This window comes from Arachis hypogaea, chromosome 2 (genome assembly GCF_003086295.3).
Source record: "Arachis hypogaea cultivar Tifrunner chromosome 2, arahy.Tifrunner.gnm2.J5K5, whole genome shotgun sequence".
In the NCBI taxonomy this organism is placed as follows: Eukaryota; Viridiplantae; Streptophyta; class Magnoliopsida; order Fabales; family Fabaceae; genus Arachis; species Arachis hypogaea.
The window spans coordinates 71,397,740-71,469,828 of NC_092037.1; the positions used below are offsets into that span (position 1 = coordinate 71,397,740).

The 72,089-nt window shown below is 33.3% G+C and overlaps 3 protein-coding genes and 1 long non-coding RNA gene across 4 annotated transcripts; all 4 read left to right on the forward strand.

Moving 5' to 3' along the window:
* The first annotated feature begins 14,508 nt into the window (after nt 1-14,508).
* Nucleotides 14,509-59,375, forward strand: LOC112747742 (probable 2-isopropylmalate synthase). Its single transcript, XM_072218744.1, has 13 exons — nt 14,509-14,803; nt 14,889-15,157; nt 26,849-27,062; nt 27,722-27,802; nt 28,005-28,097; nt 28,194-28,280; nt 40,335-40,435; nt 41,651-41,684; nt 57,075-57,149; nt 57,501-57,584; nt 57,736-57,873; nt 58,771-58,916; nt 59,167-59,375. The coding sequence occupies exons 2-13, from the start codon at nt 15,039-15,041 to the stop codon at nt 59,252-59,254; spliced, it is 1,260 nt and encodes a 419-aa protein (XP_072074845.1). The 5' UTR covers nt 14,509-14,803; nt 14,889-15,038; the 3' UTR covers nt 59,255-59,375.
* LOC140173028 (2-isopropylmalate synthase 2, chloroplastic-like) lies at nt 14,531-14,975 on the forward strand. The gene is made up of 2 exons (XM_072209645.1): nt 14,531-14,803; nt 14,889-14,975. Exons 1-2 carry the CDS (start codon nt 14,531-14,533, stop codon nt 14,973-14,975), a joined length of 360 nt encoding a protein of 119 aa, XP_072065746.1.
* Nucleotides 29,265-33,426, forward strand: LOC140179614 (uncharacterized). Its single transcript, XR_011873206.1, has 3 exons — nt 29,265-30,610; nt 30,698-30,855; nt 33,094-33,426. It is a non-coding gene; the product is annotated as an uncharacterized lncRNA (long non-coding RNA).
* A 6,659-nt stretch (nt 59,376-66,034) lies between the features above and the next one.
* LOC112726803 (probable auxin efflux carrier component 1b) lies at nt 66,035-67,401 on the forward strand. Its single transcript, XM_025776328.3, has 5 exons — nt 66,035-66,327; nt 66,560-66,645; nt 66,739-66,896; nt 67,003-67,079; nt 67,166-67,401. The coding sequence occupies exons 2-5, from the start codon at nt 66,573-66,575 to the stop codon at nt 67,230-67,232; spliced, it is 375 nt and encodes a 124-aa protein (XP_025632113.2). The 5' UTR covers nt 66,035-66,327; nt 66,560-66,572; the 3' UTR covers nt 67,233-67,401.
* The last annotated feature ends 4,688 nt before the right edge of the window (nt 67,402-72,089 follow it).

The following is a 72,089-nucleotide window of genomic DNA, read 5'->3' on the forward strand; positions in this document are numbered from 1 at the left end:
TTTCCAAGAAATTAAGTTAGCACTATAACAAACACAATAACCAGTAGTGAACTTTCGATAATCTAAATTGGAGGCCCAATCAAAGTTTGAGAAGGTTGTCAATCTCAAGTCTGAAACTTTAATTTATAGTAATATAAAGCTTGATCACTAGTTCTAGCTAGATTTAATATATGTTTTGCTGCTATCTATTGATCAATATATAAGATTTTGACATAAATTAACAAATTTTGTTTACTGAATAGGTTATATTCAAGTTCGCTAGGAACCAAGAGAGGTCTAGCCAACAAATATTTTTGAATCATATTCTGTACTAATTAATTGTCATTAATTACATAATTAGTGATTATTTAAATTTTTTTAAAAGATAAAAAATTAATAATTATTAATTGTCTCTTCTTACTCTAATTCACATTTTACCATTTATTACACAAATTCTAATTTCTGTTTTTAAAAAAAAAACTTCGAAACTCCAAAAAACAAAACACCAAAATATAAGATAAAGAATAATCTAAATCTTAAGGAAAAAATATCCAAAACATAGAAAAAAAATCATCCAAAACTAATAAAAAAATATCCTAATCCTAAGAAAAAAAATACAAAACATAGGAAAAAAAATCATCCAAAACTAATAAAAAGAATTATCCGAAATATAGAAAAAAGAAACATAAAAAACTAGTTAAAAAAATCATTTAAAACCAAATAGGAGGAGAAGAGTTGCAGGGTGGCCGGCGACGACGTCTTGGACGGTGTTCCGTGAATAGTGGGGGACTCGCGGTGGCGCGTTGCGACGAGTGGAGAAGTCACCATAGATCGGAGTAGTTGATCGCGTGTCGCGAATGGAGATTTGGTGGTGGCTGCATCACGACAGATAGAGAGTCATGGGGTGCGAATGGCGAGCGATGGGGAGTCGCGATGGGACGCAAGGAAGGTGAAGCAAAAGCGCGATGGTGGTTGTCTTTTCTGCACGAACGGCAGATGAGGTGGCGGAGAAGGATGCAAGGACGACCGACAATGGCGAGCAAGGACGGTGCAGCGGCGACGCTAGCGGTGCGAAGACGAAACCGTGGCAGCGTGAGGCATTAGGAAGAGGGATTAGAATTTGTGGTTTTGTGTGGTGAATTGTAAGTGAAAATGAAAATAAATTAGAGTAAGATTTTATTCAAAAATAGCATTAATGTCAATTAATCAAATTTAAATTTAAAAAAATAATTTAAAATTAATATTATTAATTGAATTGTTTAATTCTTAAATGGTGGACACTTGGTTCCCTATATTTGTAAAAGATCTTGAATGCATTTTATTTGATATAAGCTTATCAATGTTTCAAAGTGTTTTACTACTTCAATTCCTAAAATGAAATTAAAGCCTCCAAGATCTTTTAACAAGAAGCTGGAAAGCAAATTTTGTAAAACAGTTTTAATTTTATCTTAATTACTACTTGTAACCAACATGTCATCAGCATAAATAAGAATCTAAATCATAGAAGTAGTAATGATTCTAACAAGGAATGAATGAAGGATTAAATTTTGTACAATGAAAACCTATTAATTTAAGTGATGCTGTGATGGTCAAATACCAGGTTTTTGGTGCCTGTTTAAGGTTATAGATGGCCTTGTGAAGTTTATAAATAAGATTGGAATTACTCTGTTCAAATTAAAGCCCGGGAGTTGAGACATGTACACAGTCTCATGTAAATTATCACTGAGAAAAACATTATGAAAATCATATTGCTCAATTCTCCAACTTTTTGATAATACAAGATTGATCGTGACCGGCTTGATTATAGGAGAGAAGACTTGATCAAAGTCTAGTCTTAGTTTGATTATATCCACGAGTTACTAGTATAGCTTTATACCTAATGACATCTTTTTTACAATAAAAACCCACTTACATGTAATCAATTTTTCATTCTTTGGTATTTCAACTAAGGAGCAAGTATTATGATACAACAAATTAAAACTCTATCTTCTGTATTCATAGCTTCTTTTCATGAAAGTGATTATAGTGCTATTTTAATAGCTTTAGGAATTAAAGTATCATGAGAAGTAGTAGAGAGACATTGTACCAAAAGAGCTTTTGATTTTAGACTACGGTTTTTGATCTAGTATACAAAGTAGACCTATAAAGTGGATATAACCGACGACACAAAATCTCAAGCCATCACTTCAACATTTATTTCCTTCAAGGGGGATTTGTATGTGTCACCATTGTGTTTGGTTGGATTATGCACGAAGAATATGCATATAAATAAGAAAAAATATAGGTAATCCAATTTTTTAAATTTTAAAAGATGCACTTCAATATTTTTGTTGTGCAAGTTCGTTTTCTTTCTCTTCTACTCCACCAAATTTGCGCCACAAGCAGTATGCGCCACCCATCATCCGTGTACCAGTCCGTCGGCCCATCACTTGTGCACCAGTCATCATATCTTCTCTTTTTTTTTCTTCTTCTGTTCTTCTACGTTTTAGATAATTTTTTTTAACTATTTTTTGATATTTTATTTTAGGTTTCGAATGTATTTTTTTATATGTTATATATATATATATATATATATATATATATATATATATATATATATATATATTTATTTATGTTTTGGATAGTTCTTCTTTTTAGATTTTGGATTATTCTTTTTAGGGATAAGTATTGTTATGGTCTCTAACGTTTAGTGTTAGAATTGAAATCGTTCCCAACGTAATTTTTTATTTAGAATCGTTCTTAACGTTTTTTTCGTATTAAAATCGTTCTTTTAATTTTTTATGGACAAAAATACCCTCCACTACCACCACACCTCCCTTGTTCCACCACCACCACCTCCCTTACTCCCATTAAATACTAATAATCAAATTCAAAAATAACAACATCAATCAACACACAACAACAATAAAATCAAAAAATAACAAATCAAAATTAGAATTAGAAGCAAAGACAGAAACAAAAGCAGAAACAGAAAACAAGAAACAAAAAGCAGCAGAAGCAAGAAGCAGAAGCAGAAAAGCAAGAAAGCATAAGTAAGATGCAGAAGCAGAAAGCAAGAAGTAGAAGCAAGAAACAAGAAGCAAAAGGAGAAATGGAAGGTGCAGTAGCGAGGCGGTGAGAGGGCGAGGTGCAGATGAAGCGGCGAAGCGGCGAGGCGGCGAGGCGCAGTAGCGAGGAGCAGCGGCGGCTCGCGTCTCCTCTCTCCCTCGTGATTTCCAACAGCGACGGCCATGACAACGGCAATGATGGCTCCAAGCTTCACCGCCGCCATCTTCCCCCTCCCCTCCTCTCCCTGCGTCCTTTTCCCTTCCCCCTCACTCTGTTTTCTTTTATTTTTTAATTTTTATAATTTTAATTTTATTAAAAAAGACGATTTTAATACGAAAAAAATGTTAATGACAATTCCAAATAAAAAATTACGTTGGGAACGGTTTCGATTTTAACCCTAAACGTTAGAAAGCAAAACAATACTTATTCTTTTTTTTAAATAATTTAAAAAGTTTTTTTTTATTTTTAGATGTTTTTTTCAATAATTTTTGTTATGTTTTAAATGTTTCTTTTTTATTAAGTTTTAAATTTTTTTTACAATAATTATTCTTTATTTAGTTTTAGATTTTTTTTTAATTTTGGGTTTTTTTGTTTTAATTTTAGATGTTTTTTATGATAATTTAAATTCACAATTCTTCCATAAAAAATTTTGAAAAAAGAGTCCAATTTTATTTTACTCTTGTTTTAATGGTTTCTTTTTTTTTTTTTAACTAATTAATTGCAGCAGTGACTATCTTTTAGGTGATTACCTAATAAAGTTGTAGAGATGATCATGGTTCCCAACCCCATTTACTTAAGTTGATTGCCACCATTGTCTTGTCTCTAAACTAGACTATTGAGGACACCAACAACAATAAGTGCTGAAATATAATTGGTGGAATAATAATAATAATAAATAATTTGTGATTGCCAGCATTGTCTTGTCCCTAAACTAGACTCTCGAGGAAACCAACAACAATAATGCTGAAATTGGTGGAGTAGATAACGATAATAATAATAATTTTGTGACCGTCAGCATTGTCTTTTCCTTAATTAACTATTGGAGGACAGCAAGAACAATAATGCTGAAATTGGTGGATTAGATAATAATAATATAATAATAATAATAGAAAAAAATTCAAGACTAATAAAATTTATTGTTTTTAGCCGCTTCTTTTAGTAATGAGTTTAATTTTTTTAGTCTAATAATTTAATAATATACTTTTAACTTATATTTTTAAATATTATTAATTAACTGCTAATTAAAAATTAAGATACGATGGTTCTTCTAGTATTTTTCATAACAATAATATAGGGACGAATACAAAAGAATGAGTAGTAACCTCATTCCCCCAAAAATTCGAACAACTATATATTTATATAAGATAGAGTTTAATTTTGATATACCGATAATATAAAATATTTTATATAATTATACAATTATAATTATTTTTTGGATGATTATTTACGTAATTAATATAAAAAGTAGTTATTTTTTTATAATGTAGCATTATATAAATAGATATACTTGTAAAACGATTTTACACTGACAGTATATCAAAATTAAATTCATACAAGATATGTGTTTAAGAAAATAAAAATTCTTATATGTTGTCATGATTTTATATATGATTATTTTTCATTATATGATGAATTTAAGTCATTATTATTTTACTTGCTAACATTTTCACTTAACCAATTTAATATTATACATTTAAATTTTTTCATTTTTCAAATTACTTTATATATATTCATCTCAATGTTTATTTTTTTAACATGCGTTTCATTTCTTAATAGTATTAAGGTTTAATTATTCTGTTAGTCCTTATAATTTCGTAAAATTTTTAATTAGGTCCTTATACTTTTTGGGGTAAAAAACCAAAATAAACCAGGCTAAGAAAAAATTTACCCAAATCAGCCAAAACCAAAAAATTTTCAGCAATCAACCAATGACCATAATAATGTAATTCGAATCAACAAGATTCGAACCAAGATTGCAAGTAATTCGAAACAACTTGCTTCGAACTATGACTAAATGGTGTTGCATGTAATTCGAATCAACTAGTATCGAATTAGAGAGGAGTAAATCGAAGTGACTTGATTCGAATTACTAGGGCAACCTGAGATTAAGGAGTTCGAATCATATTGATTCGAATTACTAGGGTAACGTGAGTTTAGGGAGTTCGAATCAAGTTGATTTGAATTATTCAATGTTGTTGACATGAGGTAATTCGAATTAAGTTGATTCGAATTACTAGTGAGTTGCCTATATAAGGAGTTCGAACCAAGCTCATTCGAATCAGTTTTCGTTCCTCATACCCCACCAAATCCCAGAGAAAACGACCCAAAATCTGTTCGGGCAAGAACTCGAGAGGCATATTGACGAGATAGGGGACGATCCGGGAAGGCTGTATCGTTTGGATGGAGTCGCTCATATCACCGGGGTGATCAACGATGAAGTTAGTGGTTTTTGTTAGTGGTATATGTTTAGTGGTTTTTGTTGTTAGAATATGTTAATGGTTTATTGAAGTTGTATTGCTAGTGGTTTATATAAGTGGTATTGCATGCGGTTTTGTATAGTGGTTTTCTATGTGGTTTTGTTGATGGTTTTTTTTATTGGTTTTTGTTGTTAGTATATGTTAATGGTTTATTGAAGTGGTATTGCTAGTGATTTATATAAGTGGTATTGCATGCGGTTTTGTATCGTGGGGTTCTATGCGGTTTTGTTGATGGTTTTGTTTAGTGGTTTTTGTTGTTAGTATATGTTAATGGTTTATCGAAGTGGTATTGCTAGTGGTTTATATAAGTGGTATTGCATGCGGTTTTGTATCGTGGGATTCTATGCGGTTTTGTTAATGGTTTTGTTTAGTGGTTTTTGTTGTTAGTTTACGTTAATGGTTTATTGAAGTGGTATTGCTAGTGCTTTATTATAGTGGTTTTGCTAGTGGTTTATATAAGAGGTTTTGCATGCGATTTTGTTGATGGTTTATGTTAACGGTTTATTAGCTGTTTATGTCCTGGTTTGTATTTGTAACCGGTTTTTGAATCTGTTCTAATCATGTGGTCCATGCATTACGTAGCCCCGGCGTTGCATATCGAGTATGCGGTGCCAGCAGGGAATGCGGCTCGATGAGCGGTACGTTCCGTACTTGCAGATGGCTGGATTATACCATCTTGCGAGACTGAACGACAGATGGTTCCGACTAGACGAGCCGCTTGTGAGTGCATTCGTCGAAAGGTGGCATCCGGAGATGCACACTTTCCACATACCTTTCAGGGAGTGTACCATCACACTTCAGGACGTGGCCTACCAGTTGGGTTTGCCAGTGGACGGACATTACGTCAGCGGTTGCCTTACGGATTTCCACGTATATATACAGGGTGGCCGGCCAGCTTGGTAGTGGTTCCAGGAGTTACTCGGTGTGTTACCTCCCCCGAGCCAAATTCAAAAGTTCGCTGTGAACTGCAGCTGGTTCCAGGAGACCTTTGGAGAGTGCCCCGAAGGGGCCGATGAGGCGACAGTTAGGCGCTTTGCCCATGCCTATATCATGATGTTGTTGGGCACGCAGCTGTTTACAGACAAGTCAGGCAATCGTATTCACATCAGATGGCTACCGTACGTGGCTAGGCTTGAGGAGATGGGTGGCTACAGTTGGGGGTCGGCGGGGCTTGCATGGTTGTACCGATGTATGTGCCAAGAGGCCAACAGACATGTCGTGAAATTAGCTGGGCCATTACAGTTACTTCAGCCTTCTGCTTCGCCATCCAGACCCTCCTGTAGGTCGGCCTGAACCCATAGTGCGAGGCAGTCGTATTTAGGAGCACCTTAATGCTAACGGATGCATCAGCTCTAACCATTGGCATAATGAATGTCGATATCACATGATAATCCAAACTCCTGTGATCGCTTGAGATAGAGCTGGCGAGACAAGTATGCGGTCCATTGTACCGTTTGACCTCCCATATGCCCTTGTGCTGCCGGAGACTCAGCCGAATCAACCATGTGCACTCATTCCCGAACTCAGAACACTTGCCAACATAACGGCGATAATCAGACTCCACAACCTTGTACTGTACACTTTGGCAGATGCTGTAAGTCTTATCACACTTAACAGGGCATCCTCCTTATCCTAAAATTGCTTACTAACCTGGAACTCTGTCATACCAGCTGACCCTTCTGCATCTCTTGTGCCAAATCCTGCAACCTCGCAAGGTACCCCCCCGGCTGCTTCATGGCATCCAGGTCTAAAGATGAAAAATGTGGAGGGTACTGCTGTGTGCCAGAGCTAGAGCCACCATCGGCACTGGCAGGCTCACTAACTTCGATATCATCGGCACTATCATCAGCAATCATATTCGGCTCGACAGCATCGTCCTCTACATCATCAAATAATTTATCTCCAGCCCCAGCTAGTGCAGCACAGTGTACAGAGGTAGGTACAAGTTCCGCTGTTCCAACCTCGTCGCCAACACTGCCGTTGAGATCAACAGCGAACGAAGGGGAGGCGACAGGCGGGGCTGGTGGCTCGTACGCAGGGACTGCGAAAGATGCAAAGGCAGGACTTGAGCTAGAACCGGCAACCGTCGCTAAAGTGTTGGTATTCCGGTTCGAACCCCCCGAGCTGGACACCACATCAACCAGCTTTGCCAACAGCTCCGGTGTCCGCACTTCGGAAAACTGCCGGCGACAAAGAAACATGACCTGCAGGTCCTCATCATTCCAGATCGTGAAACAATCATACTTCACGATATCTTGGAGCACCGTGATTGAAATGCGATAGAAAAACTTCTTAACACGTTTAACACCTTCCAGACCAAGTTTCTACAATACAGACCTAGCAAGGTCATCATAGCTCATCGTAGAACTCACGATAATACAGAGAGAATACTTATCGGTGAACTTGACACCTGACCGAGTTTTTCTCTTAATCGATCCTCTGTGGTGAACCATCACTATAAAACTGTCCACACCAGCCATATGACCCCTCAATATTGAGAGCAACTCACGTTCATCACGTATATATACAGGTCTGGAACACACTAATTTGAAACAACCTAATTCGAACTATTTATACATAATTCGAATCAACATGATTCGAACTCCATTCAGACTCGTTTTCCTACTAATTCGAATTGAGTTAATTCGATTTACCCCTCCATAATTTGAATCTACTTGATTCGAATTACATGCAATTCCTTTCAAAGGTAATTCGAATCAAGTTGCTTCGAATTACTTGCATTTGCAGTTCGAATCATGTTGATTCGAATTATATATGTTTGTTCGTTGGTGGATTGCTGAAAAATTTTTTGTTTTGGCTGATTTGGGTAATAAAATTCTCCCATTGGTTTATTTAGGTTTTCTACCCTACTTTTTGTCCTTTTAATTAAGTTCTTGCACTAATTTTTTTTCTTAATTGGGTCCCATACATTTTTTTTTCTTTTAATTGCGTCCCTGCACTAATTTTATTTTAATTGGGTCCCTACACAATTAAGCCAATAACTGTCAAGAGGAACCTAATTGAAAAAAAAAATTAGTATAGGGACCCAATTAAAAAAAAATATATGGACCTAATTAAAAATTTTGCAAAACTAAAAGAACCAATAGAATAATTAAATCTAGTATTAAAATGTTAATATATTTAAGATTCATATTATTATATAAAAATTAATAATAACTTATTATATATATATTGGTAATCATACTGTGTAATTTAAATATTTTTTCTTGTAAAAAATCTTAATTTTTTTCTAAATTTTAAAAAAATTTTATCTTATTTTTTATTATATCTTATTTCAAAGATCATTTTATTTTGAGACTTGTATCTAATATTCTACAAGGATACCAATATCTTACACATAATTAATAATTTATGATTTATTTTAAAATTTTAAAATTTTTAAAAGAACCAATTTTAATTAATGAAATATGTGATAACTTTTTAACTAAACACATTAAAGTACTAGTATTTTGTAATTTTATAGAGTACTATTAAGAGTAAATAATCATTTTCTACCATCAATATATATATATATATATATATATATATATATATATATATATATTAGAATAAAATTATAATGGAATATTATATTTTTATATTTTAATTAATATTTTTTATAGAATAAATGTCCAATTTGATCCCCAAAATTCAGATCGTGCATCAATTAAATTCCTGACTTTCATAAATGACCAATTACATCCCTTAAATTGAGAAACGTAAATTCACATTTGTTTTCTAATACCCAAATTAGTTCATCTTATATTATAAAACTCTAACCCTTTTTTGAGTCCAATTTTCATAATCTCTTTTCTTTTGTTCTCTGTCTTCTCTTCTCTAGTTTATCTTTTGAATGTCTGTCGCTACAAGGAAAAAGCTGAGTGCCGTTGGATTTAGCATCGGATGTTAGCCGCGAGATTTATGTCGAATTAGGCAATAAATTCGTAACCCTAAAATATTATTGTCAGAACAACATTTTCGACGGTAACGTCAACGGTAATATTTGAAGGGAAAAAAGAAATTTTATGCGCACCCACTACCATCGGATTTACCGGCGGAAAGATCCGACAGTAACAATGTTTAGTAAACCGCTGCGTTTTGGACACACAAAAAATGTTACTGTCAAATTAATCCGGCGGTAATAGTGTTCTAAATGAAAGCGCAAATGTCGTCTCCCCCATTTCGAATCTCTCTCTCTCTCTCTCTCTCTCTCTCTCTCTCCACCATCTGCCACCACAACAACTTTGGTGACCACCACCGTCTTCCCTTATTTCTGTTGTTCTTCATTACAGGTTCAATGAACAACTCTTTTCCAATTCATTTAATTTTAGTTTAATGTAGTTTAGATTTGAGTAGAATTTTAATTTTAATTTTAAATTGGTTTCAAAGTTAGTTTAGTTTAATTTTCTAATTTTAGCGGATTTAGGTTAATTAAGTTAGGTTAGGTTCAATACATTAGGTTTTGAATAGTTGAAGTGTTTGAAATTATGTAATTTTGTTAATTGCTGCATTGATGACTATTTTGCTAAGAAATTGTTGCTGAGATTGTTTGATAATTGTTTAATTTTAGTCTGATTTAGCTTAGGTTTGGGTAGAATTAGAATTTTAATTTTGACTCAGTTTCAAAGTTAGTTTAGTTTAGTTTTCTAATCTTAGTGTATTTAGGTTGATTAAGTTATGTTTGATTCAATAAATTAGATTTTGAATGTTTGAAGTGTTTGGAATTGTTTAATTGTATTAATTGTTGCATTGATGACTATATTGTTGAGAAATTGTTGCTAAGATTGTTTGATAATTTTTTTAATTTTAGTTTAATTTTGAAGTTAGTTCAGTTTATTTTTCTAATCTTAGTGGATTTAGGTTGATTAAGTTATCTTTGATTATATTCAATATATTAGATTTTGAATGCTTGAAGTGTTTGAAATTGTCTAATTGTGTTAATTGCTGCGTTGATGAATGTTTGATTGAGAAATTGTTGTTGAGATTATTTGATAATTTTTTCATTTTAGTTTAATTTAGTTTAGGTTTGAGTTGAATTAGAATTTTAATTTTGAATCAGTTTCGAAGTTTGTTCAGTTTAGTTTTCTAATCTTAGTGGATTTAGGTTGATGAAGTTATGTTTGATTCAATACATTAGATTTTGAATGCTTGAAGTGTTTGAAATTATCTAATTGTGTTAATTATTGCGTTGATGAATGTTTTATTGAGGAAATTGTTGCTGAGATTGTTTGATAATTTGATATATGCAGACATGATGACTGGAAGAGGTGCTACGGATCAAGCTACTAGTCGTGGGCGTAGTGGTCGAGATAGAGGGAGGGTTTCCTCTATCTACTCCTACCACTCTGGTCACACCACACCTTGCGAGTTTAGTGGACCAGCAGTTCATCATGGTCCCTGACCACAACTACGTGCATCCGTCCCCGGTGGCGACACCGCCTCCTACCGCTCAACATCCCACATCCACGATGACAACGACTCCAACAACGAATGCCACGGTCCCGGGATTAAGCCATGGAAGTGAGGTAGTAGTTGATGTCCCTCCACCACCTCCCATTGTACGGTTGCACATTTGTCCTGATGGCGGCACAGGGTAAGTATCACATTTAATGCTCGTGTATTTCTTATTTATGGTTATCGTTAAAAGTGCCTGAATTGTTTCTAATTTCGTTGATTTTAGTGTTAATTGTTGGTTATTGTTTTCTAGTTTCAATGATTATGATTCGTGTTATTGTTAAAAATTGATTCCTATTTAGTGGATTTAGGTTGATTTGGAGTGATGGTTATTGTTTTCTAGTATTAATGATTATGATTCCTATTATTGTTAAAAGTTCCTGAAAATTGTTTCCTGTTGATTTGGGTGGATTAGTGTTATTCTTGTTTGTAGGTTGTTGTTAGGTTTTCGCCGAACCCGAATGTGTGTACTCTGGAGATGACCAATGTCATCAAGCTGATGTATGACCAAATCTGACCCAGCTACACAAAGATCCCCGCTAAGACCAAGAAGCGCTGGTTTGAGAAATGGGCAGTAATTACTTTTATTGTTTCTGTTTCAAACATTTTTAGCTAGTTTATATCCTCTAACTTGCTTAAATAATTTTAAAGCTTCTTTATTGCAGTTGCACTTCATTTGGGATGCTGAGCATGACCTTACCATCCGGAAGATATTCGACCATAAAATGGGTCGGCAACTCCAACAGATGCTGGATGATGTTCGTCATGGGCGAGACTAGCGGATAGACTGGCTCCAACCGGAGGTAAAGAAGGGCCTATTAGCTCATTGGGAGACCGATGTGGAGTTTAGACATAGGCATCTCACAAACAGAGCTAACAGAGCGTTAGTCAGGTCGTCCAAATATACCAGAAGCTCGACGACCTTCATGAAGACCAAGGTCAGACTGATATGTAGTTTCTTTAATTTTATTAGTAACTTCGTTATATTTGTTTTACATATTATTATTAAGCATTCTAATAATTTTGTATTTCAATACAACTTGTATAGTCGAAGTCGATGGACCACGAGACCATATTGGCGGACACGTTTAAGTACATCTACACGCTGAAGGAGAACAAAGCGAAATTTGCTGATCAGCGGTCTAATAATTCTAAAAAAATGAAGCATATAAGAATCTTATAAAAAATAATATTAAATATATAAGTATGTATATATTATCTCTATTGAGTAATTTGTTAGTCCTTACATTTAAAAAAATATTTTGTTTGAAATAAAATTATATTGTTAAATATAAATACAATAATAAAAAGTTATGTATTATATAAATTTAATTTACCGAGATCCAAAAAAATCATCTATACTCATTTAGTAGTTTTTCTTAAAATTTGATTGATGTATATACATCATTTACTTATTGTATCATCTTTACCTCATTTATTTAATTTTATTGTTTTATAAGTTTGGTCTTACATATAATAATTGTTGAGAATTTTTAAAGAGCAGTAATTTTTATTATTTTTAGTCATCATTTGGTCAATATAAATACTAAATTATCTTTTACAAATAAAATTTTCTAATTCATATATGCAAACTTTGAAAAATTTAAATACAAACTATATTGATTTATGTGTGTAAAATTTTAATAAATATAGATACAAATTATATATTTATTGTGTGCAAAATATTTATAAATATGGATATAAATTATTATTGATAAAAAATAATAATATTTGTTTGTTATGTAACATTGTTCATAATTATTTTTATTGAAAATTTTTTCATCATAAATATTATAAAAATCAATTTTGGTCTCACATCAAAATTTTATTTCATTTTATTTATTTTGTATTTTACACAATTATAATAGAATTTTGTTTAGATTTTTTAACTATTGAACTATAATTATTTTATACATTATATAAAAAATAATTTTAAAAATATGATTTGATAGGCACAGAATAGTTGACAATAATGCAACACGCTTATATTAATCATAAATATAAATTGCAATATTGTTAAAACACTAAGATGAGAAGAAAAAAATTTAAAAATTAATATATTTTTTGATATATTAAAATTAACATTAATTTTTTTGTTATTATTATATATTATTTTGCCCTCGTACTAAAATTTTTTAGGTCTGTTACTGGACTCAACAGTCTCAGCAAAGTAGGAAGTATGTCGCTGATCAGCAGGTTCAAGAGCTTAATGATTATCCAGAGAGGTATCAAGAGATTTTTATCCACGTGACTTAGTCTACGGATGAGTTCAGGTTAGAGTTTAGAAAGTCGTTAGAGCGGATGCAGTGTATGGAGGATTAGATGGAGGTGTACCAAGTCCAGATGCGCGCCGCTGGCATCGACCCTGCTGGTGGTATACAGACATCACCGCCTTATGTGCCATCGACTCAGGACCACGGGACTGATGACGACGACTACCTGGATCTGTAGATATTAATTTAATTTTTTATTTTATTGTTTCATTATATTTATTCGATGTACTTGACTTTTAATTTATTTTAACATTGTATTATTTATTTTAAATAAAAATTCTTCATTATTTATGAATTAACCACTAATTATGTAAAAAATTTTAAATTTAAAATTAAAATTGACCATTTATGTCAAATGTTAAAAAAATTGATATTACAGTCGAAATTACCATTGGAATAATCCGATGATAATATGGCACAAAACAACATTTTCTGGCGCTAATATTACCGTAAAAAAAATTTACTAGTAACCAATTGATTTTCTGAGTTGGTAATCCGCCGGAGGATCCGACAATAATTATTACCGTCGGACGAAATAAATCCGAAGGTAAATATTTACCGGCGAAATTTGTACCGTCCAATTATTTTCGACGATGAATTCAACGGTACTCAACGTCTTTCTTAGGATTTTATAATTTAAGATAGACTAATTTAGATATTAGAAAACAAATTTGAGGATCAATTTGAGCACATTAACAGACAGTTGGCCATGCCAACCTGTCACTTAACAGTAAATATGAGTTCCATTAAGAGGACAGTTTACTCAAAAACGAACATAAATTTACGTTTTTCAATTTAAGGGATATAATTGGTTATTTTTAAAAATTGAGTATTTAATTGATGCACAGGTTGAAATTTGGAGATTAGATTAGACATTTTTTATATATTATATGATATTATTTTTGTTTTAAAATATTATTTTAAAATAAATATGATATAATATTTGTTAAATTTAATTTTTAAAATTAAAATTTTATTAATTTATTATATAAAATTTATAAATTTGTATATATTAATTTTATATTATACCGATCTGATTTATTTTAATTTTTTTTTAAGTCAAGTTAAAATAGTCCTATCGTATATATATGTGGTGGATTATAATATGACTATGTTATGGTGATTATATAATAGAAGTATTGTTAAAATTAAAGTCAAATTTTTTATATTTTGATAACATTTTTTTTAATAACACTTTTTAAAAAATATTTTTAATATTAAAAAATATTATTTTAATTTTAGTATATTTATATATATATATTTGCTTTGATTCACTCTTGAAGAAAACAATACTCCATCATGGCACCTATCACTTCTTCTGAAACTGGAAACAAAAATGATAGTCAAAAGCGGCCACACTACAAACCCAATTACATCCCTGATCCTAATTATGTCCGCATCCTCGACACCACCCTCCGCGACGGCGAACAGTCCCCGGGCGCCGCCATGGCTCCCCACCAGAAGCTCAACATCGCCCGCCAGCTTGCTAAGCTTGGCGTGGACGTCATCGAGGCAGGGTTTCCCTGTTCGTCCAAGGATGACTTCGCTGCAGTAAAGATGATAGCAGAAGAGGTAGAAAATTATAAGGAACTACTTCTCCGATGGCTATCATTATGATTATAATGCCTAATCTGTCTTCTTCCTTTTGCCTTTATAGGTAGGAAGCAACGTCGATGATGATGGGTACGTGCCGGTCATCGCCGGTGGTGCGAGATGCAATGAGAAGGACATAGAAATAGCTTGAGAAGCTGTAAAGGCGGCAAAGAGGCCAAGGATCAGCACGTTTATCGCCACGAGTGAGATCCACATGAAGCACAAGCTTAAGAAGACGAAGGAAGAGGTTCTTGATCTTGCATGTAGAATGGTCAAGTTTGCACGGTCTTTGGGCTGTGATGATGTCCAATTTATCACTGAAGATGCTGTCAGGTTTAATTATTCTTTTTTATTTTAATTAATTTTTTTTGTTGCTTTTACGATTGAAGAGTTTTCTGGTGACCCCGCCAATAGTATCTAACAATGACCAAAGATTAAACACTATTATCTGGTTCTAGGCCCGAACCCCGTCCGAAAAAAAAAAAAATATACTATTATCTTGGTCACTAAAAATTTTTTTTTTAATTATTTATGATATTTTCCTTTTTGCTAAGGGTTTTTTTAATTAATATTTTTTATTAATATTAATCAATAATTTAGTCTAATATTTTATTTGTACATTATTATGAATAAATTTTAAAATTTAAGATTTAAAATTTATTATTAAAAATTTAGAATATTAAACTAAAAATAATAAATTTTTTGATTAAATAACATTATTTAAAATTATTGACTTTCTAAAATTATAAAAAATTAAGGCTGCATACGAATCGGATTGGATATGCCTTATAATTCTATTCGATCCACACTGCACTCATTGGATCGGATCGGATACGATATTCGTATTTTTTCAGGTCGAATTTGATCTGATCCGCATACTTGTGGATCAGATCAGATATCGGGTATATCAGCATAATTAAAAAAAAAACTGTTTTAAGATTCTGTTTGGCTATTTTTACAAAAAGATGTCCAAAAAATCTATTTTTTCACCTGTTTAAACCTATTTACTCTTAAAATATTATCAATAAAAGTTCTCTTGAATAATAAAAAAATAATAATAACACAAGATCTAAGTTTAATTATTCTAAGTTGAATTATAACAAGTCACCAAAAAAAAGTTGAACTATAACATAAAAAATTAAAAATAATATATCGTAAAATTCATAAAACAACACACTAAAATTCACATTAGGGTTTACTTTCTTAAACTATGTTATTTATATGAGACGTGCGGATATGCAGATCTGCGAATCAAATTCGCAGATATCACTGCTAAATCTGCAGTTCGATCCTACAGATAAGATCTGATGCGAATAATTACTGCAGATATGTAGATATTATCCGATTCATGTGCAGTCTTAGGCTTAGTTTGGTAAAACTTTTACTTTTCAAAAGTAGCTTATAAAAGTTAACTTTTAAAAGATGACTTTTTAAAAATTGTAGAATTTATGTTTGATAAATCAAATTAAAAATAGTTTTTAATAAAAATAAACAATATCAATTGTGTTTGGTAAAATAGCTTTTAAAATTTAAAAATACTATAATAGACATAAATGCAAGCATTAAATTTAAAAATTAGTTAACATATGAGGTTATATTAGACTTTTAAATTTTGAAAAACACAAGCCAATTTTGAAAAGCTCTATTCTAGGTGCTTTCAAAAGTATCCAAATCTTTTAAAAACTGCAAGCACAATCACATGATCTTTTTAATTTACTAAACACAAAATAAGGAGTTTGAGCTTTTAAAAAGCACAAACATCTCCTCAAAAAATTTTACCAAACTAAACCTTAACAAAAAGTAGAAATAGATCGGTGTAAAGTAAGTAATAATTATAAATAGTATTCAATTTTAAAAATGTCGGGAAATTTTCTACTGATTAAGATTGCAATAATTATGATTTTATCAACTAATACTCACTGAGTTTATACGTTCAACACTTACAAGCTAAGGTACAAATAAGCACATGACTAGAAAAATATACAAGGCAGCTAATATAACCTATTTTTGCTAACATTTTGTCATTTTCTTCCTGAGTAATGCTTTTCTTTTTTCTAGTTATAATTTTATTTTGGCTTTGATTATCTTTTTGGTGGTTTTCATGGGTTTGATTTTACCAACGATTAAGTTTTATACACGTATGTTTGAGAAAAGAAGGAGAAAACTAACAGGGTTTTCCCTTGCTCATTATTCCTTTCTCCTCAACAAAAAGAACTCTATATACCAAAAAGTATTGATTTTACCAGCGGTTGGTGCTGTGCTTTTCCCATCACGGAAACAAAATAGTCAAAGATCATTGCTAGTAGTTTACTTAAGCCCTGAAACTTGCTAAGTGTAAACTTCTTTGATATGAAAACACCTCTATTTTATTTCCCTAAAAACTTAACTACTAAATTCGTATTAAATATATATTAACATATAAAATATATATTAAAAATAAATTAAATAATATATATATATATTTATACAAAAATATAACGCGATTAATTTTTTGGATATACTACACAAAGTATTTCTAATGATTAAAAATTATTATGTAGTTATAATATTTTCTTTTCAAAGATGGTCTATAACAATAACCCGTCGTTATTACGTATTAATATACATCTATAAATGTTGTCTTATATATTTTTTAAATAAAGTAATTTGACAACACAATAATAAAATATTTTATAATAAAATAATCAAATTTATTATAGTAAAATAATAAATTATTTTTATATAGTATAATTAAACTTTATAAAAGTATAATATGCAGTGACGGATCCAGAAAATTTTGGTAGTGGGGGCAAAATTTATATAACATCATAATTATTTTTATAATAAAAATAATATATGTATATAAAAAATTAAATATTAAATTATTTATTAATTATTATATATCTGTGTATAAATATATGTATTGTTTAACTTATTTTTAATGTGTATTTTATATTTTAGTATATATTTTATACAAATAATTATTTTTTATGTACATATAACATAACTATTGTTATGATTATATTTTATTATTGTAAAATATGATTAGCCTTCAAAATATCTAATATATAAATTACAATACTAAAATAGTAATTTAAATAATAATATATAATTTAAATTTCTATTATTTTAGGTTTTATATTTTAAAAAATTAAATAATTTTTTTGTTAACTACCATCAAAATTTCTCTCTTTATATATATATTACTAAATAATTATTTAAAAATTCACTTCCTAACACAATTAGAAGTCCACTCTTATTTATATTTATAGTTAAAAAAGTTATTTCAATTGATACAGTTGCTATGCAAAAATTAAAGCTAATTTGAAAAGAAGATAAATAATATTCTTTTGAGTTGATTTTTAAAAAAGAACACTAATTTCGTTTAAATTTGAGAATTGATCATTCTAAATTCTAACAAATTTCTAATATAAAATTTTTAAATTGACGATTAAGTACCAAAAGTTGAATAAAAATTTATTGTGGAGTCAAATTTAATAATCTAATGGAGGCAAATAAATATTATTATCATGTATTACTCAAAAAAATTTCAAATTGTAGTGGGGGCGCTTGCCCCACAACAATGTATGTAGAACCGTCCCTGATAATATGTATCTCTATATGATGATAACTAATTAATATCTGATTTTTTATGTTGTAAATGATTGAACTTTTTCTCCCTCAATCGTCTTTTGAAATATTTTTGGGTTAAAATGAATTTTTTAACTTTAACAAATGTAGTTGGAGATACGTTAATGGTTGATTAACCATGATATAAAACTCATTTCAGGTATATAATTTTAATTTTCATAATAATTTTCAAATGAGATTTTATTTTAAAAAAACAAGTATAATTCGTTTAAACTGTATATATCTAAATTCTCGTGTGTTTTAGATGCATCTTCTCTTGATAAGTGTTGCTAGATATGCAGTAATTAAGAATCAATTAAAGTTATCTAAATGCGTTAGTTAATAGGGTTTATCTATTTTAGGACACACAATTTAAAAATTAAAAAATTATTAAAAATATAAAAAAATTTAAAATTTTAATATATTTATTAAATAAAAATATTTAAATTTTTTTATTGATAATAAATTTATCATATATCTTAAAGACACATATTAATTAAATCCTAACTAATAATAGGACCAACTTTTTTCTATTTGTCAAATATTAGGTTGTGTCTGCTGTGCTTTAATAACCGGAGCTGTAAGTGTAAGTGTTTGTTATTAGAGTAATACCTTAAATAGGTCTTTAAAGATCTGGTGGTCCGATAAATTTATTTTTTAGAAAAATTAACTAGGTCTCAGATCTCCAAAATTACTAGATATATGTCATATAAGTTTTTAAGTTAGGTTAAACCGATTAACACGACACCTTCTTTCCTACGTCTACGTGGAGGTTGTAGATATGACGTGTCAGGTAAAGCAACATGTGTCGCGCTCAGGACATATTAGTCTTTGGACACGTAACTAAAACGACGTCGTTTTGGGACAACGCCAAATGACGCTGTTTTTAGTGATTGCTAAAATCGGTCGCTATATTAACCCTTAGCAACTGATTTAGTGATTGCTATCTTAGCAACCGAATTAGCGACCAACTATTTTATCAATATATTTTTAAGTTGGTTGCTAATTCGGTCGTAAAATTATAAAATAACAACCAATTTAGCGACTGAATGCTTTAAAACCAGCATTTTATAGTTGGTCGCTATCTTAACACTTAGAAACTGATTTAGCGACCAACTTCTTAGCGATCGATTTAGCGACCAACCATCATTAAACTTGTTTTTATATATTGGTCACAAAATTGGTCGCTAAATTAAAAATAACAACCGATTTAGCCACCAACATACCCTAAAATCTTGTTTTTTGTTTTGGTTGCTAATTCGGTCGCTAAGTTATAAAAAAAAGTGACCGATTTTAGCGACCGACTAGATTGGCTTTGTCATTAGTAGCTAAATCGGTTACTAATTTTTATTTTAGCGACCATTCGCTAATTTAAATTTAGCGACCGATTTAGCAACCGATTTTTTCTAAATCATAGAAAAGTTTGATTGGTCACAAAATGGGTCGCTAATAGTGACCGATTTTATTGGTCGCTAAAATCGGTTGCTATTTTGAAACTTTTTTGTAGTGATGGGTTATGCTAAGTAACCAATGACTTTCTTGAACAACATGAACAACAACCAATCAAATAAAAATATACTACACCTCCAAATTACCCACCTAAATCATAATATTAGAATAACCATCCGCACACCTAGTGAAAATGAACATCTGATATATCCATTGTTCATATTGTCTAATATTTTCATTGTCTACCTATACTTTTTGTAAGTATATATATAACCAATTTAACATGCTAGCACCACTTCAAAATCCTCTCCTTTGGTTACACTTAGTTTTGTCACTGACTTAACAGCAACATTGCCAAGTGAGTAGTATCAGATATGTTATCTCATCATTAATCGTGTCAACATTGCTGTGTGCAGCTCTTTTTTGCTACTGTGCTATTCACCATTGTTTCTACCATAGAGCAATCAATATTTACATCAACCTCCATCCAACTAGACATTAGGACTCGATTAAACCATAACTAGATAATTCAGAGCAATTTTTTTATACTTTCAAATTTACAGCATAATTCAGTACAATATACATCCAACTCTTCAGCTTTTAAGCAAATCAAAACTCATGAAAACCCACCGATTATATATGATGAAGCCGACATAGATGAGGGTATTAACAAGTATAAGTATAATCTTTTGAAAAAAAATTTACCGATAAATTAATTATTCCTAACTGGGTGCAAAGTGCTATGACAAATATTTGGAGGAATCTCCAAGGATTCCATACGAAGAAAATTCACTTTAAACTCTACCAATTTTTTTTCACAAATATGGTACGTTTTCTTAAAGGAAGTCCCTGGATTTTTAGAAATTCATAGCTACTCGTTGGAAAGTGGGAGAGGAAATTTAACCCAGGATTTCTCTACTGATGATGTTCATGTGCAAATGTGGAGCTCGCTGGAATACTGTAAGACTTTCAAATTGGGCCGAAAACTGGCAGCTTTACTCGGAGATGTTCTTGATTACTACCTCTATTATGGAGGTGGCATATTCAGAACTTTATTAAGGTCAAGGTGAGGATGCGGATTGATAAACCGTTTTTGGTGGACACACATATTGGCAGCCATCAAGACGGAGTTACGTGGGTTAATTTCAAATATGAAAGACTACCAGCTTTTTGTTACTCTTGTGACTGTATTGGACATGATGACACCAATTGTGATAGTTCTGCCGAAACAGATGGAGAAAATTATATACAATCAAGTGAGTGGGGTACATGGCTTCGTGCTAAAATTATGGAAAAGAGAATTCAAGTGTAGGATACTACACATGATTGCGAGAGTAGTTCATGTAAAGACAACTTTAAGCAAAGGAATGAACCAGCTAGGAGACATGATAAACTCCTTGCTAAACTAGCCAATCTCTCAATGAGTGATTCTAATACAGTACCAAATTTGGCATCATCTCAAGCACAATAGAAAGCATGGGCAACTGCCTCCTCAGACTTGGAACAGATTCCAATACTACATCCAACCTAGGAACAGATGCAGCCAGCACATATTATTAATGATCAAGCACATATTGTTAATTACGAAGCTGCAATGATGGTCCCACATGGGTTGTCACCAACAATGTTAAAAAATATTGTCCAAAAATGAAAGCAAAGGGCTAGAGAGATACACACTAAAGAAGGGGAGTTAGGGGGTTAGTTGGAATTACATGGAAAGAGAAAGAATAAGGAGTCCATTTTATGGAGTTAGCAGATGGGGCTGTCCGAGTGAAGAGACAATATTCGGAATCACAAAACTCAGAGACAGAAGTTGTGGGGCAACCCTGCTTATAGCCATGAAACTAAGTCGAACTACTGTGAGTTTGGGAACCCATAGGCAATTAGAGCCATAAATAAGCTCATTAGTCAACAAGCCCCCCTCGTCATCCTTATGAGAACTCGAAAGAAAGCTAATGAGATCAATCGTTTATGATGGCAAGGGCAGTTAAATAATATAGTAGGAGTAGATTGTTTTGGAGAAGGTAGATGTCGATCTAGGGGTTTAGTGATTCTTTGGGACAGTACGATCACTGTAGAAATTCAATCAATGTCTTCCGATCATATTGATATGATTATCTGGGTAGAAAGCAACAACCATCCTCATTGGGCTACTGCGTTTTATGGTTTCCCCGAAGCGACGAATAAGCAAAGGTATTGGGAGTCACTCAATTAACTCGGTTATTCAGATCGCAGGCCTTGGATGGTTTTTAGTAATTTCAATTAGGTTTTGGAGTAGCATGACAAACAAGGGGCCTACTAGTGACATATACTTAAACTATGGGGTTTTTCAAGTCCATTCAATAAAACGAGCTGCTGGATCTGAGCTTTGCTTGCCATGCATTTACTTGGTCAAACAATCAAGTGGGTGACCTCAACATCCAAGAGTGATTCGATCAGGCTATGGCTAATATTGATTAGAAGGATGCTTTCTCTAATGTATTCATATAACACCTACAACGCTACAGGTCTGACCATTGTCCAATTCTACTTGATACCGAAGGTAAACGGCATCAAAGGAAGCGACCTTACCTCTTTCGTTTTGAGGAAGCCTGGCTTAACAAGGCTAAATGTAAATAAGTGGTCAAAATGGCATGGATACCGGGTAGGAAAAATCTTATATAGCAGTTGCAGAATTGTGAAAAATATCTTGATGAGTGAGAGAAAATGGAATTTGGAATTCTATCTAGAGTTATAAAAGATAAACAACAAAAGTTGGAGTGATTGCAAACCTCTATACAAACTAAATAGGTGTTGGAGGCTATAGGATAAAACCAATTGGAATTAGATAAACTCTTGAAACATCAAGAGGTTTGGTGGGCGCAACATTCTAGAGCTACTTGGCTCAAGGTTGGGGACTGTAACCAGATTTTTTCACCATAAGACCTCTCAAAAGAGAGAAAGGAATCAAATTACTCAGATAACAGATGAAGTTAGGGTCATCCATAGAGAAGAACACAAGATTGAGGGAGTCATAATCAATTTTTTAGGATCTTTTTTGAGGGCAGACAATTCAAAGTACTGACTATGTCACAGAAGTGGTGCATGACCGTATAACAGATGATAGACTGGTAATACTTCAACCAAAGTTCACCCGTGAAGAAGTCAAGATAGCATTGGCTCAAATGCACCTGACAAAAGCCCCAGGTCTGAATGGAATGCCGGCCCTCTTTTATCAGAAAATGTGAAGCATTGTGGGTGCCAACACAACTAATTGGGTGTTAGATATCCTAAGCAACAAAAGGAACCCCTCTATCGCAAACAAGACTTTTATTTGTCTTATCCCAAAGATAAAGGAGCCTAACCATACTAAGTAGTTTAGACCTATTGTGCTATATAATGTTTTGCTTAAGATTGTTACAAAGACAATTGTCAATAGGTTAAAGTTGATTATTCCTGACCGAATTGAATGTCCTTTCCTCCTATCAGTCTTGCGACAAATGGGCTTTCCTCAACGCTAGATTGACTTAATAGGCATGTATTGGTACAGTGTCCTTTCAAATTCTTATTAATGGAAGGCCTTCTAATGAGTTTAGGCCAATCTGAGGTATTCGGCAGGGCAATCCTCTCTCCCCAATATCTCTTTATTTTTTGTGCAGAAGTGTTTTCGGGACTTTTACGACGAGCCCAAGAGAGAAACACAATAGAAGAAGCTAAAAGGTTAAAAAAAGAACACTCTATCAAAGATGGGTAAAGAAGTTTTGGTTAAATTTGTCGTACAGTCCATTCCATTCCCGCTCACATGATGAGTTGCTTCAAACTTCCCATGGGTTTATGTAATCATTTAGAGAATATGGTTAGTAGGTTACCGAAAGGTTCATTGAGTTACATGAAATAAACTATGGACAACTAAAGCAGATAGAGGTCTAGGGTTCAGGAGTTTTGAAGCCTTTAATCATGCATTACTCACTAAACAAGGTTGGATGCTTATTAAATTACCAAATTCTCTAGTTGCAATGACCTTGAAAGTCAGATATTACCCACGTTAATGCTTTACCGATTCAAATATATGACATAACTCTAGTTACACTTTGCGGAGTATATATGGCTCTTTTAGATCGTAAAATTGGGAGGTATCTGGAGGGTTGGCACAGGAGAAACGATTAAAATATAGGGCGATTTGTGGCTACCTAATCAGAATGGTTTTAAGGCATAAAGTAATCTTCCAGATATGGATTCACAAGCTACAGTGAATAATCTTATTAATTCTATAGGCAAATCATAGAACCATAATGTTATTTAGAACACTTTTTGATCCTTTGAAATAGACTATCTAGCCATTTCAATCAATATAGAGACTCAACAAGACATATTTTATTGAAAATATGACAATAATGGAGAGTTTCAGGTTAAGAATGCATACCGGTTGGTCCGATAGCAAACTCAAAACACTACGTACAATGGAAGGAACAACTTGGCTGGCGGCAGCCATCATTAACTAGAAACAATTTTGGCAAAATAAGGCCCCACCAAAAACGCTGAATTTTATGTAAAAACTCCTTCATAATTCTCTTCTCACAAAGCTTAGCCTGCAGTGACGAGGAATTCGTTGCTTAACTTTATGTCCACAGTATTGAGAATATGAAGAATTAACCCTTCACCTTTTCTTACATTGCGATTGGGCTAAGCGTTTCTGATTTAGTTTTCCATTTATGCTTCGATAAGCCAATTCACAGAACACTTCCTTACAATCTTAGGTAACCCATATGTTTCATTGGAAAGGAGCACAGGAGTTTATTCTTTTGTTGCCTTCATCAAATTTAGTTTGAGAGGAATCGGTTATATTTTCAAAAATGAGACCAAATTATTTGAATGCGTAGCAATCGTTGTCCGCAATCACCACGGCGAGGTTGCTATTGCAGTCACGTTTTTTTTCCTAATCACTCTCTTTGTTAGATTGTTATTGCTTTGCTAGATACACACACAAAGAATGATCTTTTTGAACGGGTTATTCTAATAGTAAAATCCTTTTGTACAGTTTTAGAACTTATCAAATCTCACATGTGAAAAATATGAAAACTTAGTTGCATATACACTAGCTAACATAGTTCTTAACGAACCAAATATTGTGTGGCTAGAGGAGACACCTTTTGAGAATTGTAACCAGGTCCAACATGATATTTTGAGCCTCTTTACTTAATATAGCTTTGTTTCTTTCAAAAAATAAAAATAAAAATATATATAACCTACCTACTATTTAAAAAAAAAAACACTAAAATAATAAAATAAAAAATTAATCATCGTTAAATTTGTCATTTCTATCATTCACAAACTTCATTACTTGATTCAAAAATAATTAAGTTATTATCTTCTGATTATACTAATTTATTCATTTTAAAAGAGATCGATCCAACATACTCGTATAGATTAGATACTTAGATCTATGAGTAATATTGACATTTCTTCTACTACTTTAACAGGTAAATGTTGTATTTTTATTTTATTGTTAATTCTATTTTCTGATCCAGTAATTAACTCCACATGTCTTGTTAAGTTGTTTTTGTTGCCTTTACCAATTTATATTGAAGGTTAACCGTACAATTCTATACAATTTGATGCATTTACCCCAAACCTTTCATTCTCAATTATTACCATTGATATTTCCAGTTTGTTTCTACAGTTATCCCATCATGTTATAAAAACCTATAATTTCAACCCTTTCTTACTCGGCATATTTTATTTGTATTATATTACTAATTTTATAATTAAAATATGACGTATCATATTTTTTATTATAATTAAAGTAAGATATTTTTAAATTAATAAATTTTTTCATTTTTTATATTTCTCTTCTTTTTTTTTTATTTCTCTATGTCTCTCCTACTCTATATCTATAATTTATAATTTATCTATTTAATTATATTATTAATTTGACAAATAAAATATATCATATGATATTTTGTCATTATTATTAAACAAAATTTTTTCTTTTAAAATTAATAAGTTGCCTCTCTCATCTTCTTTACTTCTTTCTTATTTTTCATCTGATTTTGATCTATTCTTCTATTTTATTTATAGCTTATAATCTATTATTATTAAATTAGTAATCAAAATGTCTCGCATGATATTTTTTTATTATAATAAAATAAAAATAATTTGCTTAAAATTTTTTAAAAAAATCTATTAACTGTTGCTTACACTATGTCTACATTCTCTTGTTTACACCATTATTTATTCTCTTCTTTCAACGAATTTCATTTTTAAACTCAAAAAATGCTGGATGGAAGGCTCGACACGTTCCTTATTATTTTATATAACAAAAGATAATTATATAGTAATTAATTTTCGACAATTTTTATTATTATTTTTAAACATAGCTAGATTCATATTAATACTAAATTTGATATATTAATTGTATTATATTTTTTTATTCATTTGAATTGAAAAAATATTTTATACTAATAATTAATTTATTATCTCTTTTGCGTCCTAAATTATATATAAGAACTGATATTTGATTGTTATTAATATATTTGTAAAAATATGTATTTTAAGTTTTAATTTTTAATTTTATAATTTTATATTTTTATTTAATTATGACCGGTCAACCGAATAAATTAGTGACTTACCGGTTGATCCAGTGACTCAGTAACTCAGTAACTCAGTAACTCAGTCGTATGATTGGATTAATTATCGATTCGATTCTGATAATTATAGGTGGATGTAGCAAATTGGGGGGAGTGGATCTTTTCCAGTGAAAAAAAAAAATTAGATAGTATCCAGTGGAAGATCTTACCCTTCATTACATTCTCTCTCTCATTTATTTTTTGTCCCACTTATAGAATTAAAAGTGGGAGATTATACTTTATTCTCTTCAATGACAAAAAAAAATGGAGGGGATCCATTTCTCAAATTGGATGCCATTGATGTGAGTTTTATTTTAGATATTTTAATATAAATTATTAATTCATTATTTTATGTAATCAGATCAGAGAAAGAGTTCCTTTATGAAATTCTTGGAGAAGTTATAAAAGCTGGAGCAACAACTATTGATATACCCGATACTGTTGGTATAGCAATGCCATGGGAATATGAGAAATTAATTGCAGATATAAAAGCCAATACAGATGGAATTGAAAATGTTGTTATTGCAGCACATTGTCATAATGATTTTGGACTAGCTGTTGCTAACACAATAGCGGTAATAACCATGCATATATATAACTCTATCACTTATTACAACAAATATTAATCTAGTTAGGTTTAAATAAGTTTTTGACTTTTCAAAACTTTTGTATATATTCGTATTATGAAATAAAAAACGAGTTTAGCTAAATAACATGTGTTCTTATTTTAAAGTATTTGTTTTATTTTTAATAAATAAAAATATTTAATTTTTTTATTAATAATAAATTTATCATGTATTCTACTTTTAGAGTATATGTTAACTAAACCCATAAAAAAATCTATTTTAAAAATTTTTGTTAATAGTTGTATTTTAATGTAAAATATATGATATTCAAAATTCAACATATTTAATTTTAAATCATCTTTTTCAAAATATATAAACAAATGATTCAATTCCAAATTCATTAGTATTTGTAAAACCGTAATCTTGTATTTTTTTAAAAATCTTTTTGAAACCACTCACCCACCTAGCCACTACATGACTATAGTAATTAAGAGTTTAAGAGATGTTGATGATAAATGCTAAACTAGATAACTAAAGAAAAATAGGCTTAAATACTTTTTAAAAATAAATTATTTTTAAGATTAAAAATTTATTTAACAATTAAACAATTTAATTACTTAAATAATAAAAAAAACAATTTTAATTTATCTAGAATTAACCTATTTCAGGGTGCACGTGCTGGTGCAAGACAATTAGAAGTAACAATGAATGGAATTGGAGAAAGAGCTGGTAATGCTGCACTGGAAGAGGTGTGTATTATAATTTCGTGGATAATTTTACAATGGATGCATTAGATTAGTGAACGTGATATATTATTTAAAGTGGAGAGAGAGAGGGAATTTTTTAAACGTAGATAGTTATTTCTTTAATAATGATAAATAATTTTTAATGTTATCTTATCTTATAACTAATATGTATTCAATAACTAATCTATTAATTTATTTTTGCAAGGTTGTGATGGCCTTAAAATGCAGGGGTGCTGCTGTCTTTGATGGTTTATACACATCAATAAACACAAAGCATATATTAAAGACAAGCAAGATGGTTTTACATCTCAAACTAACGTTTAAACAATTTTATTAATTTTTTCACTCCTACATATTTAGTTTGAGCCTTTCACAATCTTTAATTTGTCTATAGGTTGAAGATTACACTAATATGTATTTACAACCGCACAAAGCTCTTGTAGGTGCCAATGCCTTTGTTCATGAAAGTGGCATTCATCAGGTTGGTACGGCAGTGCATTAAATATATAGCTTAATTATACTCAAATGTCTTAGGCGTAGTGAAGTTTAATTCAATTCTTTTTTAGTTTTTTGAAAACATATATTGATTTTTCATGGACAATATTATTATATTCAATATTTTTATATTTTATGAAAATACGGCATTAAATATTTCTAGGAAAGATGAATTTCTTGTAAAATATATATACCCTAAAAGTATTATTGAAGTTTATAACTCTTAGACTACGAATTTAGCATCATTGTCTAAGCTTAGAATACTTCAATTTTTTCACAAATTGTGTCAAATTCTGAGGTAGTTTTCACAACAAGAAAGTAGTGTTGCAGAATAGACTAGATATATAGAACAAATTCAATACAATTATAAAGTTTGTATTTGAGAGAGTAAAAGTTACAACTATCACTGGACTCTAAATATATATACACCTCACAAGCTATCACTCAATATATAAAAAATCCAAGAATAGTAACCAACTCAACTAATTCTGACTTTTTTATTTAAAATTTGTTTCAACGCCTTTAACTAACTCTAAGGAATTCACACTCTTATATCCTTGACATCTCCCAAAATTTAGCATAAGTCTTGAATTATTTTAAGTTTGTTCTTCCATTTTTCAAAGGATGCTGCTAACAATATGGCTTTGTCAATATGTCAGCCCTTTGTTCAGTTCTTGGAATATCAACAACATGCAGCATATTGCTCTTAACTTTGTCCTTCACAAATTAAATATCTAACAAAAAATGTTTGGTTTTATCATGCAAAACTGAGTTGGCTGTCAATATAACAGTGCTTAGATTATCACAAAATATGGTAGAAATTGTGACCGGCTTAATCTTTTAGCTCTGAAAGAAGATTATTGATTCATACTATCTCTATTGAAGACCTGTTGATTGTCAATTATTTTCTACAAAACCAAGACACTAAATTATCTCCAAAAAAAAAAAATACAAAATGCAGATACTGATTGCGTATCCTCCAAATGAGAGGCGCAATCAACATACAAAAAACTATAGAATTTGTATATACCACTTCTATGGAAGCCTTGTAAAAGAATCTTCTTGGAATGCTGACTTTTCACAAAGCAGATGTAAGCATGAAACTAGAAAAAGACATGTAAGTATAATATCTACAACTTAATTGGCCTCAAGATCACTCACTCTCATAAATAATACTATCATATTTTCAATCTCTCAAACTCACCAATACTCATAATAATAAGGAGAGAATTTTTAATATGTCAAAACATATTCATTTCATTTTTTTTGGAACACACACAATACACACGGCATATGTGCCTTTTATATAGGCAATGCTTCCTACTAAAATAATAATTTATGAACCACAAATCAATTTTGTAATGACCACCATTTCATGAGTTGGCTTCATGAATCTTCCTTCAACTTGTACTAGAAACACAACTTGCATTTATGTAGTTTCCATAATTTTCTAATTTAGGTTGCTCGGTTTTCAATTTCAATTCAATTTGATTTTGAATTTCTTCAATGTTGTAGCATATTGTAGTTGTACTGCTCTCTTGAATATTCTTGAAAAATCTTCAAACTTCCAATATGTTAGCTTCTAACAAAATCTAGCAAATTGATGATTATTGTATTCAACTCAAACTTTGCTTCTTTAACTCTTTGACTATTTTGACTTCAACACTCTTCATGAAGATTCTATTATGCAAATTGATTTATAATAAATAACATTGCCTCCCTTAAATCAAGCTTGTGGAATTAATTATGTAAAACCCGGTTAATTAACGGCTAATTAACCCATAAATGAGAATTTATTCTAGAAATCCTAAAATGTGATTTTTATGGCTAAATGTGATAGAGGAGATTGAGACGAGAATTTCGGTACCAATTTTATAGAATTCGGACCAAGATTGAACCGAACGGGCCAAACCGGGCCAATTGGACCCAAAGTGGGCCCTTGGCCCAACATAACTTAACCAAAACCCTAGTTTTCAGCACTCTCTCTCCTCATTTGTTACACACACAAGCTGAAATTAGAGAGAAAGGGAGGAAGAACACTCTCTCAAGTTCTCTCCCTTGGTTGATCTTCAAACCACCATAACTTTTGATCTAGAGCTCCGATTGCCGCTCCGTTTGCGGCCACGCGTTCACCGCGGAGAGCTCTACAAAACCCATACAACCAATCTTGAGGTAAGCCACAAGTTTCTGTTCGAAATTCCAGCATTGTTTTCGAGTTTCATGGGTGAAATGTTGAGATTTTGGGTTCTTTGATGTTATAGGACCCAACTCTCTTGAAGGAGAAGGTTAATCTTGTCTCCTTGGACCTTGGGTGTGGTAAGATTCTCAACCCTAGTGTATTTTGTTGTTTTATGATGTTTGGGTTTTGAGATGTTGTGTATGGGTATGATGGTTGTGGCTTAGGTTGTGTATATGTGAATATTGGAGCTTGATTGGTGATTTTGAAAAGCTTGGAGAGGGTTTGGTGGTGAAAAATCTGTTCTTGGAGGTGTTGAGGCCTTGAGAGCTTGTGGATAAGTGGTTTGGAAGTGCTCCGGTGGAGCTTGGGAAAATCGGCTAAGGTATGGTTTCGGTTTCCCGTATCTAATATGTAATGTGGTAGGAAATACTTAGGCTAGAGGCCCTAAGATAGGCATTGAATGGTTGATGTTGTTGAATGATTGAGATATATGATGTGGTCATATATGTGATGATGATTATTGATGCCTTGGTGGTATGATGTATGAGAAATATGCATGTTGTGATATATGCTTGATGATTGGTTATGGTTGAATTGTGGGTTGAACCATGTTTATGGTGAGCATGATGTTGATTGTGTATGATAATGAATTATTGGGATTGGTGTTGTTGGATTTGGCATGAGGAAGAGTATATGATATGTCAATATGTTTGAGTTTGAGCCACTTGGGTGAAGTGGGTTAAAATGATGAGATAGTGATTTTGTAATTTGTGGTAAAGTGTCAATGTGTGAGTTGAGGAGGCTTGATGTTGAAATTGATGTATTTTGAATGATTTCAAAGAAAAGGGATGAAAATGGCATGTTTTGATTGATTTTGAAAAGAGTTGGAAATGACTTGTTTGAAAATGGCACTTGGTGGTTTTTATGAAAAATATGATTTTTGGGCATACTTTGGTGGGACATAACTTGAACTACGGATCTCTGTTTTGTGCCAAATCTTTTTAGAAATGAAATTAGATTCGGGATGTCCATGCCGTTCGAAGAACAGGTGAAAAACGATTTAAAATGAGAAAGTTATGTCCGTTGGAAGATTGGGGTTTAAATTGGTGAATTCTGCAGCTTTTAACTTAGAAAATTTTTAGCAGAATGACCCCTTGCGCGTGGGCGCACTTGGCGCGTGCGCGCCGTTCTTCCCGAAAATGCCATCCACGCGTGAGCGTGATGTGCGCGGGCGCGCCGATTGTGCTGCACCCAATGCCCAGCCATTTTCCAGAGAGTTATGCCAGAATTGTGCCAGTGTTGTGCCTGGGGCACGAGAACGCCCACGCGTATGCGTGGTTGACGCGTACGCGTCGATTGGCAAATGTTTAATCCACGCGTTAGCGTGCATGACGCTTGCGCGTCGATGAAGTTTTGAGGCCATCCACGCGTGCGCGTGGAGTGCGCGTACGCGTGGCCCTGTTTTCATCCCAAAGTTGATTTTTGAGTTTTAAAAGCCAAATTTCATACTTCTAAGCCTCCGATCTCACCACTTATATCTTAAAATATTATGATATGCCTAGCTATGAGAGAAGGAGCTAGTGGATGTGGTAACTTGCGAGTGAAGCAAGGGAAAATGAATAATCAATGAGGATCATTGATGATTATGTGAGATGTGGAGGATGGTGGTGGAAGTGCTTGTTATGCCATTGGCCGAAGGGCCGTAATTGTTTATGAATTGGCTGGTTCTGGATTGAACCGTGAGCCGGAATAGCTGTGTATGCTATGAATATTGGCTGGTTATGGATTTAACCGTGAGCCAGAATGGCTGTGTATGATATGAATATTGGCTGGTTCTGGATTGAACCGTGAGCCGGATGGCTGATATGGATGTTGATCCATGGATGAGAATTCATGCATGTTTATGCTGAATTATTGATAATTGTGATTTGCACTTCCACTATCGGAGATAAGAGTTTCCCTGGGTAGTAGCAGTGACTAGCCACCACGTGTTCCAGGTTGAGACTCGAAGCTCTTTTGACCCTATGTCATAAGTGTGGCCGGGCACTGTGAAAGACCCGGATGAGCTCGCCCCCGTAAATATTCACCAGTGAGGGTGATGGATATAGATCATGATTATGATCAAGTTTATGATGAGTATAACTCGAGTTGGGGATGCATGACAGAGGGACAGTCCAATGGTTAGCTACCAGGACTTGTCGGGTTGGCTCTATAACCGACAGATGATATCATCAGCCACTAGGGACAGGCATTCATCATATGCATACTACATGAATTGTTTGAGATTGCCTATTTGACTGCATATAACTTGCTAATTGTCTAAATGTCTTACTTGTTTCTATTTGTACATTTCTTGTTTGATATAACTGTGTTTGCTACATTATATCCTGCTGGTGGTTGGGAGGTTTGAAGGACTTGGAAAGGGAAGTATTAGTTAGACTGAAGAATCTTTAGTCAGATGCCCTTTTATGGTTTAGCTTGTTTATAAGCTTTGATATTATCTGGAGGAAGTTCTAGGATTGCCTTCGGCTTTCCTCCATTATTATGTATTATATATGTGGAAGCTGTTACCATGCTGGGGACCTCTGGTTCTCACCCATGCGGATTTTGTGGTTTTCAGATGCAGGACGTGAGGTTTCCCGCTGAGGCATGCTGGAGACTTCTATACTTGCGAAGATCCTTTGTTCTCGGGACTATGTTTTGGTTTATATGTTTTGCTTAGATACTTTTATCTCCATTAAATAATACAAACTGTGATGACTCCTCTTATGGGAGATTTTGGAGAATAGGTTTTATGTATTTGTGTCCCTTTTGGGTTTCCTTTGGGGTTTTCCTTATTTTATCATATGTATATATTGTTATGCTCGGACCGGTTATCTTCGCAGCCGGATCTTGAGTCTTGATATTCCTGTTTTTGACACTCCTCTGTTTATATATAATCTTGCGTTGGTTATCCTTGTTCGTTACGTTATCGAGCGGAGTGTTGCGCTTTTGAGTTGCGGTTTTTGTTTACCCCTTTTTCTACAAAGGCTCCTAGTTATAATCAATCATTCATACTACTATACGTACTAAATTTTTATTTTAGAGGTCGTAATACCTTGCCATCTCTGACTTATGACTTAAGCATAAGACTCTGTATGATAGGGTGTTACAATTATTCCAAACATCTTTTTTAACTTGTAAAATAACTCTGTCTTTAATGGTTTTGTAAATATATCTGCAACTTGGTTCTCTGTAGGACAATACTCAATCTCAACTTCTTTCTCATTTACCAACTATCTGATTTTATGAACCCAAATATCAATATGTTTCGATCTTCCATAGAATACTGGATTTTTGCAAAGTGCAATAACAGATTTGTAATCGCAAAATATTATTGTTGGAGCACTTTGTTTCTCATTCAATTCCTCAAGAATTATTCTTAGGTGAACTGCTTGCGTTACACAACTTGCTGCTGCTATATATTCTACTTCTGTTGTAGAGAGTGCTACTACTGGTTGTTTCTTTGACGACCATGAAATTGTACCAGAACCAGGATGAATACAAACCCTGAAGTACTTTTTCTTGTTTCTATATCTCCAGCCCAATCACTATCTGTGTAACCGATAAGATTCACTTCATTAATATTTTCATAATAAATACCATTATTTAAAGTACCTTTGATATATCGAAGAATCCGTTTTGCCGCTTGCAAATGATTGGTACAAGGCTCCTCCATAAATCTGCTAAGCAAACCAACTCCAAACACAATATTTGGTCTGGTTGCAGTTAAGTACCTTAGATTTCCAAACAAGCTTTTGTAATATATAGGATTTATTGTTCTTCCTTTATCTTCTCTCAACAACTTGAACTTCTCTTTGATTGGAGTAGGAACTAGCTTTGAATGCTCCATCTGAAATTTTTTCAAAATATAATTTGCATATTTCTTCTGAGAAATAAAAATTTCATCATCTTTTTGAAGAACTTTGGTGCCATGAAAATAAGACATCAATCTCATATCCGTCACTTCAAAGTGTTTTATCATAGCCTTCATGAATTCTGTAATTATCTTTAAATTGTTGCCAGTAAAGATCAAATCGTCAACATAAAGACACACGATCAAGATATCACCAGGTTCAACGAACTTGATATAAAGAGTATGTTCAAATAGACATCTTTTGAAATCATTCAGAGTGAAATAAGAATCAATCTTCTTGTACCACGCTCTTGGTGCTTGCTTTAACCCGTACAAAGCTTTTTTAAATTTGTAAACTTTATCTTCTTCTCCAGGAACTTCATATCCTGCAGATTGCTCAACGTACACTTCTTCTTCTAAAGTGTCATTTAGAAATGCTGACTTAACATCCATCTGATGTATCTTTCACTTATTTTGAGCCGAGAGTGAAATAATCATACGAATAGTATCTAATCTAGCAACAAGAGCAAATACTTCAAAGTAGTCGATACCTGGTTTTTGTTTGTATCCTTGCAACTAATCTTGCTTTAAATAATCAACTTCACCACTGGTTTTGTACTTAGTCTTGTAAACTCACTTTACTCCAATCGGCTTCTTATCTGCTGGTAAATCTGTCAGCTCCCATGTATCATTCTTTTCATTGGCATGAATCTCCTCATCCATTGCTTTCTTTCAATTATTGTCTTTAAAGGCTTCTTCAAAGTTCAACCGCTCACAATATAAAAATAAAGCAAAATTTATGATTTCTTCATTGGATGGATCGTTGTCATTGCCTACTTCATAATTTGCTAATCTAGCAGGTAGTCTCCGCTCTCTTTGAGGTCTTCTAGATGATTCTGGTTGTTTGGTTGTGTCTGGTTGTCTTTCTTCTTCATGATTACATGTATTTAAAATTACAATCGGCTATTTTTCTATCTTTGTGTCCTAGTCCCACATGGATATTTGTCAAATGTCACATCTCTACTGATGATTACTTTTTTGTTTCTGGATTGTACAACTTGTATGCTTTTGAGTCTGTGCTATAGCCGATAAAGATACACTTCTCGCCTTTGTCATCTAACTTCTTCCTTGATTGATCTGGTACGTGGGCATAAGCTATACACCCAAAGACTCTAAAATGATGAATGGAAGGCCGCTTTCCACTCCAAGCTTCCTCTGGAGTTTGATCACAAACACTTTTTGTTGGACACTTGTTTAAAATATGAATTGCTGTTGCGACTGCTTTTGCCCAAAATTCTTTAGGCATTTGTTTTGACTTGAGCATGCATTTGACCATATCCATGATGGTTCTATTCTTTCTTTCAGTAATTCCATTTTGTTGAGGAGTATATATAGTTGTTAGTTGGTGTTGATTTCTGTGTTGCTTAAAGTAATTTGAACACGCAAGATATTCTATTCCTCTGTCTATTCTGAGAATTTTGATTTTACAGCCACTTTATTTTTTGACAAATGCCTTGAATGTCTTAAAGACATCACATGATTCTGATTTCTACTTTAGAAAGTATACCCATGTATATCTACTAAAATCATCAATAAAAGTGATAAAGTACCTGCTACCACCATTGCTTAGAACTTCAACAGAACAAATACCTGAATGCATAATTTTAAGTAATCTTCTGGCTCTCCATGACTTTCTTGTAGAGAATGAATTTCTATGCTTCTTTTCCAGTTGACAAATCTCACAAACACAATTGGGAATATGAATCCGTAGTAGACCAGAAACAAGTCCTTTTCTTGACAGGTAATTTAGGCCAGAAAAATGAAAATGCCCAAACTGCATATGCCACAACCAATTATCATTAAGTATCATAGAACTCATGCAAGAGGGATTAACATGTTGAATTTTTAATGGAAACATTCTATTTGAAGTCATCTTTGATTTATCTATGAAACTTCCATTGTTGTCAAATACAGTGCAATATCCACGATAAGTTATCATCTTATATCCCTTCTCAGATGATTGCCCCATACTTAGTAAATTGTAATCAAGTTCAGGAGCATAGAAAACATTAGAAATATAACTTAGAGAACCATCCTTCAATCTAATTGGCATATGCCCTTTTCCTTCAATAGGGATCTTTGTACTATTACCAAACTTCAATAATAGTTTAACTAAATTATCTAATGAAGAAAATAACGCCTTTCTACCAGACATATGATTACTATAAGCATTATTCAAGTACCATATATTTTCATCTTCAGCACATGAATTACTCGTAAAAAATAAAGCCTGAGTACCCGGATTATCATTAGTATTTTGATGCTAATTTTCTACAATGTGTGATTGATTGTTATTCACCATTTTGAATCTACAATATGCTGCTTTGTGTCCATACTTTCCACAATGAAAGCAGTTGAAATTGGTTCTTTCTTGATAAAAATTGCCTCGACCTCTTCCTCGGTTGACAGGCCTGAAATTCGTTCCACCTCTTTCTTAATTAGGTGGTGTAAAATTATTATAACTTTCTTGGTTGTAATTGCCACGACCTCTACCTCTAAAATTTTCTCTGCCTCTACTTTGAAAGTTAAAACCACGACCTCGTCCTTCTTGTGTACGACTTGATTTTGCAACATTGTTTAAATTCACTCAGCTTTTCAGGGCTTCCTCGGTTGATTTTTCTGACTTCTCTAGTATTATACTGATGTGACTTTCCATGGTTCCTTGCAACTCTGCAATCGTCATGGTATCTATATCGTGAGACTCTAGTCATAGTCACCACATGGTCATACTTCATCGACATGGTGCGAAGAATTTTCTCCACCACTTTGCTATCGGGCATATCTTCTCCAGAGACTCTCATCTTATTGACAAGATCTATAAAACGAGTAAAATATTGCTCAACAGTTTCTGAGCTAGACATCTCGTATCTTTTATATTCTCTTCTCAAAGATTGTAACTTTGCTTTCTAAGCTTTATCTATGCCTTTATATGACAGCTTCAACGTGTTCCATGCTTCTTTTGCACTTTTGGCATTTGCTATTTTGCCAAACACAGTATAATATACGCCTTGATGAATTTGAGATAGCACCAATTGATCTCTCCTCTGTTGAGCAGCATCTGCTTCTTCTTGGAAACTCGGTTCAATGAAACTCCGTAAGATCTGGGCCTTCAAATAGGTAGACAACAAAGTCTCCCAATAACTATAATAAAGTTTTTCATCTAACTTGGGACTGGACCACACAATATTAAAAGTATTTTTCATACTGACTCTATGAACAAACAACTATGTGAGAAATCTCCCACACCTCACAAATTCTCAAACACTAGGCGCTGGATTAACCAGCTCTGATACCAAATGTAAGTATAATACCCACAACTTAATTGGCCCCAAAATCACTCACTCTCATAAGTAACACTATCATATTTTCAATCACTCAAACTCACCAACACTCATAATAATAAGGAGAGAATTTTTAATATTTCAAAATATATTCATTTCACTTTTTTGGAAGACACACAATACACTAGGCATATGTGCCTTTATATAGGCAATGCTTCCTACTAAAATAATAATTTATGAACCACAAATCAATTTCGTAATGACTACCATTTCATGAGTTGGCTTCATGAATCTTCCTTCAACTTGTGCTAGAAACACAACTTACATTCATGTAGTTTTCATAATCTTCTAATTTAGGTTGCTTGGTTTCCAATTTTAATTTAATTTGATTTTGAATTTCTTCAATGTTGTAGGATGTTGTAGTTGTACTACTCTCTTGAATATTCTTGAAAAATCTTCAAACTTCCAATATGTTAGCCTCTAGCAAAATCTAGCAAATTGATGATTATTGTATTCAACTCAAACTTTGCTTCTTTAACTCTTTGACCATTTTAACTTCAACACTCTTCATGAAGATTCTAATGATGCAAATTGATTTATAATGAATAACAAGACAACATTATCTTCACAAAATTTTGAAAAACTAACAAGATTCTTGGTAATCTGGTAGAGTGAATCAATTGTTGCAAGTTAAAAAATCTATTTGTATCTAAAGCATATAAAATAGAGTCATCAAACAAGAGATAGACAAACCTTTCTCATTGCCTACGATAACCTATTTTGGGCTAGCATAGTATGAACTTGAAAGGAGATTTGATGATTTGGAGTGACATGGTGTAATTCACCAATGTTAGGATACCATGATGGATCAACCATTAAAGATGGAACAACCATGTAAAAAGATAGATTGTGAAAGGCTGGCTTGAAAGGGATCTAAAGACTTGTGATTCTGAGGAAGATGGTGCAGATTATAATGAAGTAGAAGCAAAATATGCGCTCTATGGTTGAGATGGTAGTGGAATTTGTTTATCAAATCTATGGAAAAAGTGCCAAACAATGTGGCCAAATCTATCACATACTTGACATTTAGGTCTTGGTGATGCAAAATAGGAACGAGTTCCTCTATTCATTATGCCCCCCTTTTCCTCTTTTATTGATATTGTCACGTCTAGAATTAAAAGAATTTGAAAAAGAAGTATGAGCAAGATGAGCTTGAGATAGTAGATTCTCTGGATTTCTAAATTGCTATAACATGTCGTCATGTATCATGACTACCATTTCAACTTCATATAGAGAACAAAGTTCAGGTTTAGAATTAACCATAGTAAGCAAGATTTGGTACTTAGAGTTGAGACTAGTAAGAATAGCCTCAATGTGTTCTACATTTGAAAGAGAGCTTCCAAGAGCTACCAATGAATTAACTACTTCCTTTATCTGAGAGATGTATTGATTTGCACTCAAACCATACTTTTTGATATTCTTAAGACCAGCTTTCAACTGTTTCACCTCATACCTTGTTGATTAAGAGAAATAATCATCAACCTTATTCTAGATTTCATGAGTAAATGCACATCTAACCATGTTGGAGAAGACAGAATCCATTGAAGCAAGAAAAAAATATGACATTGTAATCTTCTTGGCACTAATGTTTATATTGTTGAGGAGGAATTGAATCTTTTTTACGGTGACTAAATCTTGGCCTCTAATGAATACCAAGGCCTGTTGCTAAAAGATTTTGTGATTATTTACACCCATTTTATTGCTGATAGCATTTTGAAAAGACTTTGGTTAGAAAGAAGAGCCATTCAGCAGAGCATTGTTGTTTGTTGATTTAGTAGAGTTGGTAGTCATTGATTCAACCATGAATCCATATCTAATAGCTCGTGATACCATGTCAAGATTTTGAGATATCTTTCACAATAAGAAAGTTGTGTTGCAAAATTGAGTTAGAACAGAAGAAGAATGATGATCATGAAAATAGAAGATATGTAAAATTAATGATTCTAAATTCTCAATATAATGGTAAAGTGACTAAAAGCTACAACTAACACTAGAATCTACGAATAGCTCACAACCTATCACTCAATATATCATGAATTCAAGATTCGTGACCAACTCAACTAACTTAAATTTCCTGATTTAAATTTTCTGTTTCAAAACCTTTAACTAACTATAAGGAATTCATACACTCATCCTTGGCAGGCTGCATATAAATAAACAACTATATTTTAATTTTTCAAGATCAAAATTTGATGACAAAAGGAAACTTTTAAAGTTCTTTCAAATAACTATATTTTTTCTTTTTGTACTCCATAAATAAAGTATTTTTATTTTTATTTTTATTTTCTTGACATGAAATACATAATACAGTAATCAAACTTTTCATTTCTAATTTGGATTTTACCTGATATCTCATTTAATTTTTAAACTAATAATAACATGTATAATACATCTAAAAGTTACTCCAAACATGAATAAATCAATATAATATGTTAAAAAAATATTTCATCTTTAAATTCAATAATGTAATATTATTTCTGCTAGCTGTTGTTTAAGCACACAACAAAGAAAGCTTTTTTTCTTCTGATGCATTTGTTTCTATCTTTTTTTTTTAATTTTTATAAGGATGGATGGTTAAAACATAAAGCTACATATGAAATAATACCTCCGGAATCCATTGGGTTGGAAAGATCTAATGAAGTTGGCATTGTATTGGGAAAACTTAGGTATGTCATATAAAAAAATACTTTGGTATGATAGATAATACATGATGATTTAATATTTATGAACAAGTTGTTGCAATTATCTATATTTTGAAAATTTTTGTCATTTACAAAGTATATAAATATTAGTATTCAGTATATATTGTTGAGGTTAAATGAGTAATTTGTTGTAAGTTAATTTATATAACTTGGATGTATAATTAGATGATTGTTACTTGTTGGATGACTTGTTGTGCAAGTTAATTATTGTGGTGATGCTAATGAAATAAGTTGGTGGTAAAGTCAGTTGAGTAAATCATTTATGATAGCACCATGCTAGTAGTAGATAGTTGAAAGAATGGTTAAGTTAATCGAATCGCTTAGTTAGCTTTAACTGCAATCAGTAGCTTGTATGATTGTAGTTCAAATATTTAACGATAATAAAAAGTCCAATTACTAATTTATAACAAGTTAACTATGTAATTCTCCTTCTGTCTCAAACCAGATTCTGCTTTACCATTATAGAATTTCACATAAGTAGTACCTTCTTAAGCACTTATTAAGCTTAGGTGGCCATGACTTGGGTTTCGTGGGATTATTGATGGCAAACTTTCAAAATATCTACACATATATGTGCACAAAAGAATGAGTATACTTTTCTTTATGTTAAATACATGATATGAATTATTTTCTTTTACATATTTATGCGCCTTTATTTCAAAAGGAATAACATACTACTAATTGAAATTTCTGTCATATTTTTATTTTTGTTATTTTTCTATTGGTTTCTCTATTTGCTATTGGTACTCAGGATGTTGTATAAGGATTTTGCTAGGTAGACAATAACTTTTGTGAACAATATGAACAATGGGCTCTAAAATTAGCCAATAAAGTAAAAATACACTACACCTCCAAATTACCCACCTAAATCTTAATATTAGGATAACCATCCGCATACCTAGTGAAATGAACATCTGATATATCCATTGTTCACATTGTTTAATATTTTTATTGTCTATCTATAACTTTTCTAAAATATATTAATTCTGTGTTGGCTAAAAACTATTTGGTCACCTATAAGTACAAAAAACAAAACCACTATGAAAACATTTTTCGAATCAAATGCGATCTTAGTTAGATTCTCATTATTATAATTATTACTATGTACATGGATTTTATTCTTGTGTGAATTTTATTGTTCATGTATTAATGTTTCTCTTTTTCCACTCAATAATACAGTGGACGACAAGGCTTAATGAAGCGTCTTGAAGAGGTGCATTATACTTTCTCTCTCTTTCTCTCACTCTCTTTGCATATATATATATATATATATATATATATATATATATATATATATATATATATATATATAAGATTTTTTACTTAAATAAATGAAAAAAAAAACAAAATTACCAACTACCTCCAAAATGAAATCACATGTGCATATGTTCTATTTCTTTATTTATATAAGTGTGCTACAAGGTTGTATGTTATAGTATTTGTATGTAAATTGTAGTACTGTGGCACGAATTTTTGTTTCAAAATTTTAAACCCATATACACATAAAATTGTGCTAGCATATTGATAGTGCGTAAAAACACGTAAAATCATGGTAAGTTATAGCAATTTACATGAAAATGAGGAAGCACACCAGCCTATGAGAATTTTGTGCATTTGGGATGCCTGAAATCCTAGCACAATTTTTATGCAATTGGGATGTCTAGGATCCTGGCAAAATTTAAGTACACACTCCCACAGTTATTATTATATATTGTTAGGAGTTTAATTTGATATAATGCATGTTTGTTTCGTTTAATCATAAGTTTTGCTTGGGTGTTAGGGTATTTGCATTGCCTCTAAGCAGTAAAACAAAAGTAGCACATATAGTTGACGACGAATTTATGATCATATTTATTTTTTATTATTGATGGCTAATTTATTTTATTTTTATGTATATTTAGTTAAACTTTCTTTAGGATATAACGTGTTATTTTTCTAGTACAATTCAAAAATATTTTTACCATTCTAACAAATATAGTATCTAAAGTTAGTTAAAACATATTTTTCAGTTATTTATAAAAATAGGCTTTTGTATTGGTTTAGCAAAATAGAGAATGTTAGATATTGGATGTTAATATTTTTATTTTATTTTATTTTATTCCAATATTTTAAATTTTTTTGTTGGCTTTTACCAAATAATTCAATGTACAGAGTGTTTGAAGAAAACAAAAAATTATCATGCATAATCGTTTAGTATCATATCTATAGTAGCTAGGTTATACCCTAGTTGTATAAGTATTGTGTTAGTTGGGAATTGAAATATTATGACCCTAGTCAAGATGCTCACATTTGGGAATTAAAATATTATGAACTTGGTCAAGATGCTCACATTGTTATAGTCTTGGACATTTGGTAGCTTTCCACATTCAAGTCTGAAGGTTTTGATTTTGTCTGTTGGTCGCTTATCTCGAGGTAAGGGGCATTATTTTAATTAAAGATCACTATCATTCATATTTATTTTATTACAGTGTATTTGTATAATTTTACCTAATATAAAACTTCCAGATAGAATAAGTTGTAAGGCCCACGAGGTTATACAACAATTTTCATCCTGGTATCCTCCAGCTTAAACACATGGCATTTCGGAAATTGATGACCATCTTGATATATTTTTCTTCAATTGAGTTGCATAAGGTCGATTAGGTTCTAAAACAAGCTTGTGGATGTGCACCATACTAGCCATAAATATTGACTTTTATTATCAAAAGATGGTTAAAGATTAACATAATTTTATGAGATTTATTTATTACGTGACATGAATGTTAGCAAAGAAGATTTGATAAAAGGTGTTATACTTTGAACTAGTGATTGATCCTTGACCCTTGGTGCACGAATTTGTGATCCGTACAACTAACCAGCAAGTGCACTGGGTCGTCCAAGTAATACCTTACGTGAGTAAGGGTCGATCCCACGGAGATTATTGGTTTGAAGCAGACTATGTTTATTTTATCAATCTTAGTCAGGATGCCAATAAGATTAATTGGATTTAATTGTAAGAAGTCAAAGTATTTGGAATAAGAAATTGTTACTTTATTAATGAAGAATCTGTTGGTGTTTTGGAGATGCTTTATCCTCTGAATTTCTGCAATGTAATATTCAACTCAATTGTTTGTAAAGTTCCATCCATGGCAAGCTGTATGTAGGGTGTCACCATTGTCAGTGGCTACTTCCCATCCTCTCAGTGAAAACGGTCCAGATGCTCTGTCACAGCACGGCTAATCAGCTGTCGGTTCTCGATCATGTTGGAATAGGATCCATTGATCCTTTTGCGTCTGTCACTAACGCCCAGCAATCGCGAGTTTGAAGCTCGTCACAGCCATTCAATCCTTGAATTCTACTCGGAATACCACAGACAAGGTTTAGACTTTCCGGATCCTCAAGAATGGCCGCCATCGGTTCTAACTTATACCACGAAGATTCTGATTAAAGAAGCTAAGAGATGCTCATTCAATCTGATGTAGAACGGAGGTGTTTGTCAGGCACACGTTCATGGATTGAGGGAGGTGATGAGTGTTACGGATCATCACCTGCTTCACAATTAAGCGCGAATGAACATCTTAGATAGGAACGCACACATGTTTGAATGAAATAGAAACAATTGCATTAATTCATCGAGACGCTGCAGAGCTCCTCACCCCCAACAATGGAGTTTAGAGACTCATGCCGTCAAAGTGTATAAAATTCAGATCTGAAAATATCATGATGTACAAGATAAGTCTCTAAAAGTTGTTTAAATAGTAAACTAGTAACCTAGGTTTACAGAATATGAGTAAACTAAGATAATTGGTGCAGAAATCCACTTCTGGGGCCCACTTGGTGTGTGCTGGGGCTGAGACTAAAGCTATCCACTAGCTGAGGCTTTTCTTGGAGTTGAACTCCAAGTTATAACGTGTTTTGGGCGTTCAACTCCGGATCATGACGTGTTTCTGGCGTTTAACTCCAGACAGTAGCATGTACTTGGCGTTCAACGCCAAGTTACGTCATCTATCTTCGCGCAAAGTATGGACTATTATATATTGCTGGAAAGCCCTGAATGTCTACTTTCCAACACCGTTGAGAGCGCGCCAATTGAACTCCTTTAGCTCCAACAAATCCATTCCGAGTGCAGGGAGGTCAGGATCCAACAGCATCAGCAGTCCTTTTTCAGCCTAACTCAGATTTTTGCTCAGCTCCCTCAATTTCAGCCAGAAATTACCTGAAATCACAGAAAAATACAAAAACTCATAGTAAAGTCTAGAAATATGATTTTTGCCTAAAAACTAATAATATTCTACTAAAAACTAATTAAAACATACTAAAATCTACATGAAATTACCCCCAAAAAGCGTATAAAATATCCGCTCATCACAACACCAAACTTAAACTATTGCTTGTCCTCAAGCAACTAGATAAATAAAATAGGATTAAAAGAAATTAAGAAGTAATAATATTTTAGAGTTTTTAAGTGGAGCTCAGATTCTTATTAGATGAGCGGGGCTTGTAGCTTTTTGTTTCTGAACAGTTTTGGCATCTCCCTTTATCCTTTGAAATTCAGAATGATTGGCATCCATAGGAACTCAAAATTCAGATAGTATTATTGATTCTCCTAGTGTAGTATGTTGATTCTTGAACACAGTTACTTTATGAGTCTTGGCCGTGGCTCTAAGCACTTTGTTTTCCATTATTACCACCAGATACATAAATGCCACAGACACATGACTGGATGAACCTTTTCAGATTGTGACTCAGCTTTGCTAAAGTCCCCAGTTAGAGGTGTCCAGAGCTCTTAAGCACACTCTTTTTGCTTTGGATCACGACTTTAACCACTCAGTCTCAAGCTTTTCACTTGGACCTGCATGCCACAAGCACATGGTTAGAGACAGCTTGATTTAGCCGCCTAGGCCTGGAATTACTTCCTTGGGCCCTCCTATCCATTGATGCTCAAAGCCTTGGATCCTTTTCACCCTTGTCTTTTGGTTTTAAGGGCTGTTGGCTTTTATTCCTTTTTCTTGATCCAATGATTTCTTGTAAAAAAAATATTTTTTTCTGCTTTTTCTTGCTTCAAGAATCAATTTCATGATTTTTCAGATCATCAATAATATTTTTTGTGTTCCTCATTCTTTCAGGAGCCAATATTCATAAAATTCAGGATAAAAATTATGCACTGTTCAAGCATTCATTCAGAGAACAAAAAGTGTTGCCACCACATATAGTTAATTATAATTTTTATTATTAAGAACTCGAAAAAAAATAAATTACTTCTTTATTCTAATTATCTACTATTTTATTCATGCCTGATGATGATGAGAGCAATAAATTATAACTTAATTGGAAATAAAACCAGAATAGATATACTAATTACTACTACTACTACTATATATATCCCCTAAGGTAAATTTCTATAATAACACTATCACAGAGTTAAAGCTAACATTAGAACTCAACAACCTGTATTTTGGGAAGTGGATATTCCTCTGATCTGTGGGATGCTTGGTCCTTCAAGGATTAATTTCTGGTGCTTCAGCTCCCTTAAATCACGCCCTTGCTCTTCTTGTTCCTTAAGCAGTTTGCAAAGCATGCTGCTTTGATTGTTCTGTTCTTCTTTTATTTGGTTCATAGCTTCTTGCAATTTGGAAATAGATGCTTCAATATGTTCCCAATATTCGAATTGAGGAAGTTCTGGGAGGACTTCCTGTGCTCTCCTCTTGATTGGATCATCATGCAGCTGTTGTCTGTCCATTGATATTCTAGTGATTGGCCTTTCAACTGAGATATACTCTGTTATTCCCATCTTCACTCCGGCATCTCTGTAGAGCATAGAAATTAAGCTTGGATAGGCCAATCTGGCATCCTTGGAATTCCTGTTTGCTATTTTGTATAGTTCACACGAGATCAGTTGATGGACTTCTACTTCTTTTCCCAACATGATGCAGTGAATCATCACTGTTGTTTTAATGGTGACTTCAGAACGGTTGCTGGTGGGCAATATGGAACGCCCAATGAAATCCAGCCAGCCTCTGGCTACTGGTTTGAGATCTTCTCTTTTGAGTTGATTTGGGATGGCAGTCGTGCTGGTGGTCCACCTGGCTTCAGGGATGCATATATCCTCTAGAATCTTGTCCAGACCTTTATTTACCCTCATCATTCTCCTATTAAAGGAGTCTGGGTCATCTTTCAGTTGAGGAAGCTTAAAGATTTCCCTGATTTTGTCAGGATGGGTATGAACAATCTTTCCTCTGACTAAGGTCCGATGGTCATAGAGGGCAGCTCCAATTATTCTTTGCCTCTCTGTTTGCCATAGATTAGCATAGAACTCCTGAACCATGTTTCTTCCCACTTTCATTTCAGGATTAGCTAGGATTTCCCAGTTCCTGTTTCGAATTTGTTCTTGGATCTCCGGATATTTATCTTCCTTCAGATCAAACTTGACTTCCGGGATCACTGATCTGTGACTTATTATTTTGTAGTAATGGTCTGAATGTTCTTTAGTTAAAAACTTCCCTTGATTCCAAAGTGGCTTTGGAATATTCTCTTTCTTGCCTCTTGGGTTGGGTTGTTTTCCTTTAGGGGCCATGATCAAAGTGAGAATGTTTTTGTGATCACGGATAAGCACACCAAACTTAGAGGTTTGCTTGTCCTCAAGCAAAAGAAAAGAGAGAAGAGGAATAGGAGGAGAGTAAGTGTGGAATGGAGGATGAGGAGAGGGACGCCGAAAGGGAATATAAAGGGAGGGGGGTGGGTATTCGAAAATAAGAAAAAGATATAAGATAAGAGATATGATTTATAAAAGATAAACATGATAAGAAAAGGATATAATTTAAAAAGATATGAATGATATTTAAAAATAAATTTGAAATATATAATTTGAAAAAGATTTTAAAAGATAATGAAGTTTGAAAAGAAATTGGAAAAAGAGTTGGATTGGATTTGAAAAGAAAAAGTTTATGTTTATGTATGAAGCCATATTATTTAAAAAGAAGGGTTTTAGAAATTAGGGTTTTTAGAAAACTAATTTGATCTGAGGGATGACAATTTGAAACATGTTTATGCAAGAAATCATGAATTGAAACATAAAAAATTAGAAAATTTGTAAAGAAAAACGAATTTTACCTCCTCCCCACCATCCTGGCGTTAAACGCCCAAACGCTGCATGTTTTGGGCGTTTAACGCCCAATTGTTGCTTCTCCTGGGTGTTCAACGCCCAGCTGTTGCTTCTTTCTGGCGTTGAACGCCAGGAAGTCCTTTTTCACTGGGCGTTTTTCTGAACACCCAGGATGCTATCAATCTGGCGTTAAACGCCCAGAAGGTGCTTTTTTCTGGCGTTCAACGCCCAGAAGATGCTCCTTTTTGGCGTTTAACGCCCAGATGGCTACCCTTACTGGCGTTGAACGCCCAGTGGATGCTTCTTTTGGGCGTTCAACGCCCAAAACGTTTCTCAGTGGCTTTTACACGCTAGTGAGCTTCCAGATTCCCCTGTAACTCTGTGAACTCAAATAATTGCTATTTTACCTTTTGAAGATACTTGACCTATACCTGTAAAGAAAAGGAAATTTATTTAATTAGTAAATAAACTTTGTAAATGGCTGGGTTGCCTCCCAGCAAGCGCTTCTTTATTGTCTTTAGCTGGACTATTATTGAGCTCTAATCAAGTCTCAGTTCTGAGCATTCTTGCTCAAAATTACTTTCAAGATAATGTTTAATTCTCTGTCCATTAACAATGAACCTTTTGTTAGAGTCACTATCCTGAAGCTCTACGTATCCATATGGTGATACACTTGTAATTACATATGGACCTCTCCATCGGGATTTTAGTTTCCCAGGGAATAATTTGAGCCTAGAATTAAATAGCAGAACTTTCTGCCCCGGCTCAAAGACTCTGGATGACAATTTCTTATCATGCCATCTTTTCGCTTTCTCTTTGTATATTTTTGCATTCTCGAAAGCATTGAGTCTAAATTCCTCTAGCTCATTTAACTGGAGCAAACGTTTTTCTCCAGCAAACTTGGCATCAAGGTTCAGGAATCTGGTTGCCCAGTAGGCCTTGTGTTCCAGTTCCACTGGCAAGTGACATGCCTTTCCATACACAAGCTGGTATGGAGAGGTCCCTATAGGGGTCTTGAATGCTGTTCTGTATGCCCACAGAGCATCATCCAAGCTCCTTGCCCAATCCCTTCTACGGTTAATTACAGTTCGTTCCAGGATTCTTTTCAGTTCTCTTTTTGAGACTTCAGCTTGCCCATTAGTCTATGGATGGTATGGAGTGGCTACCCTGTGGCTAACTCCATAACGAACCAAAGCAGAGTAAAGCTGTTTATTACAGAAATGAGTGCCCCCATCACTGATTAATACTCTAGGGGTACCAAATCTGCTGAAGATGTGTTTCTGGAGGAATTTTAACACTGTTTTAGTGTCATTAGTGGGTGTTGCAATAGCCTCCACCCATTTGGATACATAATCCACTGCCACCAGAATATAAGTGTTTGAGTATGATGGTGGAAAAGGTCCCATAAAGTCAATACCCCATACATCAAACAACTCAATCTCCAAGATTCCTTGTTGAGGCATGGCATAACTGTGAGGCAGATTGCCAGATCTTTGGCAACTGTCACAATTAAGTACAAACGCTCGGGAATCATTATAGAGAGTAGGCCAGTAGAAGCCACATTGGAGGACTCTTGTGGCTGTTCGCTCACTTCCAAAATGTCCTCCATACTGTGATCCATGGCAGTGCCATAGAATTTTCTGCGCTTCTTCCTTAGGCACACATCTACGGATTACTCCGTCTGCACATCTCTTGAAAAGATATGGTTCATCCCAAAGATAGTACTTTGCATCTGTGATCAATTTCTTTGATTGCAGCCTACTGTACTCTTTGGGTATGAATCTCACTGCTTTGTAGTTTGCAATATCTACAAACCATGGCACTTCCTGGATGGCAAAGAGTTGCTCATCCAGAAAGGTTTCAGAGATCTCAGTGAGAGGGAGGGACGCCCCTTCTACTGGTTCTATTCGGGACAGGTGATCTGCTACTTGGTTTTCTGTCCCTTTTCTGTCTCTTATTTCTATATCAAACTCTTGCAGAAGCAACACCCATCTTATAAGTCTGGGTTTTGAATCCTGCTTTGTGAGTAGATATTTAAGAGCAGCATGATCAGTGTACATAATCACTTTTGATCCGACTAAATAGGATCTGAATTTGTCAATGGCGTAAACCACTGCAAGTAGCTCTTTTTCTGTGGTTGTGTAATTTTTCTGTGCGTCATTTAGAATACGGCTGGCATAGTAAATGACGTGCAGAAGCTTGTCATGCCTTTGTCCCAACACTGCACCAATGGCATGGTCACTGGCATCACACATCAATTCAAATGGTAATGTCCAGTCTGGTGCAGAGATGATTGGTGCTGTGACCAATTTAGCTTTCAGAGTCTCAAATGCCTGCAGACACTCTTTATCAAAGATAAATGGCATGTCAGTAGCTAGCAGGTTGCTCAGAGGTTTGGCGATTTTTGAAAAATTCTTTATAAACCTCCTATAGAATCCTGCATGCCCCAGAAAGCTTCTGATTGCCTTAACATTGGCAGGTGGTGGTAATTTTTCAATTACCTCTACCTTAGCTTGATCCACCTCTATTCCCTTGTTCGAGATTTTGTGCCCAAGGACAATTCCTTCAGTCACCATAAAGTGACATTTTTCCCAGTTTAAAACCAGGTTAGTCTCTTGGCATCTCTTTAGAACAAGTGCTAGATGGTCAAGACAGGAGCTGAATGAGTCTCCAAATACTGAAAAGTCATCCATGAAGACTTCCAGAAATTTTTCCACCATATCAGAGAAAATTGAGAGCATGCACCTCTGAAAGGTTGCAGGTGTATTGCACAGGCCAAATGGCATCATTCTGTACGCAAATACTCCAGATGGACATGTGAATGCCGTTTTCTCTTAATCTTTTGGATCTACTGCAATTTGATTATAACCTGAATATCCATCCAGGAAGCAGTAGTATTCATGACCTGCCAGTCGTTCTAGCATTTGGTCTATGAATGGTAAAGGAAAATGATCCTTTCTGGTAGCTGTATTGAGCCTTCTATAATCAATACACATACGCCACCCAGTAACTGTTCTTGTAGGAACCAGTTCATTTTTTTCATTATGAACCACTGTCATGCCACCTTTCTTAGGGACGACTTGGACAGGGCTTACCCAGGGGCTATCAGAAATAGGATAAATAATCCCAGCCTCTAGTAACTTAGTGACCTCTTTCTGCACCACCTCCTTCATGGCTGGATTCAGCCGCCTTTGTGGTTGAACCACTGGCTTGGCGTCACCCTCCAGTAAGATCTTGTGCATGCATCTGGCTGGGCTAATGCCCTTGAAATCACTGATGGACCACCCAAGAGCTGTCTTGTGTGTCCTTAGTACTTGAATTAGTGCTTCCTCTTCCTGTGGCTCTAAGGTAGAGCTTATGATTACAGGAAAGGTCTCACCTTCTCCCAGGAATGCATATTTTAGGGATGGTGGTAATGGTTTGAGCTCGGGCTTAGGAGGTTTCTCCTCTTCCTGAGGGATTTTTAGAGGTTCTATTATTCTCTCTGATTCCTCCAGATCAGGCTGAACATCTTTAAAGATGTCCTCTAGCTCTGATTCGAGATTCTCAGCCATATTGACCTCTCTTACCAGAGAGTCAATAATATCAACACTCATGCAGTCATTTGGGGTGTCTGGATGTTGCATGGCTTTGACAACATTCAACTTGAACTCCTCCTCATTGACTCTCAGGGTTACTTCCCCTTTTTGGACGTTAATGAGAGTTCGGCCAGTTGCTAGGAAAGGTCTTCCTAGAATGAGAGTTGCACTCTTGTGCTCCTCCATTTCCAGCACCACAAAATCAGTAGGAAAGGCAAATGGCCCAACCTTGACAATCATGTCTTCAATCACGCCTGATGGGTATTTAATGGAGCCATCAGCAAGTTGAAGACATATCCTGGTTGGTTTGATTTCTTCAGTCAAACCAAGCTTTCTGATAGTAGATGCAGGTATTAGGTTGATACTTGCCCCAAGGTCACACAGAGCTTGCTTGGTGCAATTACCCTCTAATGTGCATGGTATCATGAAGCTCCCGGGATCTTTAAGCTTCTCAGGTAAGCTTTTCAGAATGACTGCACTGCATTCTTCAGTGAGGTAAACTTTTTCAGTCTCCCTCCAATCCTTCTTATGACTTAAGATCTCTTTCATGAACTTAGCATAAGAGGGTATTTGCTCAAGTGCTTCTGCAAACGGAATCTTTATTTCAAGAGTCCTGAGATAGTCTGCAAAGCGGGCAAATTGCTTATCCTGTTCTGCTTGGCGGAATTTTTGAGGATAAGGCATTTTGGCTTTGTACTCCTCAACCTTAGTTGCTGCAGGTTTATTACCTGTAGAAGTGGGTTGGGAAGTCTTTTTAGAAGGGTTGTTATCAGCACTTGTATGTGACTGATCTCCTACTGCCGTTTGAATGCCAGGGGTGGAAGCTGGAGAGGCGTTAGACGCCATCTCCTTATCTGTTACTGGCGTCTGAACGCTAGAACTATGCTTCCCTTGGGCGTTCAACGCCGGATTCATGCTTATTTCTGGCGTTGAACGCCATAAATGAGCATGGTCTGGGCGTTCAGCGCCAGCTTTATTCCTCTCTGGGCTCTGATTGTCCTCAGAGGGATTTTGAGTAGCCATTTGTTCATTTCTTGGCTTCCTGCTATTTTGAAGTGAGGTATTTAATGTTTTTCCACTTCTTAATTGAACTGCTTGGCATTCTTCTGCTATTTGTTTTGACAGTTGCCTTTCTGTTTGCTTTAACTGTACTTCCATATTCCTGTTAGCCATTCTTGTTTCCTGTAGTATTTCCTTGAATTTGGCTAGCTGCTGAGTTAGAAAGTCTAATTGCTGATTGAATTTATTAGCCTGATCCACAGGACTGAGTTCAGCAGTTACTGTTTTAGCTTCTTCTTTCATGGAGGATTCACTGCTTAGGTACATATGCTGATTTCTGGCAACTGTATCAATAAGCTCTTGAGCTTCTTCAATTGTTTTTCTCATATGTATAGATCCACCAGCTGAGTGGTCTAGAGAAATCTGAGCTTTTTCTGTAAGCCCATAGTAGAAGATGTCTAGTTGCACCCACTCTGAAAACATTTCAGAGGGGCATTTTCTTAGCATCTCTCTGTATCTCTCCCAGACATCATAAAGGGATTCATTATCTCTTTGTTTGAAGCCTTGGATGCTTAGCCTTAGCTGTGTCATCCGTTTTGGAGGGAAATATTGATTCAGGAATTTTTCTGACAGCTGTTTCCATGTTTTTATGCTGTTATTAGGCTGGTTATTTAACCACCTATTAGCTTGATCTTTTACAGCAAATGGAAACAATAATAATCTGTAGACATCCTGATCTACTTCCTTATCATGAACTGTGTCAGCAATTTGTAGAAATTGTGCCAGAAACTCTGTAGGTTCTTCATGTGGAAGACCAGAATACTGGCAGTTTTGCTGCACCATGATAATGAGCTGAGGATTCAACTCAAAGCTACTAACTCCAATGGAGGGTATACAGATACTACTCCCATATGAAGCAGTAGTGGGGTTAGCATATGACCCCAGAGTCCTCCTGGACTGTTCATTCCCACTTAGTTCCATGATGGAATAAAGGAGATGATATGTATGTTGATATTATTTATTTTATAAAAAATTTATTTTATAAAATAAAATAAAAACGAAATAAATAAAAGAAATTGAAAATATTTTGAAATTGAAATCTGAATTTTTATATAAAATTTTTGAAAATGTAGTTTAAAATTAGTTAGGAAAGATATATTTTTTTTTGAATTTTGAATTTTATGATGAAAGAGAAAAACACACAAAAGACACAAGACTTAAAATTTTTAGATCCAATGCTCCTTATTTTCGAAAATTTTGGAGGGAAAACACCAAGGAACACCAAACTTAAAAATTTTAAGATCAAAACACAGGAAAGACTCAAGAACACCTTGAAGATTCACAAGAACACTAAGAACAAAAGAAAGAACACCAAACTTAAAATTTTTAGAGAACCAAGATAAATTTTTGAAATTTAAAGAAAAATTAACAAGGAAACACCAAACTTAGAGTTTGGCACAAGATTCAATCAAAGAAAAATTATTTTTGAAAAAGATTCCAAAGAAGATACCCAATTATCAAGAACAACTACTAATGCTCCAGCCAATTGGGCAGTAACTTCAGTGTTGATTTTAAAGATGTATTATATTTATGGATAAAAGTATAAATTTTTGAAAGTTAATGTTTTGAAAAAGCACAAGAAAAACAAGAAAAGACACAAAACAAGAAAAACTCAAGATCAAACAAGAAAAATAAACAAGAACAACTTGAAGATCAATGAAGAACAAAGAACACAAGTTCGAAAATTTAAAGAAAAATATAAAATATGCAATTAACACCAAACTTAGAACAAGACACTAAACTCACGAAAATTAGCAATTAATTAAGAAAAATAATGTTTTTGAAAAGAAATTTTTGAAAAGAAACTATCCTATCAGGATTTAATGACTCTATAACAATAAAAATAAATTATTCCTAATCTAAGAAATAAAATAAACCTTTAGTTGTTCAAACTCAAACAATCCCCGGCAGCGGCGCCAAAAACTTGGTGCACGAATTTGTGATCCGTACAACTAACCAGCAAGTGCACTGGGTCGTCCAAGTAATACCTTACGTGAGTAAGGGTAGATCCCACGGAGATTATTGGTTTGAAGCAGACTATGTTTATTTTGTTAATCTTAGTCAGGATGCCAATAAGATTAATTGGATTTAATTGTAAGAAGTCAAAGTATTTTGAATAAGAAATTGTTACTTTATTAATGAAGAATCTGTTGGAGTTTTGGAGATGCTTTGTCCTCTGAATTTCTGCAATGTAATATTCAACTCAATTGTTTATAAAGTTCCATCCATGGCAAGCTGTATGTAGGGTGTCACCATTGTCAGTGGCTACTTCCCATCCTCTCAGTGAAAACGGTCCAGATGCTCTGTCACAGCACGGCTAATCAGCTGTCGGTTCTCGATCATGTTGGAATATGATCCATTGATCCTTTTGCATCTGTCACTAATGCCCAGCAATCGCGAGTTTGAAGCTCGTCACAGCCATTCAATCCTTGAATCCCACTCGGAATACCACAGACAAGGTTTAGACTTTCCGGATCCTCAAGAATGGCCGCCATCGGTTTTAGCTTATACCACGAAGATTCTGATTAAAGAAGCTAAGAGATGCTCATTCAATCTGATGTAGAACGGAGGTGTTTGTCAGGCACACGTTCATGGATTGAGGGAGGTGATGAGTGTCACGGATCATCACCTCCTTCACAATTAAGCGCGAATGAACATCTTAGATAGGAATGCACACACGTTTGAATGAAATAGAAACAATTGCATTAATTCATCGAGACGCTGCAGAGCTCCTCACCCCCAACAATGGAGTTTAGAGACTCATGCCATCAAAGTGTATAAAATTCAGATCTGAAAATGTCATGATGTACAAGATAAGTCTCTAAAAGTTGTTTAAATAGTAAACTAGTAACCTAGGTTTACAGAATATGAGTAAACTAAGATAATTGGTGCAGAAATCCACTTCTGGGGCCCACGTGGTGTATGCTGGGGTTGAGACTAAAGCTATCCACGAGCTGAGGCTTTTCTTGGAGTTGAACTCCAAGTTATAACGTGTTTTGGGCGTTCAACTCTGGATCATGACATGTTTCTGGCGTTTAACTCCAGACAGTAGCATGTACTTGGCGTTCAACGCCAAGTTACGTCATCTATCTTCGCGCAAAGTATGGACTAGTATATATTGCTGGAAAGCCCTGGATGTCTAATTTCTAACACCGTTGAGAGCGCGCCAATTGGACTTTTGTAGCTCCAAAAAATCTATTCCGAGTGCAGGGAGGTCAGGATCCAACAGCATCAGCAGTCATTTTTCAGCCTAACTCAGATTTTTGCTCAGCTCCCTCAATTTCAGCCAGAAATTACCTGAAATCACAGAAAAATACACAAACTCATAGTAAAGTCCAGAAATATGATTTTTGCCTAAAAACTAATAATATTCTACTAAAAACTAATTAAAACATACTAAAATCTACATGAAATTACCCCCAAAAAGCGTATAAAATATCCGCTCATCAACCCTCAGTAAAATATCTTTAGCGATAACATGGTACAAGATTATGGTTTTTTTCTCCTGATAACTTTTTGGGTGACCCTCGACAGGCTGGAGTAATTACAAATTCTCTTGTCCAGAATCAAATTGCTATATTAGCTAAATAGCAAGGACTAGACATTGTGCCAATTGAACATTATCAAATAACTTTTACTCGCACTAACCAGCATAGTTATAGGAATGTGGAGGAAGATAAACATGGAGTCAGTAGAGAGGAAGATAGTGGTGGAGACAGTAGAAGGATCAGGAGGAGCTTTTAGGTGGGGTGTGGGGGTTCTTGAGGAGGTTCAAGGTGGTGCATGAGTCATTCTAGAAAAGGTCTAGGGTAGGGTGATGGAGGTTCTATTAGAAGTTCAGGGTGGGAGGAGCTAGATGTGTAGGTTAAATTGGAAGAGGATGGTTAATCCAGGAAGTTTTAACTCTATGCTATTCTCAGGATTAACAAGTTCCTGAGATTTAGAGCAAGTATTTAGTAGTAGATGAGAGTTCTTTATGGAGCTTAAAAAACTTGTAAGTTGTCATTGACGATTACATGCCACATTTTGAGAGGGTGTTTTGGATCTTAATGTTGACCTTAACAAAGCCCTAACAAGATATAGAAGAGATAAATTCTCATTGAAATGGAGGCCACCATCCCATTTTTGGATACAGTTTGAGCCACGCACCACATGAACATGATAATCATAAGGTGTAGCCACGATATGAGGGTTTTTATGAGCTAGCACCGAAAGAGCAATCACTTCTAATTTTTATGTAGTCATGGACTAACACAAATGGAATTTCAAACATTTTATCTCCACTCTATAATATTTTGAAATAGATTCATGCATAATTGTATATAAAGACTTATTTCGAGTGTAAATCCTGGTTGGATGGTGTTGAGTATTTTTTTATTTCTATATAAATTATGGTTGGATATCATGAGATATGTACGTTACTGGATTTACATTTTTCTACACACTATTAACATCCTAGCATGACTTGTGTATATGGGTTTGAAATTTTGAAACGTAAACCGTGGTAGGATATTGTGATTAACATATAAATGCTATCAAACATACACTATATACTTTATCATGATTTACATAAATAAAGAACAAAAATGTTATTTATACATCAAAATCAGTTACTAAAATCAGTCATCAATGTATTTGTGTATAAATACATATGTGATTTAATTTATTTTCAATCTGTATTTATATTCCAGCATGTATTTTATACTGATTGTTGACTTTGGTGGCTGATTTTGGTATATACGTAGCACAACTCAATAAAGAAATATGACATGTATATATAATTTTGTTTTGGATAAAACTATTGATTTTGCTTTATATATATTCAATGACATATTAATTTTGTCTTTTCTATGTTTTATGAGTTAATTGTCTTTTTTTATTTCAGCTTGGTTATCACCTTAAAGAAAATGAAATTGATAGTGTCTTTTGGAAATTTAAAGCAGTAGCCGACAAAAAAAAGGTAAATAATAATTATATATTTAAAATTTTCTATTTTCAACTTATTATTATTATTATTATTATTATTAACTAGATCCAGCTTACACTGATGACAATCATCTACTTGCAATTTAAGTATGTGATTTGTTTGATATTTACTTTAAACTTAATACAATAAAATAATTTTGGTTCACCATATACTAAACAAATATACTATGATTTCAAGAATGGACATATAAATACTGCAAGAGATTTAACAATTAAGTTACTACTTTTTTTTAAAATACATTAAAAAAAAATTCAATGTAAAATTTTAACCTATTGAATGATTTAATTTTTTTTATTATCTAACTACAATATTTGGTTTATTAAGAGGGTAAATGATGTTGACCTTAGAGCATTGGTATCAAATGAAGTTACTCAAGTGGAATCTATTTGGAAACTTAGTGATATACAGGTTGGTTTATATATATATATATATATATATATATATATATATATATATATATATATATATGAAAAATTTTTGTGTTTAATATAAGGGATTAACTTGACAAAATGGAACAAATTAATTTAAATTAAAATGTGGTAATGTATGTACTACGTAGGTGACTTGTGGAACTTTGGGTCTTTCGACAGCAACTGTTAGACTCACTAATACCATTGATGGAGGCATACATGTTGCTTGTTCTGTTGGTTCAGGTTCAATAGATTCAGTTTTCAAAGCAGTGAATCTTATTATAAAGGTTTGAAATAATGCTTAATTGAATATTTTTATCATTACTACAACAAAAATTATAATTATTATTAATGATTCATCTTTAATTAGTGTGTTTTTGATGAGACAAGATTTTTAGTGAATAATAGATGAATGAAAAGAGTATTAACTATATTTTTTAGTTCATTTACTCATAGATTAGATTGAGAATGTTGATTGAAACAACTTGTGTAATTTTATAAAACTTCATTAGATAGATTATCATTAGCTAAGATTAAATATATTAAATGTTAAAAGGATGAGATATACCTAATAAATTAAATAATCTAAGAAACTTTTAACAAAATTTTTAGTTTGTGTAAATAGTTAATTTGGCCTTTCAAGAAAGATAATGTATGAATTAAGATGCACTAAAATAATCCATTAGTATAGCTTTAGCATAACTTTATATGAATAATTCTTATTAGATCTACAACTTAAATTGAATACATATATGTTATTTACTTTTGAAATGATCATGAATTTATTTTCTTGTTTTCGAGATTGTCATTGTTATAGAAAAAGTAAGAGTCATAACATGCTAAAGAGTGTTGACACATATGGTAATATAGGTATAGATACAAACATGTATTAATCTTCTTTTTGTTGTTATAGGATTCTTTTGGTAAAGAATGTTTAATTATTTTTTAACATAATTGTATACTAGTTTGGAGATACATGTCTCTAATTTTAATAAATTGATTATTTTTAGTCTACCAAATTATATGACATTTAGATGATTTATTTAGAGAGAGAGAGAGAGAGCCATAAGATTGAAAGTTAATACTTGGATGCTTTGTTAGACTCTAATATTTTAATATTTTTATATTTAATAAATTTTACTGGCATGTGGCAAGAATAAAATTTTATGATAATTTTTATGCAGGAAGCTATAAAACTTGTTCAGTATACATTGACTACAATGATAGAAGGTGTTGATGTTATTATCACTACAAATGTTAGCATTTGTAGAATGAATAACCACGCATGTACTCATTCATTAGTTGAAGAAAGTATTCAACCAATTTTTAGGTAAATAGTCCTATGATAAATTCAAATGTTTATTGTTATAACTTGTCAAATATGTTCTTTACAATAATCATCAATCAACTATTGCATATATATATATATATATATATATATATATATATATATATATATATATATATATATATATATATTCTTTTTGCATAACATACAAGGTAATTAGAATTATGACTATAGTCACAATTTAAAATCATTCACACTCATAATGTTTTCTTTTTTATGATGTTATGTATAGTGGAATTGGAACAAGAACAGATGTTACTGTCTCCAGTGTTGAGGCTTATATTGCAGCTGTGAATAAGATGTTGGATTTCAAGAAATAGTTATATATAATAATGTTTGATAAAATAATTATAGTTTCTATATTTGAGAGTTGAGATACTATAGTTACATTATAAACATTTACTCTTTTGAATTTATCTCGTAAGTATCAATAATATGCGTGTGCGTGCGATTCCAAAAAATGAACTACAAAATAGTTACCTATCATAACACATCTTGTATCTTAAATCTTCTTGTGTTAATCTATGAAGAACTAAAAAATTAAAAGAAGATAATTAATAACTCTTCATTGGCGTATATTTTTTTACCAAAAATACTGTATGCACACTAAAGTTAGTTACTAAAATCAGCCAACTTGTGTAGTTTAACTCATTTTTAGTGTGTATTTTGTATTTTCATGTGTATTCTATATTGGTGGCTGATTTTAGTAATTAATTTTAGTGCACCTAGCATAGTTGATAATTTTTTACACTTAATTGTTGTTATATTACCTTTACTTTAATGGAATGATACCATATATCATGCATCATATTTCATATTGTGTCAATTTTTGCAAATACATCCTTTATTTTTTTAGTCATCTTTTAATTTTTTTTCATATTGAATAATGATGCATTTTTAATTATTCATGCATTTATTAGTATTATCTCTCAGCCTTTATGACATAGATGATGGCTATTTAGATGAGTATAAGTAGAGTTATTTACTTTGTTTTGAATTTATATCATTAGTTGATTGTTAATTGTAAATTGAGTTATTTCTTTGTGAATTGTTTAATATGTGTATAGTTATTTATCTCTTATCTTGAAATATTTATATTAGTGGACTATTTACTATTTGAGAGTTAATACTCAATTTAGTTCCTAAATTTGTACGCGAGTCTCAATTTAGTCCCTCAAACTTTAATTATTTCTATTAGTCCCCAAATTTTATAAACTTGCCTTACATTAGTCCCTGAGATGATTTTTAGTTAAAAAACATTAATGGAGCGTTGAAATGGACAATCAAATGCCACACTTAAACATGTAAAATGATGTAGTTTTGGTTTTGGCATTCAAATAGCTTAAAAATAATGTCACATCACTTGTTTTGTTAGGTAAAATTTCAATAATACCACTTATGATGTTTTTTGGTTATTTGAGTGTCAAAACTAAAATGATATCATTTTACAGAGTCTAGTGTGGCATCCGTCTATCCATGACAGCGTTCTATTAACGTGTATACATTGAAAATTATTTCAAGGACTAACATGAGTCATGTTCGCAAAGTTTTAGGATTAAATAATGGTAATTGAAACTTTAAAGACTAAATTGAGACTTGTATGTAAATTTAAGGACCAAATTAAGTATTATTTCTATTATTTGGACATATTATTGCCATATTGAATATAAATTTTGTCTCTATATTTAAAAGTTTAATTGATGTATTATCTATAAATTATTTTCAAAAGGAATCATTAATAAATAAATGGACATATAGGAATTTGATATTAAAATTGACGGCAAAATTGTCGATTTTTAGTTAAAAATGATAAAGAAAAAAAAAGAAGCCATTTCTATTTTTAATAATTGAATCAGCGATCTAGCTGTTAATATTATTGATAAAATTATCAATGGCACTTGGTACCATCAATTTTTATTAAATTTTAAAAAATCAACAAAAAAACTAACAGAGCAAGCCATTACTTTTTCATCGATTTTCTTTATCATCAACAACTGGACCGTCAATTTATATTTTGAATCCAGAGAACATAAAGTTCTTCTGAATCTGCAATGTTCCTTTTATAACCATCTTGGTAGATGAAATTTTATTTAGAAATTTTTTATTACCGAACTAAATGTAAATAAATATAAATATAAAATGAAAGATAATATGCTCTTGCTGGTTATTAATGTATAAAAGAAAAATATTTTTCTATTTTGCCAAGTTATATGTTAAATAACAACTAAGATATAATAATAATAATAGAATTTTTATTACTTTATATAAAGGTTTAAATTATTAAATATTATTAAAGTTATAAATAAATACATCTTATCTTAAATTATTCCTACCAGAAGTCATGGATAAGACACGGTACTTGGGTAAATTTCAAAATAAACATTAATAGTGGTTCTTATAACCATCCTAACAATACACTATAAATTTTCAAATTTCATCCTATTTCAAGTTTAAGGTTATTATTTTAAAATATTTAATTAAATAAATATAAAATAATATATGAATTGAAGATTTGCTCAGCGACGCATCCGCATGACCGACGCATCCGCGTGACTTGCGAGGAAGACCAGCGACGCATACGTGTGACTGACGCGTACGCGTGACATGGGCGATCTGCATAATTTACAGAAATCGCTGGCGTGGATTTTGAGCCGCGTTTTGACCCAGTTTCTGACCCAGAAAACACATATTAGAAGCTGCAGAATGGACAAATCAACTGGTCCCCACCCATCAGCTGAAGACTTGATTAATTAATTCAAATTTAAATTCAGATCTTAATTTTAAGGAAAAAGATATTATTTTTAATTTTAGATAACTAGATTTTAAAATTTATTAGGATTAGTTATAAATAGGAACTCGGTACATTTACACAGGACACAGATTGTTACCAGAACCCTTATTTTTCTCTGAACCATGAGCAACTAATCCTCCATTGTTAAGGTGAGGAGCTCTGTCTACTTTCATGGATTGATTCGTTTGATCTTTTTAATTTAATTCATGTTTAGATTTATATTTCAATAATTGTTTTCGTTATTTATTTTATGAATATGGGTGGAACGGAAGTATGGTCCATGTTCTAATTGAGTTCTTGTAAAACTTGGAAAAGCTCATTAATTAATTCACTTGAAAATATATTATACTGAATTTCTAATTATTTGTATTTAACGGGATACGTGACATATAATCTCCTTATTTTTGGATAATTAGGATTCTTTTGGCATATAAACTAGAAATTGATCATCACCCTCTAATTGGAATTAATTGACCAAGGAATTGGTAGTTAATAAATTTTAGAGGAGACTAGGAAGGTCTAAGGAATTAGGGTCTAGTTCAGATATAGTTTGCCATGAAATTAAATCTTGCATGATTAAATTAATTAGTAATAAAAGTTAATCCGGAAATTAGATAACTCTGAAACCTTAACTGCTTTCTCAAATATTTTATTCCCAACTCATTGATGCTTACTTTCTGAAATTTTTAAAGTACTGTTTAATGTTCTTAGAATATCTCAAAACCATTTTTTGCTTGCCTAACTAATCCTATCAAACGCTATTGTTACTTGATCCATCAATCCTCATGGGATCGACCTTTACTCACGTAAGGTATTACTTGGTACGACCCGGTGCACTTGCCGGTTAGTTTGTGGTTGTAAAATACCGCACCAAGTTTTTGGCGCCGTTGCCGGGGATTGATAGTGATTAACAACTATTAGTTGTTTAATTGCTTAGATTAGGCATTTTATTTTTAATTTTATTAAAATCTATTTAAAAATAATAATAATGTTTCGAAAAAAATAAAAAAATATTTTAAATAAATAAATAGCACTAATATCTTTCTTAATTTCTGAAATTTCTGAAATTAAGTTTGGTGTTACCTATTTATTATTTTTTTATTAATTTATTTTATTCAATATTTTTATCTCTTTACACAGGTTACCTCACTGGGAATTCTCTGCACTCTGACGTAGAGATTCCCATTCTTTCTTGTTTTCTAGTTGTTTATGCGTAGAAACAGAGACAAAGAACATCTCTTAGACTTTAATCCTAAATCTGAAAGGACTTTTAGGCGGCATTTACAACAAGCAAAACTTTACAAGGCTACAGAATCCACTATGGATCCAATTAATACTGATAATACCAATACGGCAAATCTGAATGGGAATGAACAAAGGAAAGTACTTGGCTCTTTCTCTGCTCCTACTGCATATCTGTATGGAAAGAGCATTGTGGTGCCTCCTATTGCTGCGAACAACTTTGAGTTGAAGCCTCAACTGGTCACTCTGGTACAACAAAACTGCCAGTATCACGGTCTTCCCCATGAAGACCCAAATCAATTTATTTCTAGTTTTCTGCAAATTTGTGATACTGTGAAGACAAATGGAGTAAACCCAGATGTGTACAAACTCATGCTCTTCCCGTTTGCTCTGAGGGATAGAGCAAAGCTATGGCTAGATTTCCAACCGAAGGAGAGTTTGGATACTTGGAACAAGGTGGTCACTGAGTTTCTCACAAAATTTTTCCCACCAAAGAAGCTGACTAAGCTTAGGGTGGAGGTTCAGACCTTTAGACAAAAGGATGGTGAGACTCTGTATGAAGCTTGGGAGAGATACAAGCTACTGATTAGGCAATGCCTTCCAGACATGTTCTCCAAATGGACTCAACTAGATATCTTTTATGAAGGCTTGGGTGAAATGTCCAAGATGTGCTTAGACAATTCTGTAGGAGGTTCATTGCACATGAAGACGACACCGGAGGAGACTATTGAGCTGATTGAGTTGGTTGTAAGCAACCAATATTTATACTCCTCTAACAAGACTCCTGTGAATTCTGAAACCCCTCAGAAGAGAGGCGTGTTGGAAGTAGATGCTGTTAATGCTCTTCTTGTTCAGAACAAGCTGATATCTCAGCAAATAAATCTACTTACTCAACAGATGGGTGGCATGCAAGTCTCAGCTATCAACACCCAAAATCCACCACAGGAAGTCTCCTATGACATGGCAGATAATTTGGTGCAAAATGATAATTATGATTATACTCAACCTTCTTTTGAACATGTGAATTACATGGGGAGTGATCCTAGAAATCCCAACAATGACCTATATTCTAAGACATACAACCAGGGATGGAGAAATCACCCAAATTTTGGATGGAGGGATCAACCTCAGAGACCTCAGAACTTCAACTATAATTCTCAGGGCGGTTTCCAACAAAACAATGATTCGGAAGAAATATTGACAGGTTTTAGACAGGAAACCAGAGCATCCATCAAGAACCTGGAGATTCAAATGGGTCAAATAGCCACCAGAGTTAATGAAATTGATCAGAGGACCACTAATAGCCTTCCTGGTAACACAATTCTAAATCCAAGAGAGAAATGCAAGACTATCACCTTAATAAGTAGACAAGTGGCAAGTATGGAAGCACAAGTTATGCTGGAAACCAGAGCCTCCATTAGAAATTTAGAGGTGCTAGTGGGCCAACTGAGCAAGCAAATACTTGAGAGGTCTGAAAGCACATTTCAAGGTGATACAGTGGTGAACCCAGGAGAAGATTGCAAGGTTATTCAATTAAGAAGTGGTAAAGTAGCTGGCTTTGAGACCAAGGTCAATGAAGAGTTAGTGAAAAAGAAGCTCCGGAGGAGAAGAAGGAAGAAGTAGAGCACGCCCCTCCAAAGCATGCAGACAACCCATTCCCAGACTCTCTTGACACTTATCCTACACTGCCAAAAGCTCCTGAGTACAAGCCTAAGATGCCGTATCCTCAGAGACTTCAAAAGGAGACTAAGGACAAGCAGTTCTCAAAGTTCTTGGAAATCTTCAGAAAGTTACAAATCAATATTCCTTTTACTGAGGTTTTAGAGCAAATACCTATCTATGTCAAGTTCATGAAGGAGCTGTTGTCAAAGAAAAAATGTTTAAAGGGAGATGAGACAGTAATCTTGACTAAGGAATGTAGTGCTGTAATTCAGAATAACTTGCTAAGGAAGATGCCAGATCCAGGGAGCTTTCAAATTCCATGCACCATTAGGAGCCAACCTTTGAGAAAGCCCTATGCGATCTGGGGGCAAGCATAAATCTAATGCCCTTATCCGTGATGAAGAAGCTATAAATCCAAGAGGCACAACCCACAAAGATAGCATTACAGATGGCAGACAAATCTATGAAGTCTGCATACGGATTAGTGGAGAATATCTTGGTCAAAGTGGGTAAGTTCTTCCTCCCAGCAGACTTTGTGATTCTTGACACAGGAGAGGATAAGAATGCCTCTCTAATTCTAGGAAGACCATTCCTAGCCACTGGAAGAGCTCTGATTGATGTAGAAGTGGGTGAATTAGTGCTTAGAGTGCATAATGAGCAACTGGTCTTTCATGTCTTCAAAGATATACAGCCAACAGGTGAAGAAGAGAGGTGCATGTAGGCTGAGCTTCTTGATCCAAACCTTCAAAAACCCCCTGATGATGCACAGCAGAATCTGCAGCTCAAACCTCCCTTGGTAACAGTCAATAAAATTCCTCCTGATATCAAACCTAAGTTTGGTGTTGGGAATGCATCATCTACCAAGAAGGAGGTTCCCAAAAAGAAAAAAGTACCCAGAGGATGGAGAAACAAAAGATCCCTATTGAAGGTTCACTACAAGAAAAAGCGTATTTTTCGACGCAAAAAATCGACGGCTATCTCTCCCGTCGATATTTTTCGACGGCTTGCTGTCGATATTTTAAAAAAAGATAATTAAAAATAAAATAATAAAATCGACGGCTTAATCGTCGATTTTTTATGATGTATTAAATCTTTCGTCAACTACTGTCATGTTGTCGATGGAACAGAGGACGGAAATAGTTTTATTTTAAAATCGACGGACAGGACGTATATTTTTATATTTAAAATATCGACAACATCTTCGTCGATAAATTTAAACGATCTAGATTGTTTTTTAAAATCAAATAAACGATGTGGATTTAATGTATAAAATAGACGTCAAAAACGTTGCTTTTTTTTTGTAATTATAATCGACAAAAAGTACCGTCGATTTTTATTGTTAAAAATTACAACCCCGCGCCCACTTCCCGCTCCAAATTCAGAAACACAATATTAGCCCAAATCTCCGATTTCCTCACCAATTCACCAACCCTCGTTCTAGCTAAAATTTCTCATTTTACCCCAAATTCACCAACTCTCATTCTCCGCTGACGGTGTCACGGTTGCGCCGCCGTCGCGCTCTGTTGCTGCTGCGCCGCTGTCGCTCTCCCACATTCGCGCCACTGTCTCTCCTCTTGCTCGCGCCGCCTGTCGCTTCGCTGTTGCCGTGCCACCGTCGCTCCTTCTCTCTGTTGCCGTCGTCGCTCCTCCTACATTGGTCCTTCTCCGCTATCTCTCAATCGAGCTCACAAGAACCAGGTATCGTTTTCAAAGTCAACTTCAGTTTCATTTGGAAATCCCCTATTTCGGGTGTAAACTATGACCTAATCATAATCTTCTATTTTCTAAGCATCAATTGAGAATATAAATGTTTGTATTATTGATGCAGCTCAATGTCATCTGGCACTGTTGATCTGTTACTCTAAATATTATTTCTTAATTATTGAGTACTATTCAAGATATGAAAAATTCACAAATGTGTGCTTTGAAGGTGGAATGTTGTTATGCCTGCCATTGTTGCCAAATCAATATCAATTCTATCTGATGCAGGCCTTGGCATGGCCATGTTTAGCCTTGGTATGATTTTATTACTATGATTTTTCTTTTAAACTCATGACATTGTTTGATTTTCGGTTGTTGGATAATTGAATTCCTTGGTGGAATTTGCAGGGCTATTTATGGCATTGCAACCAAAGATCATTGCCTGTGGAAACACGGTCGCTTCATTCGCTATGGCGATTCATTTCCTCACCGGCCCTGCAGTAATGGCTGTAGCATCAATTGTGGTAGGACTAAGGGGAGTTTTGTTGCACATTGCCATTGTACAGGTAAATAATAATAATTTAAACAAAAATTTGATTATGAATGTTTTGTTCTGTAATTTTATAGTCTTATAATCAATTTGATTCTTTAATGTAATGTGCATATTTTCAGGCTGCCCTGCCTCAAGGAATTGTACCCTTTGTGTTTGCTAAGGAATACAACGTTCATCCTGATATATTAAGCCCAGGGTTTGAACTTTGTTCATCATCTTGTTCTTGTTAGTAATCTTGAAATGTGTTGAAAATCTGAAAGCTTTGTGTTTATTTTGTTGCAGGGTTATATTTGGGATGCTAATTGCTCTTCCTATTACTCTAGTTTATTATATTTTGTTGGGGCTGTGAAGAAGATGAGGACGGGGAGGAATGACTAATTATAATGGTGTTACATTTACATTTACACCCTTTTGTTATATTAATATTATTATAGGGTAATTTTTTTTGCCATCCTCTAACAATGTAGAATTCGGAAGCTTAATCAGAGTTGGGAATGAATGAAGTGTGTTTGTAGAGAGGGCTTGATAGCTATAATTTAATTACTACTAAATAGGAAAAGCATCCAGAACTTGCAAACAATTTGCATTTTGGTGACATCTAACAGGTCAATCATTTATGGAATAATGAAATTATTGGATATTTCTTCTTTGCCTCTTCAAGCTACTTCAATGCCTTCTCTGAACTCACGTTACAAGTTATTTCATTCTCATAAGATGTGAGAAAGTTTCATGCAAATTAAATTTTTATATATGGATTCTTGTTCTTTAGTTAATCATCTCTAATATATGGATTCAGGTGAAATTTGTGGCTGGTACCAACTAGAGGCCGTACCTATAATCTTGACAACTGATTCAAACATTGGTAAAAGTTTTTTAGTAGTTATCTTAAGCTACTCAGCTTAGCTATTCTTGGATTTATATTTAATCAAATTGTTATCATAATACGCAATATATGTCCACATCTTGTTAGTAGTTACTCTGCAATTGATTGATATTTCCATTTACTAGGTATCCTTTGGAGTTGAATGTTTATTATTTTGCATAACTCGGTTTCAGGGGAGCTGAAAATGTGCATATTTTGAAGACTCTTGGTGTTGATCATGTGGTGGACTTGGGCAGTGAAAATGTGTTGCTATCATTACCATAAATTGATAGCCAATTCAGCCAATTTAGATTTTATTTACTTTTCAGCAACCAGTTTGGGGAAGGGAAGAAGAAAAGATAACAAATCTCATTGGTTGATTATTTCAATTTAAACATGTTAATTTTAATTCCGTATATGTTCCATAATTCATGCTTCCTCGAACTAACTCCATTGATTTTACTTAAAATTTATAGTGTGATTGTGTAAGCTCTGAAGGTGGATAGTCTGCAGAGACTTTGCTCATCTCTGGAACCTCTACTCAGAAAAATTGAGTTATAGTTTCTTCCTTTGTATTAAATCTTGCATATTTAATCACACCTACAAAAGTATTTAATATTGTGCGTTGCATACTACCCAAACCCATCCCCATTAGATCACTCCCACTATGCATGAATACTTGTTTAAAACAGAATTGAGTTTATAATAGTTTTCAGAACAAATTGAGCCTAACACTCTTCACTTGATTTGACGCATTATTGGTTTTTTGTTTGATCTAAAGAATTCAATATTAAATTTATTGTTTTATTTGGACGTAGCTATATATATGGAAGAATCATTTAAAGGAAGTAATCAAGATCTTTTGTCCTTATGATGTTTTTTGTAAGGTACCATTTTGATTCTTCTAACCCTTATGAACTATGTAGGTCAGTGAAGAAGTGGAGTGTGCTTTGGCAAAACTAGGCCCTGCTAAACTGGCTGAAAGGTGTATCCTAGCCTCATATTCAAATTTTTAAGCCAAACTTCTCTACTTTTTGTAATGTTTTTCTGCAGGTTATGATAAGCAATTCATTTTCATGAATTTTCTGTTAAGCATGAATTACTTAATTTAGCTTGCATTAGATCTTTTCCATCAAGAATTTGAAGGTTCAAAGGCAAAGAATGAATATATTCAAATTTTTATCCAATTTAAATTTAAACTGATTTGAGGCAATTATGGTAAAACATCTTGCTTTCTTAGGCAATTGGGCTATAGGGCTTATAAACTTGAATCCCCTAAAGATTTATACAATCCATTTGTTTCCATGTACTTTGGTATGCTATTTTTATATTCTTTAAAAGTGCAAATCCTTTATTTTATCCTATTAAATAGAAAAATCATGTCCTTAAATTCTAAATCTTATACTAATAACTTTCAAAATTTAAAATTAGGTGTATTCTTGAAAACAGTTTCAAACACAATTGTTGTCTTACTAGATTTATTTTTAAAAAATTTAATATAATTTCATATATAAATAAATTTAATAAATTATTTTCAAAAAAAAAATGGTATTCGAAACAATCTAAGAAAATAAAAACATTAACAAGGGATAGAGTGGGGTTTTGATTTGCTAAATTGATGGTAATCATTAATTGATGACATTTTTCAATTAAGTTCTTAAATTCTGATGATATTCTTGATTTCAATAGGATCATCAAATCATGTATTTGCTGTAGAAAATGCTGATTCTCCAACAGTTAACTCTGGGGATGAACTGAAAGAAACTACAGTTAACTCTGGGGATGAAAATGATACACCAGGGTAAGTTCTTCATATCAATTCCCTTTCATTTAATATGAATTTAGTCTCATGCTTTATGTGCAATACCTAGAAAAGAGTAGTAGTACCAATTTGGAACAATTTGGAGAAATAATAATGAAATATTATTCTTTTTATGTTACTATTATTGCAGATATGCAATGAGTGGGAAATTGAATGCTAAGAGTGCTCTACATAGCTTGGGTGTTGTCCTTCAGAAACTTTTGGCAGATCATGCATTATCGAGTGGTCAGCAGAGCCTATTTTTTAGGGAGGACGATTCTAACGATCATGATAACTCGGATGATTATTTAGACGAGTATGAGTAGGTTATTTAATTACGTTACTTTGAATATTAAGTATTATTAGTGGATTACAATTTAAACGAATATAAGTCTAAGTTTAGTTATTTATCTTGTCTTGAGTCTTTATGTTAGAGGATTATTTATTATTTTGATAAGTTTGTAAATTTATTATCTAATATTTAATGTAAATTTTATTTTTATATTTAAAAGTTTATTTGTCTTGTTATATATATTCTGTATAAATTTTATTTTTATATTTATTTGCATTAATTATTTATTATTTTTCAAACAGAAAAAAATTAAAACATATCTATTAAAATCGACGGAATAATTGTCGATTTTTAATTTTAAAATAGACAAGGAAACTCAAATATAGACATAGAATTTGTCGGTATATGAATAATAAAATCGACGGCAACTGCGTCGATTTTATTGGATCCAATATCGACGGCAACGTTGTCGATTTTGGTAAGCATATTATGGACAAACATATTGTCAATTTTATTGGATAAAAAATCGACAGAAATGGCGTCGATTTTATATAATAATATTGACGGCGATGTTGTCGACTTTATTAAGAATATAAAATTCTCAAACTCATATTATAGACGAAACAACTGTCGATTTTATTAAATTATTATCGACGGCCAGACAAGCCGTCGATTTTATTAGCATTTTGAAAAATCGACAGGCTTAATAGCGACCAACTCCGCCATCTATTTTGCCGTCGAATTTTAATATTATCGACGGCTTAGCCGTCGATTTGGCCGTCGATTTTAACGACGTTTCTTCTAGTGGTTTCTCCCCAGGAATGAAGGTGGTGTTGACCAGTAATCCAACATGGGTTTATATAGTAATCAGAATCCTCTCTCTGGAGCATATTGAGCTACGTTATGGAGACATAGAAAAGAAGTTCAAAGTAAGGGGTGAAGAGCTAAGCCCCTATGACCCCCTCCTTAGAGAAGCTGACCGTCAAGCTAGTGACGATAAAGAAGCGCTTGTCGGGAGGCAACCCGATAATTTCGTATCCTTAGTTATTTTTCGTAGTAGTAGTTTTCTTACTTGTTGATTTTTATTGAGTTCTTACTAATTTTTTGATCATGCAGCTATTTTATCATAGAAACCAAACACCTCAAGCTCTATATATAATTCAAATAAAAAAAGAGAGAGCACATGATGAGCGGATAATTTGTACGCTTTTTGGCATTGTTTTTAGTATGTTTTTAGTATGTTCTAGTTAGTTTTTAGTATATTTTTATTAGTTTTTAGTTAAAATTCACTTTTCTGGACTTTACTATGAGTTTGTGTGTTTTTCTGTGATTTCAGGTATTTTCTGGCTGAAATTGAGGGACCTGAGCAAAAATCTGATTCAGAGACTAAAAAAGACTGCAGATGCTGTTGGATTCTGACCTCCCTGCACTAGAAGTGGATTTTATGGAGCTACAGATGCCCAATTGACGCGCTCTCAACAGCGTTGGAAAGTAGACATCCTGGGCTTTCCAGAAAAATATGATAGTCCATACTTTGCCCAAGATTTGATGGCCCAAACCGGCGTTCAAAGTCACCATCAGAATTCCCAGCGTTAAACGCCGGAATTGGCACAAGGATGGGAGTTAAACGCCCAAACTGGCATAAAAGCTGGCGTTTAACTCCAAGAAGAGTCTCTACACGAAAATGCTTCAATGCTCAGTCCAAGCACACACCAAGTGGGCCCGGAAGTGGATTTTTATGTCATTTACTCATCTGTGTAAACCCTAGGCTACTAGTTCTCTATAAGTAGGACCTTTTACTATTGTATTTTCATCTTTGGATTTCTTTTGATCTTAAGATCATCTTTGGACATCTAGTTCTTAGATCACTGGGAGGCTGGCCATTCGGCCATGCCTAGACCTTGTTCTTATGTATTTTCAACGGTGGAGTTTCTACACACCATAGATTAAGGTGTGGAGCTCTGCTGTACCTCGAGTATTAATGCAATTACTATTGTTCTTCTATTCAATTCCGCTTGTTCTTGTTCTAAGATATCACTTGTTCTTCAACTTGATGAATGTGATGATCCGTGACACTCATTATCATTCTCACCTATGAACGTGTGCCTGACAACCACCTCCGTTCTACCTTAGATTGGGTGGATATCTCTTGGATTCTTTAATCGGAATCTTCGTGGTATAAGCTAGAATTGATGGCGGCATTCAAGAGAATCCAGAAGGTCTAAACCTTGTCTGTGGTATTCTGAGTAGG

Excerpts from the sequence above, each read along its gene's own strand:
- LOC140173028 (XM_072209645.1), top strand. The coding sequence starts at position 14,531 with ATGGCACCTATCACTTCTTCTGAAACTGGAAACAAAAATGATAGTCAA. Across the intron at positions 14,804-14,888 it reads TAAAGATGATAGCAGAAGAG|GTAGGAAGCAACGTCGATGA; the intron begins GTAGAAAATTAT and ends TTGCCTTTATAG.
- LOC112747742 (XM_072218744.1), top strand. The coding sequence starts at position 15,039 with ATGAAGCACAAGCTTAAGAAGACGAAGGAAGAGGTTCTTGATCTTGCA. Across the intron at positions 15,158-26,848 it reads ATCACTGAAGATGCTGTCAG|ATCAGAGAAAGAGTTCCTTT; the intron begins GTTTAATTATTC and ends TTATGTAATCAG. Across the intron at positions 27,803-28,004 it reads GTAATGCTGCACTGGAAGAG|GTTGTGATGGCCTTAAAATG; the intron begins GTGTGTATTATA and ends TATTTTTGCAAG.
- LOC112726803 (XM_025776328.3), top strand. The coding sequence starts at position 66,573 with ATGCCTGCCATTGTTGCCAAATCAATATCAATTCTATCTGATGCAGGC. Across the intron at positions 66,646-66,738 it reads CATGGCCATGTTTAGCCTTG|GGCTATTTATGGCATTGCAA; the intron begins GTATGATTTTAT and ends TGGAATTTGCAG. Across the intron at positions 67,080-67,165 it reads CCTGATATATTAAGCCCAGG|GGTTATATTTGGGATGCTAA; the intron begins GTTTGAACTTTG and ends ATTTTGTTGCAG.